Source organism: Schistocerca gregaria, chromosome 4, assembly GCF_023897955.1.
Source record: "Schistocerca gregaria isolate iqSchGreg1 chromosome 4, iqSchGreg1.2, whole genome shotgun sequence".
NCBI classification, from domain to species: Eukaryota; Metazoa; Arthropoda; class Insecta; order Orthoptera; family Acrididae; genus Schistocerca; species Schistocerca gregaria.
Window position 1 is genome coordinate 27,064,195 of NC_064923.1, and position 72,089 is coordinate 27,136,283.

General features: G+C 45.6%; 5 non-coding genes across 5 annotated transcripts; all 5 read left to right on the forward strand.

Moving 5' to 3' along the window:
* The first annotated feature begins 4,534 nt into the window (after positions 1–4,534).
* Trnat-agu (transfer RNA threonine (anticodon AGU)) lies at positions 4,535–4,606 on the forward strand. The gene has a single exon. It is a non-coding gene; the product is annotated as a tRNA-Thr (tRNA).
* A 1,038-nt stretch (positions 4,607–5,644) lies between these two features.
* Trnak-cuu (transfer RNA lysine (anticodon CUU)) lies at positions 5,645–5,718 on the forward strand. The gene has a single exon. It is a non-coding gene; the product is annotated as a tRNA-Lys (tRNA).
* A 338-nt stretch (positions 5,719–6,056) lies between these two features.
* Trnat-agu (transfer RNA threonine (anticodon AGU)) lies at positions 6,057–6,128 on the forward strand. Its single transcript has one exon. It is a non-coding gene; the product is annotated as a tRNA-Thr (tRNA).
* Positions 6,129–22,366: 16,238 nt separating this feature from the next.
* Positions 22,367–22,439, forward strand: Trnak-cuu (transfer RNA lysine (anticodon CUU)). Its single transcript has one exon. It is a non-coding gene; the product is annotated as a tRNA-Lys (tRNA).
* A 7,031-nt stretch (positions 22,440–29,470) lies between these two features.
* On the forward strand, positions 29,471–29,542 carry Trnat-agu (transfer RNA threonine (anticodon AGU)). The gene has a single exon. It is a non-coding gene; the product is annotated as a tRNA-Thr (tRNA).
* Positions 29,543–72,089: the final 42,547 nt, after the last annotated feature.

Here is a 72,089-nt window from a genome sequence, read left to right on the forward strand (position 1 = left end):
TCGTTTGGTGGACTGCGTTTGCCAAGCCCAAGATTCGTCAGACTTTGATTTTTTACTGTGCCGCAAGGGCGCGTGATTTTAAGAACACGTATGAATTTTACTACTCTGTCCTGCGTGAACTGTATGACGCGGCGGGTCCTTCTCCTCTGCGGATCCATGATGTTCGTCGTATTAAAGCCAAGCTCTTGACCCTCAAACGACGACAGTTGGATGGTCTGCGAGTAAGGTCGAAACCTCACTCTCTTGTTGAAGGTGAACTGACTTCTTTGTACCACCTGCTGCGGCATCAGACTCGACGTCGTCGCTCCTTCATCTCTTCTCTTATGGTGGATGATGGACGACAGCTTATTGCACAGGAGGAAATGACTCGTGCTCTTCATCAGTATTACGCTAGTCTCTATTCTGCCGATGATTCTGGTGCGTCACTTTCTGATGATGTCCTTGAGGATCTTCCTGCGACGATCACGCCTGACGCTCCGTCCGGTAAATCGCCGGGTCCAGACGGCCTGCCTAACGAATTTTATCTCCGTTTTTGGCCTCTTTTGGGTGGCACTTTTACGCAGATTTTAAATGAGATTGTCAGGGGGATGGATGTGCCAGCCGATTTTAAAGTAGGGAAAATTGTTTTAATTCCGAAGTCCACTGGTCGTTTATCTACTGCCAATCTTCGTCCGCAAACATTGCTGAACTTTGATTACAAGACAGCTGCTAGAGCACTCAATAGTCGATTGTCTTCACTGCTTCGGGGTGTGATTGATGCACATCAATGTTGTTTTCCTGGTAGATCTATTCTGACCCCAGTTGCCGAATATCGGGATGTTGTCTCGGTTGCGGCGGTTACAAATGTTCATTGTGCCTTTGCTTTCCTCGATATATATAATTCTTTTGATCACGTCAGACATGTGTTTTTAGATCGTGTTTTAGATACAGTAGGTTTTAACGCTTCATCACGTGCTGTTCTTGGTAATTTGTACAGGGGAATAACTGCTCGGGTGTCAGTCAATGGGCAGCTGACGCCGCCCTTTGCTATCCGCCGAGGGGTACCTCAGGGTAGTCCGCTCTCTATGTCGCTATTCATATTGTCCCTGGAACCGCTGCTTCGGACTCTTGCTTTCAAGCTTCAGGGTATGACCCTCTCTGGTGGGAAGCTCACTGTTAAGGCGTACGCGGACGATGTCGTTGTTCTCCTCCGTCAACGTGATGATATCACATTGTTGAAAGGGGCAGTCGATGCATACTGTTGTGTCTCTGGAGCGCGTCTTAATCAGGGTAAGTGTAAGTTCCTTGATATTCGAGGGTTTCGCGATGCTGATGTTCCTTGGGCCACTTTTGTCGATCGCCATACGTCATTGGGGATTACCATTGATCGGTGTCCTATAAAAATGGCAGCTCTTAATTGGAAATCTGTCACCGAGATGATACAGTTGGCTCTGATGGTCCATGAGCAACGCTCTGCTACCATTTTGCAAAAAGTCAGAATTTTAGACACGTACGTGTTATGTAAAGCCTATTATGTTGCTCAGCTGTTCCCCCTTCCCATTATTGTGGCGAAACGGTTGCGCCAATTGTCTAGCAGGTTTATACGGAAGGGTCATCTATTCAAGTTGCGTTACGAGGTTATGACGAAACCGCGTATCTCCGGAGGCTTGGGCCTCACTGACCTTACTCGCAAGGCATCTGCCTTCTACGTCCGCCTTACGACTCTAATTGTTACGCAAGAAGTGACTTCAATTACATCCAGACTTTTTACTGTTGGGCGTCCGAAGAGCCTTGCTCCACCTGTCGACGCCGGTCGCCTCAATTTTAAGTTGAAACACGTCCGGGAATTTTATATTGCGGTTAGTTACCTCGGTGACGTCTTCTTGCGACGACCGGTGCCAACGACCAAGAGCTTGATTGCCCGTTGGGAGGGGCTGGCCGGTCCCAATCCAATCGAACTGGCGTCTCCATCAGTGTCCTGGAAGAACGTCTGGAAGAATGTTAGTCTGCCGATCCACACTATGGCTGTGGCGTCCACGTGGTGTAGGGTAGTTAATGGTTTGGTCCCCACCAACGTACGACTGCACCGTATTGGTCTTTCTGACACGGACAACTGCACTCGGTGTGGTCTCCTGGACACACTTGAGCATCGATTCACCTGCAGTGGGCACCTTGCTAATTGGATTTGGCTCAGGAAACAATTGGCTTTTGTCACTAGGACTGCCGAAACCGCTTATACCATTGACATCATCGTACGGCCCGATTCTTTCTTTTATCCGCGAACGAAGCTCAATACCGTTATGTGGTTGCTTGGACACTTCGTACATTTTGTTATTAGTTGTCATGAAGAGGATGAACACCTAACGTTTCGACAGCACATTTTTACTGCTTACTGGAACCGATTGCGCATGCCAGGACTCCGTGAAGATTTTGCAAATATGCTTAGCCTGACATTTGAAAGGGAGGGTGTTGGCTAAGGTCGCCTGTGTTAGCCGATATCCTATATACTGTTTCTGGATTTGCCACCTTTCTGTAAACTACTTTTCTAAACCTGGACAGCCGGCCGCGGTGGTCTAGCGGTTAAGGCGCTCAGTCCGGAACCGCGCGACTGCTGCGGTCGCAGGTTCGAATCCTGCCTCGGGCATGGATGTGTGTGATGTCCTTAGGTTAGTTAGGTTTAAGTAGTTCTAAGTTCTAGGGGACTGATGACCACAGCAGTTAAGTCCCATAGTGCTCAGAGCCATTTGAACCATTAAACCTGGACTGACGTTTTCGTGGATAATTAGGACGAACAAGAAAAACAAACGTGAGACCAAGAACCTAGACAGTAGGGGAAAGTACGACGCCGTAGTACAGGTGCCATTCGGAGACAGGACGGTGGAGTCATCGTGGCCAGGCCTCGGGTTTCGACCCCTGCCCGCTTTGTTTCCACAGGCCTGAATCTGAGTGTCACCTCTAAATTTTAAACAATGGCATATCAAGTAATACAAAAAAAAGAAAGGAAAAATAAAATGAAACAACAAGAAAAAGATGATAAAAAAAAAACAGAACACTGGTCTAGTAAACCAGGGGTCGTGAGTTCGATCCTCACAGGATTCAAACGACTTTTGGACATCAGTTGCTCGTCGTGGCCTTATAGCAAACAGTATCTGGGATGACGAACAATTAGCGAGAGGCGTTTTATTAAGAATTACTCTCAGATGTGATTAAGGCGAATGGCGCAGATAAAGCATTTGCCAAAGCGGTACAGCATAAGGTGGGACGTGTCAGTCTGAAATATATTTTATAGATGCATTTCTCACATATCTCAGAGCCTTTCGCGGTCGTCGTCGTCGTCGTCGTCGTCGTCGTCGTCGTCGCCGCCGCCGCCACTTCTACAGAAGTAGCAAATGGCCATCGTAGCAAATGCGGCGAGGGACGCCCTGCCTTACATTTCCGAATGCACAAAGTGTGTGGTCTAGTTTCCCAGTCTATATTTGGTAGGTCTCGTAGCAGGTTGAATGTATCAAATGGGTGGGAAAGAGCAAGGGGCAGCGGCTGTGTAGAACGAAAACACAACTCCTCAGTGGTGTGAGCGTTTTGAGATGAGTCGTATATAAGTTACACTTGTTTCTCAGTGACCGTGTGGCCTAATGGATAAGGCGTCGGTCTTGGTATCCGAAGATTGCGTGTTTGATTCCTCTCACGGTCGTGTTTTTCCAGATCTGAAAAAGAAACATACCGTTTAAGTGTAGCACTTGAGCAGTAAGAAACCGTGTGAATGTTGCTGTTGACCATTTTCTGCTTAGAGATGCTCTTGAGCTTGAAACACGCACAACAAGACCGGTGTTAACTAGCGAAATGGTTTGCATATTGCCGTCGCCGCGAGTTTTTGACTGGCACCTGCACGTCTAAAATAACATCGGAAAGTAACTCGTTCTCCTTATGAGTCACATCAAGTGTGTGTGTTAATTTTGACGAAACTAGCTCTGCAGGTTGTCATGCAATTCTGTTACCTCTCAGAAATGATTGTGCAATAAAAGTGAACTACGTGACGAGTGTGACGTTAGGAAAACATTAGGCAACATGGAGAGGTTCTGTATGGGACCAATCAACCCAAACGAGTACTGTGTGACGTGCTAACCGGCACGTATTCACCGAGGCAGCGCGGCTATCTCAGTCGGTGGAGCATGCGGCTCTTAATCTCAGGGTCGTGGGTTCGATCCCCACGCTGGGCGGAACGGAATTTTGTTACTCTGTAGATGTAAATTACCGTTCTTCTGATTAACGTGATGTAATGGAAATAGCAACTTTAAACTTTGCCTACGTCTCCGTCAGTCGCAAGGAAACTGTATTCGAAGGTGAAGGTGATTTTGTAGACATGTGTGAAAGACATGTTCTGAAATGCAAGTGGTGTTATTTGGAGAGCACTTCGTTTACGTGTCAGATGTGTAGCCAAGCAGTAATGGGTTGCCATAGCTGCAAATATTAGACGGTAATATGAAGTGTTGTCAGCTGAGGTCTGATGATCCAGACGACCGTAAGGACGAAATACTCAAAATTACCGGTAGGCCGCGCCTCTTTAGCTCAGTGGCTGAGCACTGGTCTAGTAAACCAGGGCTCGTGAGTTCGATCCTCACAGTAGGCAGACGAATTTTGGATATCAGTTGCGCGTCTTGGCCTTATAGCAAACAGTATCTGGGATGACGAACAATTAGCGAGAGGCGTTTTATTAAGAATTACTCTCAGATGTGATTAAGGCGAATGGCGCAGATAAAGCATTTGCCAAAGCGGTACAGCATAAGGTGGGATGGGACAGTCTGAAATATATTTTATAGATGTATTTCTCACATATCTCAGAGCCTTCCGCGGTTGTCGTCGTCGTCGTCGTCGTCGTCGTCGTCGCCGCCGCCACTTCTGCAGAAGTAGCAAATGGACATCGTAGCAAATGCGGCGAGGGACGCCCTGCCTTACATTTCCGAATGCACAAAGTGTGTGGTTTAGTTTCCCAGTCTATATTTGGTAGGTCTCGTAGCAGGTTGAATGTATCAAATGGGTGGGAAAGAGCAAGGGGCAGCGTCTGTGTGGAAAGAAAACACAACTCCTCAGTGGTGTGAGCGTTTTGAGATGAGTCGTATATAAGTTACACTTGTTTCTCAGTGACCGTGTGGCCTAATGGATAAGGCGTCGGACTTCGTATCCGAAGATTGCGTGTTTGATTCCCCTCACGGTCGTGTTTTTCCAGATCTGAAAAAGAAACATACCGTTTTTGTGTAGCACTTGAGCAGTACGAAACCGTGTGAATGTTGCTGTTGACCATTTTCTGCTTGGAGATGCTCTTGAACATGAAACACGCACAACAAGACCGGTGTTAACTAGCGAATCGGTTTGCATATTGCCGTCGCCGCGAGTTTTTGACTGGCACTTGCACGTCTAAAATAACATCGGAAAGTAACTCGTTCGGCTTATGAGTCACATCAAGTATGTGTGTTAATTTTGACGAAACTAGCTCTGCAGGTTGTCATGCAAATCTGTTACCTCTCAGAAATGATTATGAAATAAAAGTGAACTACGTGACGAGTGTGACGTTAGGAAAACATTAGGCAACATGGAGAGGTTCTGTATGGGACCAATCAACCCAAACGAGTACTGCGTGACGTGCGAACCGGCAGGTATTCACCGAGGCACCGCGGGTAGCTCAGTTGGTAGAGCATGAGGCTCTTAATCTCAGGGTCGTGGGTTCGAGCCCCACGCTGGGCGGAACGGAATTTTGTTCCACTGCAGATGTAAATTATCGTTTTTCTGATTAACGTGATGCAATGGAAATAGCAACTTTAAACTTTGCCTACGTCTCCGTCAGTCGCAAGGAAACTGTATTTGAAGGTGAAGGTGATTTTGTAGACATGTGTGAAAGACATGTTCTGAAACGCAAGTGGTGTTATTTGGAGAGAACATCGTTTAGGTGTCAGATGTGTAGCCAGGCAGTAATGGGTCGCTATAGCTGCAAATATTAGACGGTAATATGAAGTGTTGTCAGCTGAAGTCTGATGATCCAGACTACCGTAAGGACGAAGTACTCAAAAGTACCTGTAGTCCGCGCCTCTTTAGCTCAGTGGCAGAGCACTGGTCTAGTAAACCAGGGGTCGTGAGTTCGATCCTCACAGGAGGCAGACGAATTTTGGATATCAGTTGCGCGTCGTGGCATTATAGCAAACAGTATCTGGGATGACGAACAATTAGCGAGAGGCGTTTTATTAAGAATTACTCTCAGATGTGATTAAGGCGAATGACGCAGATAAAGCATTTGCCAAAGCGGTACAGCATAAGGTGGGACGGGACAGTCTGAAATATATTTTATAGATGTATTTCTCACATATCTCAGAGCCTTTCGTCGTCGTCGTCGTCGTCGTCGTCGTCGTCGTCGTCGCCGCCGCCACTTCTGCAGAAGTAGCAAATGGCCATCGTAGCAAATGCGGCGAGGGACGCCCTGCCTTACATTTCCGAATGCACAAAGTGTGTGGTTTAGTTTCCCAGTCTATATTTGGTAGGTCTCGTAGCAGGTTGAATGTATCAAATGGGTGGGAAAGAGCAAGGGGCAGCGTTTGTGTAGAACGAAAACACAACTCTTCAGTGGTGTGAGCGTTTTGAGATGAGTCGTATATAAGTTACACTTGTTTGTCAGTGACCGTGTGGCCTAATGGACAGCAGTCTGCCTGCAGCGGCCGTGGCGTGCGGTTGTCTGTGCGCAGCGCTGTGGCTGGCTTGTTTACTTCTGCGGGGTAAGTCGCTCGCTAGCAGCGGTTATTCTTGCGTGTGAGGAATGATGTTGATGAATCAGTGATGACACAAGCTATGAGGATAGATACTTTGAAGTTAACTTTCGATAATTCATTTGCTCGACCAACCTCTTTCGAAATCGAGGATTTCATCGAAGACGTGATGAAAATTGGAATCGATCAGATTGTTGGTATACATTTGTCGATTTTGTCTAGCATAGTTTATATCAAGATGAGAGATGCCGATTTTTGTGACAAAATAGTTGACTCCTTCAGTTCCGGTTTGAAGTTTAAGCATAGTGATGGCAATGTGGGTGTAGTTACTGTTTCCCACGCAGGGCTTGGACTTCGAACAATTCGCATTTTTGAACTACCCTTTGAGGTACCAGCCGATCAGATAAATGTTGCGATATCGCCATATGGCAAAGTTTTGAGTAACTTTGCTGAACGTTGGTCTCCGGTTCATAAATATCCGGTGTTGAATGGCGTCAGGCAGCTTAAAGTAGACTTGCAACGACACATTCCGTCGTACGTCACGGTTTGTGGGTACCGTGCAGTCGTAATGTATGATGGCCAACCTAGGACATGTGCTAGATGTAACTCGACGGGACATGTGCGTGCGGAATGTTTACAGCGTCGTGTAATTCAACTTCCAACCGGAGAAAGTGTTCGCCCTCCCGCAATGTCAACATTACCGGCATCGTACGTGTCGGTTGCTCGCGGTGAGCCGGCAATACAACCGATTCGTGATCCACCTGCGGGACCCAGTCTCGCAGTTAATGTAGCATCACCGGACACTCCAGTCACGTCCGGGATGGCTGTTTCTGAAACCCATGACACTAACAGGACCAGTGATATGGTGGTAGAACAACCCATACAGGGTGCTGAGTTAACGGAGGTGTCCCTGGCTCCTGCTACCATGTCCGAACAAGTGACTGAAACGATGCCGAACTCTGACGCAGTAATACGCGGTAATAGATCTCCGAAGAAAAATAAAAAACGGAGGATGGCTCATCAAGGTGCTGAAGATACAGCACCGAGCTTGCGGGGAAAGGCAAAATTAATCGGCCAGAATTTAAAAGAAGGACCAGCTGACGCTGTCGCCTCGACTCCGCGCTCACGTAACGCACCACGATCTGACAACTCCGTGTCGAAGCCGCCCGCGACGTCCGACAGCAGACAAGATGAGATGCCGATTCAGAACACTGAGCCACCGGATACGAATCCAACGTTTCCTGAACCAGTAGGCGCCCTTTCCTCTCCTAATTGGGCAGACGAGTGTGAAACGAATAAAGATGATGTAGAGATGCAGGAGGAGTCAACACCCGCGACTGGCTCCTTGCCCTCTCTCTCAGTAGTTGATGGAAGCAAAGACCACGTTGCCATGGCTACTCAAACGACCGAAACTGTCAGAGCCTCCAATTGACAGCTAGCTGACGTATCCTAACGTCTACTCATTTCGTACGGAACATCAATGACCACCTTGCAGGCCTACAAGATCATGACTCTCAATATCAATAAGATACGTAGCGATTTGAATCTGAAAAACTTACAAGACTTGTTATACGCAGCTGACATAGATATAGCAATGCTTCAGGAAGTGAGTGATATCGAGTTAGACCACATAGCCGGGTATAACGCGTTCATAAACCCTGGCAACGGTTTCGAACTTGGAACGGCATTACTCTTAAAAGAAGGGATCATTGCCAATTGTAAGGCAAAACTTGTGACCGGCAGAGGGATAGCAGTAACTGTCAATAACATCAGACTGATTAATATTTACGCACCTTCTGGGTCCAGTAATAGGCAACGCCGTGCAGAATTTTTCCGACACGAGATCCTTCCCCTCTTCGGGACCAACTACACTGATGTCATTTTTGGCGGAGATTTCAATTGTGTGCTTAGTCAAATAGATCAAACTCCGCACTTTAATCGGTGTGTTGAATTAGAACATATCATTCAAGAACTCTGCTTAACTGACACCTGGACGTCCACGCACGGAATGGCAGTGGGTTTTACACATTTTACCAGTCATTCGGCAAGTAGGTTAGATAGAATTTACATATCGTGTAATTTAAAGCAACACCTGCTACACACCGAAATATGGCCTACTGTATTTTCCGACCATGCTGCCTATATCTGTACCGTCAACATGAAACAACAGGAAACCTACCGGAGTCGAGGGTTATGGAAGTTCAACATTGCACATTTGCAAGATACTGCATGTCGAGAAGCCTTCCTGTCCACCTGGACGGTCTGTGAACGTAAATTCAATTCCTACAACTCCGCGATCGAGTGGTGGCTCCAATGCGCCAAACCTCAAATTAGGAAAACTTTAATGATTTACTCCCGTCAGAAAAATCAGTGGCACAAACGGTCGATGGAATTTTATTTTCAGTGTCTTCGGGAGTTACATAAATTTGACGCGACCGATATCGGCAATTTTGCACAGATCAAAAGAATTCAGGCAAAAATTTTAACGCTGCAACGGAAACAGTTGGAAGGTTTTCAAGTTCGGGCGCGAGTTCCTACCACGGTGCAAGAAAAAGAGGCTGCCATGTATCACATGTTACGTGAAAGTCGACGAGGCCGTCGGAAAATCCTTACACAGATCCGAACCAGCACCGGTGCCATAGTTACTAAACAAAGTGCAATCTTGAGTGCGATTGAAGAGTACTATCGAGACCTGATGTCCAATAAAATAACAGATGATACCGTGTTTGCGGATTTTACGACAAATTTATCACGGTGACTCGGCCCCACAGAGGCAAACAGGTTATTACAGAGGTGACAGAAGATGAATTAACAGACATTATCCTACTGAGTCCGAAAAATAAATCTCCAGGTTCGGACGGCCTACCTGCAGAAGTATATCAAACCTTCTGGCCGCAGATGAAATCGAAACTAGTTGCACTCTGTAACGAACTCATGAGCCCATGTAACGTTATTCCGCAGGAATTTCGACAGGGAATTGTTGTTTTACTGCCCAAGACCCCGTGCAGTGACAACCCAACAAACTTAAGACCTCTCACGTTGTTAAATAGTGATTATAAACTATTCGCCCGTGTCCTCAGCCAACGGCTCAAAAATGTCATGTCCACAATCACAGGACAGTATCAAACGAGTGTTGGTAGAAATAGATCTATTTACCACACGCTCACGGATTACAGAGATGTGATAGCCGTAGCGGAGGCCTGCAAATTAAAATGCGCCCTCTTAATGATAGACTTTGAAAAAGCATTCGACAGAGTGAGCCACCGATTCCTTTTCCACGTCATGCGAGAATTGGGATTTCCGCACCAGTTCACGCAAGTAATCGACAATATGATCCGTAATAGTACTTCGCGAATCCAAATTAATGGTCGCCTCAGTGGTGCGATTGATATCGCGTGTTCGGTGAGGCAAGGCTGTCCGATGTCGATGGCTCTCTTTGCCATCGCCATAGAACCTCTGCTTGCTACGCTAACTGAACGTTTGCAGGGATTGGAAATCAGTAGACAGAAGATTGTGTGCCATGCGCACGCAGATGATGTCGGCTTTCTTGTCGTGAACGCGCAAGAAGTGAGGTCCTCACTTGAAACACTTCAACGATATGCGGCGGCATCAGGGGCGAAGGTGAACTGGCAAAAATCTGGAATCATGAATGTCGGACGGGGAATACATTTCCCCAACCATGCCCGATTACGGGAACTTACCAGTATACAGTGCTTAGGACTTGAGTTTCGCCGGAAGATACAGAATACCATTGCTGTAAATTATAGAGATTTACTTCACAAGGTAAGGGCATGTGTACAACAGCATAGTATGAGGCAACTGAATGCTCTCCAAAAAGTTGAACTGGTCAACACCTATATCGTCTCGAAGATCAACTATGTAGCCAAAGTGTTGCCTCTTCCCAGTGGCATTGCGAATAGAATGCTGTCCGCTCTTGGCCATTTCGGGACCAGAGGCAATATCTTCAAAGTTAAATTTGTTACGTTGACGCTCCCTACTCGGAAGGGCGGATTAAACCTCACTGATGTTTATAAGAAGGCACAGGCGCTCTATCTAAGCAGTATGTATAAGGTGTGGACAAAATCTCCACATTGTCTCACTGCTCACCTGCTCAACGAAATATCACCGGCGGACCTCAACCCCCCGATTGATGTACATCATATTCCACACGACCTTTACCATTTAAAATACTTCCTTTTGGAATATAGTTATGCTCGACAAAGAATTCCGGAGAAGGAAATAACGGTGGTGAAGCAATTGTATAAGACTTTGATCGAGTCCACATCTCGGAATAACATCGAAGAGAAATATCCAACTGACATTTGGCGGGTCATTTGGGATAATATTCATTCACGACATTTACCGTCTCACGTGCGAGCGTCTTGGTATCTAACGGTGTACCGTAAAACAGCAACGAATGCCAGGCTCCATTCCATTAATCTGGCCGATTCACCCTTATGCAACATATGCCGGGTACAAGATAGCGAGGAACACAGATTTGTCTGCGAAACAGTGCGAGATGTTTGGACGGTCATAATACAGTTGTTGGCAAGCATCACTAGTACATGCCCTGCCACCATAACGCCAGCCGACTTCCTCACTCCGCAGGTGGTGCCTTACCCGCAGACCAAACGAAATTCAGTAAACTGGCTTAAAGGCCACACAGTTTACTATCTTTTCAATCTGAACGAAACGAGTAAAGAAGACTTTCTTCTGTATTTAATGATACAGCACCACCGACTGCAGAAGACTAACAGCTATAAAGCTAATTTTGCAAACTTTTTAAGCCACACAATCATTTCACAGCCAGTATAGGATGGAGTGCTTACAGCCATTTTCCGACATGGTGGATTCCACCCTCCAATCGGCCGCCCAGAGTGAAGACAAAAGACGTTAGTGCGGGGACGACTTTACGAGTGTGTCATCTTGATAATTCGTCGGATTCAGAAAATAACAGCTCGTTTGATGTAGCGCGTTACGTCTCATTGGCGGATGCCTTTCAGGAAACTGCATTTCCTAGTTTTTTTTTTAATTATAACAGAAGATACGATAGAGAGACCAACGGTAGAAGAATTTTAATTTATTTTGTTCATCAATTATTTACATTGATTGAGGAGCGAGATGCAATCATGCGGTGCAAAATGCACGGATTTCCCTATTCTCCTGCATAAATATGAAATGGACATAATTAATTTACACTGCGTTTAGAAGCACCATTTCGTCTTCCGATTATTTTCTGTTTTTCTGTTACCGGTGGCGGAGTCAAGCCGCAGTTTTTTTCTTTATTTCGCAGAAGAGGTAGGGTGACATGGTGACAGTTACGGTGGGAGACATTGTGGCCAGGCCTCGGATTCCACGACCCCTGCCCACTTTCACTCTCCCTGATTGTTTACCGCATTTTACAAAGCAGAAGAAAAAAAATGGTTCGGAAAAAACATAAAAAAAGTGGCTAGGATACCTGGGTCTCACCCAGGAGGCAAAAAAAAAAGAAAAAAAAAGAAAAAAATGGATAAGGCGTCGGACTTCGGATCCGAAGATTGCGTGTTTGATTCCTCTCACGGTCGCGTTTTTCCAATTCTGAAAAAGAAACATACCGTTTTAGTGTAGCACTTGAGCAGTACGAAACCGTGTGAATGTTGCTGTTGACCATTTTCTGCTTAGAGATGCTCTTGAGCTTGAAACACGCACAACAAGACCGGTGTTAACTAGCGAATTGGTTTGCATATTGCCGTCGCCGCGAGTTTTTGACTGGCACTTGCATATCTAAAATAACGTCGGAAAGTAACTCGTTCGGTTTATGAGTCACATCTAGTATGTGTGTTAATATTGACGAAACTAGCTCTGCAGGTTGTCATGCAATTCTGTTACCTCTCAGAAATGATTATGAGATAAAAGTGAACTACGTGACGAGTTTGACGTTAGGAAAACATTAGGCAACATGGAGAGGTTCTGTATGGGACCAGTCAACCCAAACGAGTACTGTGTGACGTGCTAACCGGCACGTATTCACCGAGGCAGCGCGGGTAGCTCAGTCGGTAGAGCATAAGGCTTTTAATCCCAGGGTCGTGGGTTCGAGTCCCACGTTGGGAGGAACGGAATTTTGTTCCTCTGCAGATGTAACTTACCGTTTTTCTGATTAACGTGATGTAATGGAAATAGCAACTTTAAACTTTGCCTACGTCTCCGTCAGTCGCTACGAAACTGTATTTGAAGGTGAAGGTGATTTTGTAGACATGTGTGAAAGACATGTTCTGAAATGCAAGTGGTGTTATTTGGAGAGCACTTCGTTTACGTGTCAGATGTGTAGCCAAGCAGTAATGGGTCGCCATAGCTGCAAATATTAGACGGTAATATGAAGTGTTGTCAGCTGAGGTCTGATGATCCAGAAGACCGTAAGGACGAAGTACTCAAAAGTACTGGTAGGCCGCACCTCTTTAGCTCAGTGGTAATTTCCGCTTCAGACGCCGTGCAGTGTGGACGTGCCTAGTTTTCAGCTCCGCCGTAGCGTTAAGTATAGTGGGATATCGTTTGTTTACGTGTAGTGTTGTACCTTCTGTAAGTTTTTCTCCGTCGTTGTTTCGTTCCTTGTGTTACTTTCTGTGTGTATTTCAGTGTTTTTTGTGTAGCGGTTTAGTCCGCGTAGCTTTTGAAAATGTCGTCTCAGGTTATTCCTAGTCAGGCTACAGTTAGTTTTGCTTTCGACAAGTCCACCCGCCATGTGCAACCTAGTTCCCTTGAGATTCATGATTGGTTAGTAGATAACTTTGGCATTCATTCCGATCAGGTGCACACTGCTTATTTTGATGCAAAACTCTATGTTTTCTTTGTTAAATTTATGGACCCCCTTCAGGTTGATAAAATTATTTCCAAATTTGGTCATCAGGTTCTCTTTCGGCATCGGGATGATTCTGTCAGTACCGTACTGCTTTCAAATGCTTCCATTACGTACGCCAGTGTTCGTGTTTACAACCTTCCGCCGGAGGTGGATAATGTGTATCTTAAGGAGGGTTTACTCAAGTGTGGTGATGTTAAGAGTATTCGCCTTGAACGCTGGTCCAGCCAACATCGTGTGCAGTGATACAGTGGCATTCGTTCCGTCGAAATGCACGTGAAGCAGAATATTGCCTCGCACCTGCAGATCGGTGGATATCGTGTCCATGTAACATATAGTGGTCAGGTTTGCACCTGTTTTTTGTGTAATGAGAGTGGCCACGTGCGTACCAACTGTCTGCGGAGGGTTTTTGTGTTAAAAAATTCTCTCGAACAGCGTCGCAAGTTAACGGTCGCTGACCTCGTTGCAGGTGGTTCTGCTCCTTGTGTCGAACAGTCCAGTGGTAGTACCGCCCCGCCGCAGGTTTTGCACGCCCCTGACACAGAATTTCCTCCTTTGCGTGCCAAATCTGATGTTGTTCCGTCTGTTCTTCAGGTGGGTGTGCCGCTTTTGAATAATAAACGGCGTCGTGCACAAGATGGAAATAGTACGGATGAGGATCTCACCGAGATGCCCCAATCTGAGAGACCGACATCCTCCAAGCCACAGAGTAGTGTAGATGCTCCCTGTTCCCCAGAAGTAGCTGTTCCGGTAGCGGCTGCTGACGCCCCTCCGGCTTCAGACACGGCTTCTCTCGAGTCGGCTCGTCGTTCGGGCCTGTTGGCGCCGCCTTCCGAACCGACTTCGTTGTCACAACAAGTTGAGCCGCAACAACTTCCTGCTTCGCTGCCCCACACCTCTGCCAGCGGAGCTTTTCCGCTTCCTTCCAACTTAGCAGTTTCTGAGCTTCCTGCACAAGTTTCGCCTCCTTGTAGTCCATGTTTGCCGGAAGCTAGTATTGGTGTAGACCAGTCCGTTTCGTCGGATGTTTCCCCCGCGACCCCGGACCCTGACTGTGGACCGGCGCGGGTGTTGCCGGATACAGAACTTGACCCTCCTACGTCACCGGTGGCTGCCGCTTCCTTGCCCGGCAGCCGACGCAAGTTGCGCGTTCAGCCGAACGTCAATGCTGTTCGTAAAAAACCGAAACGTAAGGGATCCGCGGAAGGGGGTAGCAGTCCTCTTCCCTCGGATGCCTCCGTCTCCCCTACTATGGACTGTGATGTTGATGCGTCGGTGTAGGTGGTTTCTTCTCTCGCTTCTCTCTCCATGGTTCAAGCATACACCTTTCTTACCTTAATTGTTAACCGTATTGAGTCCGACGTTCGCATTGCCTCTTTGCGGCAGTTTCTCTACGACTCCTGTGCGGACGTAGTATTTTTGCAGGAAATATTGTTTTCTGATCTCTCTCTACCTGGATTTCAAACTGTTTTTAATGTCGCACCGGAAAACTCAACAGGAACAGCTCTTTTCTTTCGAGAAGGTATTCCTGTTACTGACATGGAATTCCTTGACTCTGGCCGTGGGATTGGTTGTCGTCTTTTTGATCTCTGCGTAGTAGTTTTGTATGCCCCCTCTGGTTCGGATCGCACTGTGGCTCGATCGCGCTTTTATAAGGAAGAGCTTATTTGTCTTTTGCGCAAGAGTCCTCGGAGTCTTCTGCTCGGAGGCGATTTTAATTGTGTTTTACGCCCTGAAGACCAGTCCCCCAATTTTAATTATTGCCGAGATTTACATGACTTGGTTCGTACGATGCACCTGCGTTATGTTTGGGAACACAAATATCCAACCCTAGTGAAATTTACGTATTTTACCGCGTGCCCATGCAGTAGACTCGACAGATTCTACTTCTCAGATTTTTTATGTGATACAATTCTTTCTGTCGATGTTATTCCTACTAGTTTTTCTGACCATTGTGCTTTTACTGCAACTGTAAATCTTAGTCACCAACCAGCAAAACTTTATCGTTCCCAGTGGATGTTAAATGTTTCCCACCTTGCCGACAGTGCCATTGATGAAGTTGTAAGTGCCGTGTGGGAGCGATGTCTTCGCTCTGTCCCACGTTACCCCTCCTTGCTCGTTTGGTGGACGGCGTTTGCCAAGCCCAAGATTCGTCAGTCTTTGATTTTTTACTGTGCCGCAAGGGCGCGTGATTTTAAGAACACGTATGAATTTTACTACAATGTCCTGCGTGAACTGTATGACGCGGCGGGTCCTTCTCCTCTGCGGATCCATGATGTTCGTCGTATTAAAGCCAAGCTCTTGACCCTCAAACGACGACAGTTGGATGGTCTGCGAGAAAAGTCGAAACCTCACTCTCTTGTTGAAGGTGAACTGACTTCTTTGTACCACCTGCTGCGGCATCAGACTCGACGTCGTCGCTCCTTCATCTCTTCTCTTATGGTGGATGATGGACGACAGCTTATTGCACAGGAGGAAATGACTCGTGCTCTTCATCAGTATTACGCTAGTCTCTATTCTGCCGATGATTCTGGTGCGTCACTTTCTGATGATGTCCTTGAGGATCTTCCTGCGACGATCTCGCCTGACGCGAACGGCGAATTTCTCCGGGAGTTCGAGATAGATGATGTTTTTGATTTTATTGCTCGCTCTCCGTCCGGTAAATCGCCGGGTCCAGACGGCCTGCCTAAAAAATTTTATCTCCGTTTTTGGCCTCTTTTGGGTGGCACTTTTACGCAGATTTTAAATGAGATTGTCAGGGGGATGGATGTGCCAGCCGATTTTAAAGTAGGGAAAATTGTTTTAATTCCGAAGTCCACTGGTCGTTTATCTGCTGCCAATCTTCGTCCGCTCACATTGCTGAACTTTGATTACAAGACAGCTGCTAGAGCGTTCAATAGTCGATTGTCTTCTCTGCTTCGGGGTGAGATTGGTGCACATCAATGTTGTTTTCCTGGTAGATCTATTCTGACCCCAGTAGCCGAATATCGGGATGTTGTCTCGGTTTCGGCGGTTACAAATGTTCATTGTGCCTTTGCTTTCCTCGATATATATAATTCTTTTGATCACGTCAGACATGTGTTTTTGAGATCGTGTTTTAGATACAGTAGGTTTTAACGCTTCATCACGTGCTGTTCTTGGCAACGTGTATAGGGGAATAACTGCTCGGGTGTCAGTCAATGGGCAGCTGACGCCGCCCTTTGCTATCCGCCGAGGGGTACCTCAGGGTAGTCCTTTCTCTATGTCTCTATTCATATTGTCCCTGGAACCGCTGCTTCGGACTCTTGCTTTCAAGCTCCAGGGTATGACCCTCTCTGGTGGGAAGTTCACTGTTAAGGCGTACGCGGACGATGTCGTTGTTCTCCTCCTCTTTAGCTCAGACAGTTCCGCTTGAGACGTGACAGCGTTCGGACGTGCTTTCACTTCCGTGCCGTCGTAGCGCCGCAAGCTGTGTTTACATCGTTTCTTGTGACTGTGATTGTGTTTTTTTCTCGTGTTATTTTGCGTTTTTGTGTACTCTTATTGTTTTTTTCTCTTACTAGCGGTTTCGGCCGCTTATCGTTACAGTTATCGTCAAATCGGTTCCCCGTAAGAATACGTTATGTCTTGAGTTTGACAAGGCATCGCGTCGTGTGCAACCAAGCTCTCTGGAAATTCATGATTGGATTGTCGATGTAATTGGGATAACTTCTGATCAGGTTCACACAGCGTACTATGATATGGCGGATTACTGTTTCTTTGTCAAGTTTATCACTCCGTTACAACTGGAGAAGATATTGCAGAAAACTGGAGGAAAGGCGGAATGCCAACATCGCGACAAATCGGTGAGTACCGTGTTAATCACCAATGCCGATGTAGAATATAAACAAGTTCGAGTATTCAATTTGCCACCTGAAGTTGAACATTACCTATTGAAAGATGTTCTTGCTAAATACGGTGATATTCGGCAAATCAGAATGGAAAAATGGTCTAGACAACACAAATTGCAATGCTACAGTGGGGTTCGTTCTGTTGATATGAGCATTAAAGTTAATATTCCCTCGAATATCGTGGTCTGTGGCTATAAAGCACATGTCGTTTATAGTGGGCATGTAGAAACTTGTTATATTTGTAACGAGAGCCGGCATCTACGCAGTGATTGTCCTCGGCGTATTTTCGTCCTTAAAAACACCTTACAAAAACGCCAGAGGTTGACACTAGCTGATATTATGACCCAACGTCAGAATTTGGAGGAGACACCTTTGCCACCCGGTACATCAGAGGCCGTTGAACCTGATCGTAGCAACGAGTCCTTCCCGCCATTAGCGCAGAAGAGCGAGAAGCTTCCACTTGCTGTCAGCACAACGTTATCAGTCGGTAACAAACGACGCCGTACCTGTGACGATAGTGGAACTGATGAAGAGTTGTCGGTCAACGACCCGATCTCGGTCACGGACGCAAACCCTCCCTCGCAGGAAAACGTTGCCGTGGACACCATAGATGAGGGCTCCGACGCCGTTGCTTCCGCGGCGGCGTCGGTAAACAACAGTGCCGGCCAGTGTTTACAGCTGACTGTTGTGACGCCGCCGGCCGGCCCGCCACAACACGACTTGGACGCACAACAAGAGAACGACCGTCCGATGTCGGCTCTACAGACACACGATGAAGAAGTTGGTCTGGAGCCCGTTGTCAACACCAACCTGCCCCTTCATGAACTCAACCAACCTGGGACGCCGGACGGCTGTTTACCAACAGACAGTGTGGATACAAACAAACACACCTTGCCTTCCGCCGCCGCGACTTCGCACGAGTTAGCTCAAGTGGAGGAAGCCGGCACTCCGGCTACCGATTTCAGTCATGATCCGCCCACCCCGCCTTCTGCCATGGAACTCCCGGCTAGTGGACGACGGAAAACTAAACCCAAACCAAATGTCTCCGCGGCCCGAAGGAAGACTCCGATTAGAGGTGCCGCGGAATCAGGACGCGAACCTGGCACTGTCACTTCGCAGTCTAACAGTGCGATGGACTGGGCCGCTAATGCAATGCAGCTTTCTCCCTCCTCCGATGGGCACGACCCAGGCATATAAATTTCTGTCTCTTAATATTAACAAGTTCACGACAGCTTTGAAGACAGGGTTGTAGCGACAGTTAATCAACGGGTCTGCAGCCGATGTTGTACCTCTACAGGAAGTGTCTATATTAAGTCTCACCGTCCCTGCTTTTCATGCAATAGCAAATCTAACGAAAGACACGGGCACAGGTGCAGCCATTTAGTGAAAAAGCGGCGGACTTCAGGGTGACTTTTCTTCCCCTCAAATACATTGTGCACATTGGGCGAAGTGTACATCTAGAATTTTGTGTACGCCCTCTACATTGCCACCCCTACATGACAATTAACCTTCTCAGATGATTCAAGCATAAAAAATATTAACTATTAACTTTAACAGGATAACGTCAGATTTGAAAAAAGTAGTGTTAAAACAATTTATCTATGAATCAGAGGCCGATGTTGTGTTGTTGCAAGAAGTGTTATTCACTGATTTCACCGTACCCGGTTTTCAAATATTTTATAATGAACTACCGGACGCAAACACAGGAACCGCAATTTTAACTCGTGAAGGTTTACCGGTAAAGTTGGTGGATAAACAGGTTATAGGAAGAGGCCTTAGTTGTAAAATATTTGATGTCACCGTTGTCAATGTTTATGCACCGTCCGGTAAAACCAACAAAGCGGCGAGAGCTAATTTTTTCAAGGATGACATTATCTACTTGCTAAGGAAAAATCCTGCGTCTGTAATAATTGGTGGCGACTTCAATTGTGTAGTTAACAGGAAAGATCAGGTGCCGCACTTTAATTACAGCAAGGAGCTGCATGACTTAATTAAAAACATGAAGTAGAAAGATGCATGGGAAATCAAATTTCCTACGCTAGTCAAGTTCACGTATTTCACTTCGACATCATGCAGTCGGATCGATAGGCAGTATGTGTCGGAGAATCTAATTCATAACGTGTTGGATGTGGAAGTAATCCCGACATACTGCTCGGATCACTGTGGGTTTTCTATGACTATCAATTTAGCAAGACAACCTACTAAATTTTACCGCAGTCAGTGGATGCTCAACATTGCCCATCTCAAAGATGACGAACTGGAAGACTGGATCAAAGCCACATGGACGGCATGTTTGAAATCAGTGCATAAATACGGATCTAAAATCGAATGGTGGGTCAAGTTTGCCAAACCTAAACTTCGGCAATCCTTAAAATCATACGGTTTTCAAAAAACTAGAGATACCAAAAAGACAATCGAATTTTATTATACGGTATTGCGAGAACTACATGACAAACATAATGTAGCTGCTACTCACCTAGAGCAAATTCGAAAAATAAAAGCGAAGCTTCTAAGCATCACACGCCGGCAGTTGGAGGGATTAAAACTTAAATCAAAGGCCAAGTCTCTACTACAAGAAGAAACTACTTCAATGTTTCACCTGATCAAACACCAACTTCATAGGCGACGCAGTTTTATTGAACACCTCAAACTCGAAGACGGGACTTTAATTACCGACCAAAATGACATGGGGGCGCCACACATCAGCATTTCGCTCACCTCTACGCTAAAGACCAGACTGACGAGACTGCACGTCCTGAAACTTTACACTTATTAACGGAACGGATCACTATTGATGGAGATAACTGTCTGCTTGCTGCCTTTGCAGAGGACGAAATATTACATCTCCTAAAGACGTCACCTTCCAACAAATCGGCGGGTCCAGATGTATTACCAGAAGAATTTTATCACCAGTTTTGGCATATTAATGGGTCAACATTCACTGATATAATAAACGAAACCTTACAAGGAGGAGAATTACCAACTGAACTTAAGGAAGGAAAACTAGTCTTGATTCCGAAAAGTAAAGGACAAAAGAACATTGATCAGTTTCGCCCCTTAATGTTGATGAACTATGATTACAAGACCATTGCACGAGCACTTAAGGAGAGACTCACACCACTTCTCAGAATAGTAATAAAAGGCCATCAAGCCTGCTTCCCGGGCCGGACGATCATGTCGGTCATCTCCGAATACAGAGACCTCATTTCTATCGTGGCAGTCACTGACATCAGGTGTGCAATATACTTCGTCGATTTCTGCAAGGCATTTGACCATGTCAGCCACCGATACGTGGACCTCATATTTAAACATCTGGCTTTTGAAGATCGAGCAGTTCGAGTAATCCATCAGATGATGACCGGAATAACTGCCAAGGCTTACGTCAACGGCCAGCCGACGAAAACTATTTATATAGAGAGGGGAGTTCCACAAGGGAGCCCGTTATCAATGCTTTTGTATGTACTTGCACTTGAACCTTTGCTACGGCAACTCAGCCACAAATTAAGTGGTGTCACCATCTCCGGAGTCACGTTTACAGCAAAAGCATATGCCGATGACGTGGGCGTCGTCCTTCGAAACGAAAAAGAAATTACAATTCTGGAAGAGACAATACGTCAATATAGTCGCGCCTCTGGTGCAAAAGTGAACACCCATAAGAGTAAAATCTTAAACCTAAGAGGGTTTGACAGGGTACGCAGCCAATGGGCGTCACTAGTTGATTCCCACAAAACACTAGGCATTACTATGAACAATTGTCCAATGAAGATGGCTGCAGTAAATTGGCGGGACACGGCGAACAAAATACAGGGTGCGTTAAGGGAACTTCGTTGGCGATCCGCGGATTTATTGCTAAATGTTCAATTAATTAACACCTACGTGTTTTCTAAAGCCTGTTTTGTAGCACAAATATTCCCAGCACAGATGTTACAGGTGAAAAAGGTAATGCGTCTTGCAAATAGCTACTTGTGGAAAGGCAACATATTTGAAGTTAGACTGGACAGTGTGACCAAAGCAAGACTGATGGGCGAGTTAGGGCTAACTAATTTGGTTACAAAGGCAACTGCACTTTACATCAAAAGAACCCTGTTTATGATTAATAAGGACAGAAATAACATCACCTCCCGACTATTCACAATTGTCCAGCCATGTTCCCTGCAACCCCCGGTGAATGTGGGCAAATTAAACAACACACTAACGCATATGAAGAAATTTTATATTGAGGTCGGCTACTTAGAGGCACGCATAATGTACAAGTCAAGTATAACTACAAAGGAGATTCTAAATACATGGCACAAATCGGATACACAAAATACCATAGAAATCAAATATCCGAACGTCATATGGCGTACTGTATGGAAAAACCTTAGCCTCAAAATCCATTCAACAAACGTGGCTTCCACTTGGTACAAGGTAGTCAGCGACACTGTACCAACCAATGCAAAACTTTATCAGATAGGATTGTGTGCTACAAATCACTGCACTAAGTGTGGATTCGTTGACACACTTCAACACAGATTCACGTGCAGAGGACAATTTCACAATTGGACGTGTGAATGTTGCTGTTGACCATTTTCTGCTTGGAGATGCTCTTGAGCTTGAAACACGCACAACAAGACCGGTGTTAACTAACGAATTGGTTTGCAGAGTGCCGTCGCCGCGAGTTTTTGACTGGCACTTGCACATCTAAAACAACGTCGGAAAGTAACTCGTTCGGCTTATGAGTCACATCAAGTATGTGTGTTAATTTTGACGAAACTAGCTCTGCAGGTTGTCATGCAATTCTTTTACCTCTCAGAAATGATTATGAAATAAAAGTGAAGTACGTGACGAGTGTGACGTTAGGAAAACATTAATCAACATGGAGAATTTCTGTATGGGACCAATCAACCCATACGAGTAATGTGTGACGTGCTAACCGGCAGATATTCACCGAAGCAGCGTGGCTAGCTCAGTCGGTAGAGCACGAGGCTCTTAATCTCAGGGTCGTGGGTTCCAGCCCCACGCCGGGCGGAACGGAATTTTGAGTTCCGCTTGAGACGCGACAGCGATCGGACGTGCTGTGTATTCGATCTGCCGTTACCCTCGGGTTGTGAATATTTACCTTCTGTGTTTGACGTTTCTTTGTCTTTTGTTTTTCGTTGTTTCTTTGCCTTAGTGTTTGTTTTGTGTCTTGCGTTGTATTGCGGCTTTTGCCGCCTTAAATAAGTGTTATGGCTTCCCGGTTGTTTCCGCGGAAGTGTACTCTCAGTTTTCAGTTTAAAAAGGCTACCAGGAATGTCCAACCGACATCGTTGGAAATTCACGAATGGATTGTGGACACGATTGGCATTACATCGGACCAGGTACATACGGCGTATTTTGATACAGAATTATACTGCTTTTTTGTGAAATTGTTGAACCCGGTTTTGCTGGATAAGATATTACTTAAACATGGTGAGCAAGTGTCGTTCCGTCATAGGGATGGTTCTGTTAGCAGTGTTACTGTCTCAAATGCTAAAATTACGTATACCACAGTTCGGGTTTATAATTTACCCCCTGAAGTTGACATCAGCTATCTTAAGGAAGCTTTGCTTGGTTATGGTACTGTTCGGTCAATTCGAAATGAACGTTCGTCTGCACAACATAAGCTGCAATGTTATAATGGTGTCAGATCAGTTGAAATGCATATTAAATCTAATATACCGTCCCATCTGGTTGTTTGTGGTTATCGTGTACATCTTACTTATGAGGGGCAGCTTGGTACATGTTTCCTATGTAATGAACATGGTCATGTTCGAGCTAATTGCCCTAAGCGGGTATTTGTGCTTAAAAATGGCCTAGCACAGCGCCGCAAATTAACGGTTGCCGATCTTGTGCCAGCAGCTTCCTCCACCTTTCCCTATCTGCCTCCTGCAGTAGCTTCTTCACAACAGGTGTCACCCTCCCCTGATGCACGTTTTCTTCCGCTACCCACTCGCCCTGACGTATCGGCTGCTCCTATACCGATTCCGTCTGTTCCCAACAACAAACGCCGTCGTGCTAGTGATACCGGTAGCACTGATGACGAAGCTGCTGTTTCGCAGCCGGTTTGCGAATCTGATGAGAAAATTCCAGAATCTCCCATGCCTGTTTCGGATTCTGTTCCCGCTGTGTCTCCTGCTTTGCCTGATGACGTCAAACTGGCTGCTATGCCGTCGGCGCAAGAGCCACAACATTCGGTCGAGGTGTTGTTGACATCCCCACCGCCACAGGCATCACAACATGTTGACGACACTTCGGTGGAGACGGCTGTTTGTCGGAAAACCGCTCCTAGAACTGCGCGCTCCGCATCAGCAGACTCCAAACCTATCTTACCACCTCCTACACTTCCAATACCTACACATTCTGAAACCGGTGCCGATGTTCTTGATGCAGTTTTCCCCTTGATGGCTCCTCCTCCTGACTCCTCTCGCCCTGCTAATCCTTCGGACGCTTTGGTTGACGTGCCTGATCTCGAACCCCCCACTCCGCCTGCTCTTGAATCTGGTGTGCATCAGATACGTCGTCGGGTGAAAGTGCCCCCCAATCTCCACGCGGTGCGGAAGAAACATAAGCATGCGAAGGACGACTCTGATTCCGTTGATTCTGGAAAATCACCCTCTGCCATGTCTGATGTTGATGATATGGATGTAGTTGCCTCTAGTGTGGTGTAATTTGGGTTCATTTCCCATTTTTTGGTTGATGTTGCAGGCGTACACGTTTATTACCTTAAATATAAATGGCATTCAATCTGCTCTGAAATTAGCGTCTCTGCAGCAGTTTATTTATGACTCTGCAGCTGATATTGTTTTCCTGCAGGAAGTCTCCGTTGCACACCTGTTTGTTCCTGGTTTTCGCACTATCATAAATTTTGCACCTGAGTTTTCTGCAGGTACTGCTTTCCTAATTCGTGACGGTATCCCCGTTAGCGAAATTGAGCTTTTAGACTCGGGACGGGGCATTGGTTGTCGGTTATTTGACACGACCTTGGTTAACATTTACGCCCCCTCTGGTTCTAGCAAGCGGCAGGAAAGGTCTCGTTTTTATAAAGAGGATCTGATTTACCTTTTACGAAAAAATCCTGCGACCTTGATATTGGGGGGCGATTTTAATTGTGTGTTACAAGCTAAAGATCAATCCCCTCATTTTAATTATTGTTTCGAGCTACATTCTCTTGTACGTCAATTACGACTACGCGATGCGTGGGAGGTTAAACACCCCACTTTAGTTAAATTTACATTTTTTGCTGCCACCTCAAGTAGTCGACTTGACCGATTGTATATTTCTGATCCCCTTAGTGTTTCTGTTTTAGATGTAGATGTTATTCCAGCCAGTTTTACGGATCATTGTGCCCTTGCTGTTATAATTAATTTGGAGCGTCAACCTCTTAAACTTTATAGGCCGCTGTGGAAATTAAATGTCTCCTTGCTCGATGACCCTGACATCGAACCTCTAATACAGACGGCGTGGGACATTTGTTTCCGTTCTCTGCGATACTATCCGTCCAAGCTTCACTGGTGGATCCACTGTGTGAAGCCAAAACTACGTCGCACTTTACTGTCCTACAGTTATAATAGAGCGCGAGATCTGAAACTGACTTTTGAGTATTACTATTCGGTGCTTCGCGAACTTTATGATAATTCTACAATGACATGTGCCCACCTTTCTGAGATTCGGAAAATTAAGGCCAAGCTTCTTAGTGTTAATCGGCTTCAGATGGAAGGATTGAAGATTAAATCTAAACCACCGTCCACGTTACCACATGAAATGACTTCTATGTACCATCTGTTTCGTCACCACAAGAACCGTCGACGTGTATTGATTGACGGCCTTATGGCAGCTGATGGTCGCCGGCTTACCTTACAGAATCAAATAATCCATGAACTTACCTGCTACTATGAGACGTTATATACTGCGGCTGATTCTGATCCGATTGATGTTGACGAGATTTTAACTGCTATCCCATCAGTTTTAACAGAGGACCATAATGCGAAATTTTTAGCTCCTTTTACTGCAGACGAAATTTCAGCTTTCATTGCTTGTTCAGCATCTCACAAATCTCCTGGTCCTGATGGCCTACCTAAGGAGTTTTTTGTTCGCTTTTGGCCTATTATAGGGCCTGTTTTTGCGGATATTGTGAATGAAATCTTGAATGGTGGCACAATTCCAGCCGATTTCAAGAGAGGTACGGTTGTCCTGATACCTAAATCTGCTGGTTTGAAGACAGCTAGTGACTTTCGTCCTTTAACCCTTTTAAATTTTGACTATAAGACGGCCGCGAGGGCTGTTAATGCACGTCTATCCCTCTTGCTTACACCTGTGATACCTCCTTGTCAAAGCTGCTTTCCAGGGCGCTCCATATTGACGTCTCTGGCGGGGTATCGTGATGTCGTGTCGATTGTCGCTGTCACCAATATTTCCTGTGCGCTTTTATTTGTTGATTTTAGTAAGGCCTTTGATCGTGTGTCCCATTCGTTTTTAGAGCTTCTGCTGCGCCGGCTCGGTTTTAATGAACAGGCGTTGCTGGTACTTAAGAATATGGCGACTGGCATTTCTGCTAAGATTGACATCAATGGCCAGCTAACAAAGGTCATTGATATTCAACGTGGCTTCCCGCAAGGTAGTCCTTTATCCATGACCCTTTATGCTCTCTCCCTTCAACCACTCCTCACACGTCTCAACTCGACACTTCGTGGTCTTACGATCTCTGGGGTTACTCAGACGGCAACAGCTTATGCTGATGATTTGGTTGTTTTGCTTCGTTCCACCGCAGAAGTGCCGCACTTGAAAATGGAACTCGATAAATTTTCTGCGGCCTCAGGTTCTCGTATCAATCCCCGTAAAAGCAAGCTCCTGTATTTGCGGGGCTTTGAACGTGTGGTTGTTCCGTGGGTTACAGCTGTTGAACACCATACACATTTAGGTATCTATCTTGAACGTTGTCCTCTTCGGATGGCTGCAAAAAATTGGCAAGTGGCCATTTCCAAGCTGCAAGGTGTTTTATTAGAACACTCATGGCGTTCGATACCGCTACTGCAAAAAAAGCGTGTATTAGACACTTATGTTTTATGTAAAGTATGTTACGTTGCTCAGTTGTTTCCGCTTCCCCGAATGCAGGGTGCCAAAATGGTCCAGCTTATTAACAGATATATTTGGTGGGGGCATATTTTTAAATTACGTTGTGATGTTCTTACGAAGCCGCGTCTTGAGGGCGGCTTGTCGTTTACCGATGTCCGTGTCAAGGCTGCTGCCCTTTATGTTAAGCGAACCCTCCATCTTTTATTATCTGAGTCCCCGACTGTTACTTCGTGATTATTCCATGTCGTTCGTCCTGTGAGCTTGTCACCGCCTATTAACATTGGACCTCTAAATGCGAAGCTACGGCATGTTCGGGACTTCTACATTGAGATTAGTTACCTAGATCTCCACTTACAACGGCGTCCTGTTCTTACTACGCTAACCCTGCTTGACAAATGGCACCGGTCTTCTTCTTCGAACCCGATTGTTTTGCATTATCCCAGATTTAATTGGCGTAACATATGGACGAATATTAGCTTACCCGTTCATTCAGCGACTGTTGCCTCCCTATGGTATAAGGTAGTTAATCAGCTGATTCCTACGAACGAACGCCTTCATCGTATAGGTTTATGTGTCTCCCCGCTTTGTCAAACGTGTGGTTGTGTTGATACACTCCAACACCGATTTACCTGCGCTGACCGTCATCGCATGTGGCACTGGCTGCGCCGACAATTGGCTTTACTCACCAGGAGCTCAGAATCGGCATTTAAGACTGATATTCTCTGCTGGCCGGACACGGTTTTTTATCCCCGGACCAAGAACAACACCGTTATGTGGCTTCTTGGCCGTTACATTTTTGCAGTGGTTGATGATCATGGTATTACCGATTTTATTTCGTTTACTGGTTACACGCTTCATGAGTACTGGACGCAAAAGTCTTTCCCACACCTTAAGAGGGACTTTGCGAATATGCTTACTATTGTTTTCGAAAAGCAGGGAGTTGGTTAAGTTTCAATTTCTATTGATCGCTCCTGTGCCTGAATCATTAATGGAACCGGTATAGGGGCATACTGAGCTAACTTCATGACAGGGAAGACATTCTCGCTAGTTCTTAGGTACAATCTTGGCAGGAAGGCAAAATAACTGTTTGGATAGACAACGCTTCATAAGCCCCGTGTTCACATATAAGTATCATAAGACTCCGAACCAAAGACAATTACAACGTATTGGTGACACTGTGGTTTGGTGCAGGGAGGAGGAGACGTCATGGCCAGGACTCGGGATACGACCCCTGCCCAACGCGCCTCCACCTACCTGCCCTGGGTCATTACAAAGGAAAACGAAAAAACAGTGATTAAAAAAAATATGAATGAAGAAAAACCTAAAAAGGACATAATAAACACAAACGAAAAAAAGCGGTCTAAGGCGCCAAAAAAAAAGAAAAGTGAAAAAAAAGTAAAAAAAACAAAAAACAGAACAAAGAAAAAAAGTGGTAGAGCACTGTTCTAATAAAAACAAAAAAAAGTGGTAGAGCACTGGTGTAGTAAACCAGGGGTCGTAAGTTCCATCCTCAGAGGAGAAAGACGAATTTTGGAAATCAGTTTCGCGTCGTGGCCGTATAGCAAACAGTATCTGTGATGACGAACAATTAACGACAGGCGATTTATTAAGAATTACTCTCAGATGTGATTAAGGCGAATGGCGCAGATAAAGCATTTGCCAAAGCGGTACAGCATAAGGTGGGACGCGGCAGTCTGAATTACATTCAATAGATGTATTTCTCATATATCTCAGAGCCTCTCGCGGTCGTCGTCGTCGTCGTCGTCGTCGTCGCCGCCGCCGCCGCTTCTGCAGAAGTAGCAAATGGCCATCGTAGCAAATGCGGCGAGGGACGCCCTGCCTTCGATTCCGAATGCACAAAGTGTGTGGTCTTGTTTCCCTGTCTACATTTGGTCAGTCTCGTAAGAGGTTGAATGTAACGAATGGGTGGGAAAGAGCAAGGGGCAGCGGGTGTGTAGAACGAAAACACAATTCCTCAGGGGTGTGAACTTTTCGAGATGAGTCATATATAAGTTACTCTTGTTTGTCCTTGACCGTGTGTCGTAATGGATAAGGGGTCGGACTTCGGATCCGAAGATTACGGGTTCGAATCCTGTCACGCTCGTGTTTTTCCAGTTCTGAAAAAGAAACATACCATTTTAGTGTAGCAATTGAGCAGTACGAAACCGTCTGAATGTTGCTGTTGACCATTTTTTGCTTCGAGTTGCTCTTGAGCTTGAAACACACACAACAAGACCGGTGTTAACTAGCGAAATGGTCGGCAGGGTCCCGTCACCGCGAGTTTTGACTGGCACTTGCACATCTAAAACAACGTCGGAAAGTAATTCGTTCGGCTTTTGAGTCACATCAAGTATGTGTGTTAATTTTGACGCCACTAGCTCTGCACGTTGTCATGCAATTCCTTTACCTCTCAGAAATGATTATGAAATAAAAGTGAAGTACGTGACGAGTGTGACGTTAGGAAAACGTTAGGCAGCATGGAGAGATTCTGTATGGGACCACCCAACCCAGACGAGTACTGTGTGACGTGCTACCCGGCAGGTATTAACCGAGGCAGCCAGCTAGCTCAGTCGGTAGAGCGTGACACTCTTAGTCCCAGGGTTGTGTGTTCGAGCCCCACGCTTTGCGGAACGGTATTTTGTTCCGCTGCAGATGTAAATTACCGTTTTTCTGATAAACGTGATGTAATGGAAATAGCAACTTTAAACTTTGTCTACGTCTCCGTCAGTCGCAAGGAAACTGTATTTGAAGGTGAAGGTGATTTTGTAGACATGTGTGAAAGACATGTTCTGAAATGCAAGTGGTGTTATTTTGAGAGCACTTCGTTTACGTGTCAGATGTGTAGCCAAGCAGTAATGGGTCGCCATAGCTGCAAATATTAGACGGTAATATGAAGTGTTGTCAGCTGAAGTCTGATGATCCAGACGACCGTAAGGACGAAGTATGCAAAAGCACCGCTAGGCCGCGCCTCTTTAGCTCAGTGGCAGAGCACTCTTCTAGTAAACCAGGGGTCGTGAGTTCGATCCTCACAGGAGGCAGACGAGTTTTGGATATCAGTTGCGCGTCGTGGCCTTATAGCAAACAGTATCTCGGATGAAGAACAATTAGCGAGAGGCGTTTTATTAAGAATTACACTCAGATGTGATTAACGCGAATGGCGCAGATAAAGCATTTGCCAAAGCGGTACAGCATACGTAGTTCTTCGGCGTAACTCGAGAGGGTTGCGCCCTTCGATATTATTGTCGTTAATATCGAAGTGCTAGGAGTTTCAGTGATCGCTACAGCTGCCGTTGTCCCGAGCCTTTGCCGCCGTTGGTCCCAGCCGCCGCTGCCGCCGCCGCCGGTTCCCACCGCCGCCGCCGCCGCCGCCGCCGCCGCCGCCGCCGCCGCCGCTCCCTGCCCGTCTTTCTTTCTGTCGTCTCTGCTTACGTCTTACCCTTCCTCTTCGTCAGTCTCTTGTCCTTGTCCTTTGACTGTCCCCTGTTATTTTTCCTCTTTACCCCTCTCCCACTTATCCTCTCACCATGACAACCCCCACAACTACCGCCACTACCACTGCAATCGTGTACACGTCCCCCTCACTTGCTGCCACCACCATCACGTGGTGTGCTCAATCACCGCCTCCCCCATATATTCCCCCCCTCCTCACTCTTCCCACCCCCGCTCCTTTTGTTGCTCCCTCCCCTGTTCCTACCCCCCATGCCTCACGTGACCCATTCCCTCCCCTCCCACATGTGACTCATGCCACCCCCGCCAGGGTTGTTGCCCGTCGGGCCACCACCCACGCCACACCATCATCATCGTCATCACCATCACCATCACCATCGCCCTCGCCATCGCCAGTGCCAACCACTGCCACTGCATCTTCTGTGGCGCCAGCTCCAGCCCCAGCGCCAGCACCAGCACCACCACCAGTGCCTGCACCGCCGGTGGGACCTGCCGTCTCCCGCCATCTCCCGGTCGTCCCCATCCCCCACACCTCTTCCCGTCCCTCTCCCGCTGTGAAACGTCCCAGCGGCACCCCAGCCTCTTCTGCTCCCAAGAAGTCGCAGACTCTCCCCCCTCCAACCCCCCAGGATGCCATGGATACCACCTCACCTTCCCTATCTACTCCCTCCTCTACCTCCCCCTCCTACAGGTACCTCCTTTCTCACCCTGATCCCTCTCTCCTGGAGGCCCGCAATCTTACCCTTCTCCTCCGCCAGCACTTCCCCGGAGCCCCGATCTCCCTTCTCACCCCCCGTCGGGACTCCGTCCTGATCACATCCCCCAGCCCCACCCTCCACTCCGACATCCTCTCCCGCATTCCCCTCACCCGGTTTGGTCCCCATGCCTCCCTTGCCCCTGCTCCCTCCCCCTCCTCATCCCGACAACCCCAGCCGCCCCGTCGCCCACCGACCCTCACTGCCGTGATCACTCGGCTTAGCCCGATGATCACGGAGGAGGAGGTGTTGGCGGAGCTGAAGGCCCATCCCTATCTAGAGGTTCGAGCTGTCCGCCGCATTCACAATCCAGCCGGCCCCACCCGCCTCATGCGGGTGTTCTCCGAGCATGCTCCCTCCATAGACCTCCTCCTCAAGGAGGGTGCCCTCCTTTTCAACCGCCGTTATAAGGTCGACCCCTCCCGCTCCCCTCCACAGTCCATCCGCTGCCAGAGGTGCTTGCGCTATAATGCACATCCTACATCTGAGTTCCGCGAGGCCCCCGTCTGCCCGCACTGCAAGGAAGCACACTTCCTCCGGCAGTGCCCCAACCTTCAGTCCCCCCCCTCCTGTAACACCTGTAACCTCCAACACCCAACCTACTCCCAAAAGTGCAAGGCCCGACCCCCTCCCTCCGCTCCTGAACTCACTGTCCCTGTCCGCCCCTTGGATGCCCCCACCCCTCCCAGCAATTCCCTCCGTCCCCCCCCCCACAGCTGAGGACATCATCCGCTTTGTAACCGTTGTCCTTCAGAACATCCACCCCTTTCAGCGCCCCCACACCCTCCAGCAGATATCCCTTGCCGCCCGTTCCGTCTTCCAGCTCAACACTTACGCCACCTACTCCCATAACCAGGCCCATTTTACCTTCTCCCGTCTCGACACCCTCGTCTAAATTCCCACTATGGCGCGACAGCAATGTATCCTGTTTAACAACATCCGTTCCCTTCCTGTCAACAAGAATCTCCTTATGCATACCCTCACCACCCACCGCGTGGATGCCTTCCTCCTAAACGAAACATTTCTCCAGCCCCACCATACTGTCCATACCTCGCCCTACCTCCTTCACCGCTCTGACAACCCCCTCCCGATAGCGCGTGGCGGAGTTGCCATTGGCCACCATCGCCAGATCCCTGTTCGGCTCCAACCCCTCCTTCCCAACCCCACGGAACACCTGATCCTTAGTCTATTCTTCCCCGGCCTCACCGTTACCTGCGCCACCATCTATGTCCGCCCCTCTGCCCCTATTCCTTTCGACTTCGTTTCCCACATCGACCGTACCTTCTCCTCCTACGTGATTGCCGCAGATCTCAATATCCATAGTCGCTCCGCCACCCAGTTACGGCGGTGGCATCGGTTCCTCGCCACCATCCAAGGAGATGTCCTTCCTCTTCCCCAACACACCCGCCCTGAATCCAATACCACACCCGATGTCGTCCTAGCCTCCCCCAACCTCCTTGGCCGCATAGCGGTGGACGTCCTCGACCCTATTGGCAGTGACCATCTCCCTGTCCTTCTTACCATATCAGACGGTCGTCGCCCCCGTCCCGATCCTCGCCTTGACCCTCCCCCCAAGTATGTCCATGATTACTCCCGTGCCGACTGGAATGCATACCGGGATACCCTTACTACCCGAGTCGATAGCCACCCCCTCACCTACCACCGCCCACATGACATAACCCATGCCGCATCCTTTCTCCAGCAGACCTTGTCTGAGGCCGTGGAGGCCCACATCCCTACCGTCGCCATCCACCCGCACCGTCCCACTTTACCCCCACAGGCCGTCCTCCTCCTTCGAGAATCCCGTCGTCTCTACCGTGCCTTCTTCCACACGCGTGACCGGGACACACTACAACGCCACTGGCAACTCCAGAGACACATCCGGAACTTGCTCGCGGCTAAGAAATGCCGGGACTGGCGACAGACATGCACCCGTCTTAATGCTGCCCTACCTATTAACTCGTCCAAATACTGGTCAGCCTTCCGCCGCCTTACTGGATCAAAACCCCGCCCTTACTATCCTCTCCTTCATAATGACAATCCCTTTCCTGACAACCTTAGTAAGGCCAACCATTTTGCCTCCTACCTCACCGATGTCTTTACCATCCCTGACGATCCCCAGTTCGATTATTCCCTCTTCCCCGATGTCCGCGATCGAACTGACACCTCTATCCCTCCACTAGCTCCTGGCTTCCAGTACTTGGACAACATTACACACACTGAACTCAATACCCCTATAACTACTCAAGACATCATCGATATACTCCGCACCAAACGCAACACTGCTCCTGGTCACGACCGTGTTACTTACCGTCACCTCCGTGAAGCTCCCGCCCCCTTCCTCTCCACCCTGGCCAGGCTGTACAATGTGGTCTTGTCCACCGGCTTCTACCCCGACCTGTGGAAAACCTCCCGGATCCTGATGTTCCTCAAACCCGATAAACCACCTTCCGCTGTCTCCTCCTACCGTCCTATAAGCGTTACCTCGGTCTTCAGCAAGGTCCTGGAATCCATTCTAACCCGCCGCATCCACCAGCATCTCCACCGGCACCGCTTCCTTCCCTCCACCCAATGTGGCTTTCGACCATCCTTCTCTGCCGATGACCTTCTCCTTCACCTCACTCACCCCCTCTCCGAACAACTCAACTCCCGTCGCTCCGCCATATTCCTCTCCCTTGACCTTGAACGCGCCTATGACCGAGTGTGGCATTCTGGTCTCCTCTTCAAGCTCCAAACCTTTGCTCTTCCTATTAACTACGTCCGTCTGATCGCCTCCTTCATTTCCCACCGCCCTTCCTATGTCACTATCCACAACACTAATTCCTACACCTTCTACCCCTCTGCCGGTGTGCCCCAAGGTTCCGTCCTTTCCCCTCTTCTTTACCTTCTTTATACGGCGGACATGCCTCCACCTGCACCCCCCCCCCCTTCACCTTCTCCAGTACGCCGATGACACCGCCTTCCTTGCCCTTGCCCCCACCCTGCAACGCTCCCAACACCTTCTCCAATCCCATCTTGACCGGTTCACCTCTTGGTGTAACCAGTGGTTGCTCAAGGTCAATCCTTCCAAGACGCAGGCAATCATCGTAGGCAAAACCACCCCTTCCTTCCGTCTCCTTGATTTCTATCTTACCATTTATGGCCGTCCTATTAACCTCACACCCACCCTCAAGTACCTTGGCGTCACCCTTGACCGTCGCCTCTCCTGGACCCCTCATCTCCGGACAATCCAAGCCAAGGCACGCTCCCGACTCCACCTCCTGAAGCTCCTTTCTGGCCGCACATGGGGTCTGGACCCCTCCACCGTCCTCCACACCTATAAATCTCTCATCCGCCCTATCCTCTGTTATGCCCATCCCGCCTGGATCTCTGCCCCGCCTACCTTTTACAAATCCCTTCAAATCCTTGAACGGCATGCACTCCGCCTCGCCTATCGCATCCGCCTCTCTTCCCCCACGCGGCTCCTCTATGACCTCATCCCCTTCCCACAACTCCTCCTCTTCCTCCAACGGATACGGATCCTCTACACCTCCCGCAAGCTTGATCCTCCCCACCCGCTTGTCTCTTCCATCCTCTCCCACCCCAACCCACTGCCGCGCCTGTACTCCTGTATCCCACCTGCTCTCCATCGTCACACTCTCCACACCCTCTCCCAAGGTGGCTTCCGCCGACTCCCCCTCCCGGATGATGCCCTCCTCCCCTCCATCTACCCCTCCTACCAACTTTGAGCCTTGCCTTCCCCTCTCCTCTCATTTTCCTGTGGGCACCCTCTCTCCCTTCTCTCTCTCCCTCTCTCCCTCCTTCCATCCTTACCTCCCCTCCCCCTCTCCCTGGGCTTCCACCCCCCTCTTTTCGTTTTCTCCCCTCCTCCTCCCTGGCATCCTATCTCCCCCTCCCTCCTTCCCTCCCCCTGTTTTTTCCCTTGGCAGGCCCCCAGCTTTTCGGTGTGGACAGTGCCCCTGCAAGCGCCGAAGCCCATCTCCGCAGTGTCCGTGTCTTTCGTCCCGTCTGTGCCTCGAGTGTTTCTTCGTTTTCTGCTCCACCGTTCACCTGTGCTGGTGCTCTCTGTTCCATGCTGTGCTGCCCGTCTTTTTAAAACTGACACAGTGCCGCGTCGGTGAACGACTTCATTTCTTTTTATTCTCTGTTGTCTTCTGATTTTTGTCCTCCATGTCTGTGTTTTGAGATTATGTCTTCCTGTTTTTATCTCTTGTATGTTTCTTGTGGCCGAAGAGCGGCATATTAGGCCGCTGCCGGCCTACCTTTGTAGGTATAAAATGACAATAAAGGAAAAAAAAAAGGTACAGCATAAGGTGGGACGAGGCAGTCTGAATTATATTTTATAGATGTATTTCTCACATATCTCAGAGCCGCTCGCGGTCGTCGTCGTCGTCGTCGTCGTCGTCGTCGTCGTCGTCGCCGCTTCTGCATAAGTAGCAAATGGCGATCGTAGCAAATGCGGCGAGGGACGCCGTGCCCTCGATTCCGAATGCACAAAGTGAGTGGTCTTGTTTCCCAGTTTGTCGGTCTCGTAAGAGGTTGAATGTAACGAATGGGTGGGGAAGAACAAGGGGCAGCGGCTGTGTAGAACGAAAACACAATTCCTCAGGGGTGTGAACTTTTCGAGATGAGTCATATATAAGTTACACTTGTTTGTCCTTGACCGTGTGTCCTAATGGATAAGGGGTCGGACTTCGGATCCGAAGATTGGAGGGTCGAATCCTCTCACGGTCCTGTTGTTCCAGATCTAAAAATGAAACATACCGTTTTAGTGTAGCAATTTAGCAGTAAGAAACCGTCTGAATGTTGCTTTTGACAATTTTCTGCTTCTATCGTTCCCGGGAAAACCAGTAGTAGTTTCCGAAAGCACATCTGGAGGCATTCTGTAATCTGTGGAGTTTCAGAGTGTCGATGAAACAGTGAAATTGCATCGGGATTGAATACAACAAGCACATTGTAAACTTTCCTCCATGGGTGTAATGTCTCACACTGTCTACGCTTTGATCGTTCCCTGTAAGACCAGTAGTAGCTTCCGAAACACATCTGGTGGCATTCTGTAATCTGTGGACCTTCAGAGTATTGATGAAACACAGATATAGCTACGGGATTGAATACAACATTCACCATGGGGACTTATCTCCATGGTTGTAATGTCTCAAACTCTCTACGGTTTGTTCGATTCCTGGAAGACCAGTAGTAGTTTCCCAAGTACATCTGGAAGCATTCTGTAATCTGCTGACCTTCAGAGTGTTAATGAAACAAAGAAATTGCATCGGGATTATATATAAGAAGCATCATGCGGACTTTTCTCCATGGGAGTAATGTCACAATCTGTCTACTCTTTGCTCGTTCCCTGGAAGACCTGTAGTAGTTTCCGAAACACATCTGGTGGGATTCTGTAGTCTGTGAACCTTCATAGTGTTGATGAAACACAGATATCTCATCGGGATTGAATACAACAACCACAATGCGGACATTTCTCTATGGGAGTAATGTCTCAAACTGTCTACGTTTTGATCGTTCCCTGGAAGACCAGTAGTAGTTGCCGAAGGACATCTGGAGGCATTCTGCAATATGTGGACCTTCAGAGTGATGATGAAACAAAGAAATTGCACCGCGATTAAATACAACAAACACCATGCGCAGTATCCTCCATGGGAGTAATGTCTCAAACTGTCTACGCCTTGATCGTTCCCTGGAAGACCAGTAGTAGTTTCCGAGTAACATCTTTATACGTTCTGTAATCTGTGGACCTTCAGAGTTTTGATGAAACACAGAAATGGCATCGGGATTGAATACAACAGGCGCCATGCGGACTTTCCTCCATGGGAGTAACGTCTCAAGCTGTCTACGCTTTGATCGATCCCTGGGAGACTAGTAGTTGTTTCCGAAGCACATCCGGAGCATTCTGTAAACAGTGGAGCCTCAGAGTGTTAATGAAACACAGAAATTGCATCGAGATTGAATACAACAGGCACCATGCGAACTTTTCTCTATGGGAGTAATGTCTCAAACTGTCTACGCTTTGATCGATCCCTGGAAGACCAGTAGTAGTTTATGAGTCACATGTGGAAGCATTCTGTAATATGTAGACCTTCAGAGTGTTTGATGAAACATAGATATTGCATCGGGATTGATTACAGCAGGCACCATGCGGCCTGTTCTCCATGGGAGTAATGTCTCAAACTGTCTACGGTTTGTTTGATACCTGGAAGACCAGTAGTACTTCCCGGGTCACATCTGGAGGCATTCTGCAATCTGTGGTCTTTCAGAGTGGTGATGCAACATAGATATTGCATCGGGATTGAATACAACATTCACCATGGGGACTTATCTCCATGGGAGTCACATCTCAAACTCTCTACAGTTTGTTCGATTCCTGGAAGACCAGTAGTAGTTTCCCAAGCACATCTGGAAGCATTCTGTAATCTGCGGACCTTCAGAGTGTTAATGAAACAAAGAAATTGCATCGGGATTGTATACAAGAAGCACCATGCGGACTTATCTCTATGGGAGTAATGTCACAAACTGTCTACGCTTTGCTCGTTCCCTGGAAGACCTGTAGTAGATTCCGAAACACATCTGGTATGATTCTGTAGTCTGCTAACCTTCAGAGTGTTGATGAAACACAGAAATTTCATCGGGATTGAATACAACAATCACAATGCGGACTTATCTCTATGGGACTAATGTCTCAAACTGTCAACGCTTTGATCGATCCCTGGAAGACCAGTAGCAGTTGCCGAAGCACATCTGGAGGAATTCTGTAATCTGAGGAGCATAAGAGTGATGATGAAACACAGAAATTGCATCGTGATTGAATACAACAGGCACCATTCGGACATTTCTCCATGGGAGTAATGTCTCAAAATTGTCTACGCTTTGATAGTTCCCTGGAAGACCAGTAGCAGTTTCCGAGTAACATCTTTATTCATTCTGTAATCAGTGGTCCATCAGAGTGTTGATGTAACACTGAAATTGCATCAGGATTGAATACAACAGGCACCATGCTGACTTTCCTCCATGGGAGTATCGTCTCAAACTGTCTACGCTTTGATCGATCCCTGGCAGACCAGTAGTTGTTTCCGAAACACATCTGGAGCCATTCTGTAATCTGAGGACCTTCAGAGTGTTAATAAAACACAGTAATTGCTTCGCGATTGGATACAAGACTGACCATGAGGACTTTTCTACATGGGAGTAATGTCTCAAACTGTCTACGCGTTGATCGTTCCCTGGAAGACCAGTAGTAGTTTCCGAGTCACATCTGGAAGCATTCTGTAATATGTGGACCTTCAGAGTGTTGATGAAACACAGAAATTGCACCGCGATTAAATACAACAAACGGCATGCGCATTTTCCTCCATGGGAGTAATGTGTAAAATTGTCTACGCTTTGGTCTTGAGCATACGGTAATCTGTGGAGCTTCAGAGAGTTGATGAAACACAGAAATTGCATCGGGCTTGAATACAACAGGCAACATACGAACTTTTCTCCATGGGAGTAATATCTCAAACTGTCTACGATTTGATAGTTCCCTGGAAGACCAGTAGTAGTTTCCGAAACACATCTGGAGGCATTCTGCAATCTGTGGACCTTCAGAGTGTTCATGAAACACAGAAATTGCAACAGGATTGAATACATCAGGCACCATGCGGAGTTTCCTCCATGGGAGTAATGTCTCCAACTGACTACGCTTTGATCATAACGTGGAAGACCAGTAGTAGTTTCCGAAGCGCATCTGGAGGCATTCTGTAATCTGTGGAGCTTACGAGTGATGATGAAACACATTAATTTCATCGGCATTGAATACAACGGGCATCATGCGGACTTTTCTCTATGGGAGTATTGTCTCAAACTGTCTACGTTTTGATCGATCCCTGGAAGACCAGTTGTAGTTTTCGGAGCTCATCTGGAGGCATTCTGTAATCTATGGACCTTCAGAGTGTTGATGAAACAAAGAAATTGCATCGGGATTGAATACAAGCGGCACCATGCGGTCCTTTCTCCATGGCAGTAATGTCTCAAACTGTCTACGCTATGATCCTTCCCTGGAAGACCAGTAGTAGTTTCCGAAGCACATCTGGAGGCATTCTGTAATCTGTGAACCTGCAGAGTGTTGATGAAACACAGAAATTGCATCGGGATTGAATACAACAGGCACCATGCAGACTTTCCTCCATGGGAGTAATGTCTCAAACTGTCTACGACTTGACGTTCCCTGGAAGACCAGTAGCAGTTTCCGAAGCACATGTGGAGGCATTTGGTAAACTGGGGAGCTTAAGAGTGTTGATGAAACAAAGTTTTTGCATTGGGAGTCAATACAACAGGCACCATTCGGACTTTTCTCCATGGGAGTAATGTCTTAAACTGACTACGCATTGATCGTTCCCTGGAAGACCTGTAGTAGTTTCAGAACCAAATCTGGACGCATTCCATAATCTGTGGATTTTCAGAGTGTTGATGAAACACAGAAATTGCAACGTGATTAAATACAACAATCACCATGCGGACTTTTCTCCTTGGAGATATGTCTCAAACTGTCTACGCTTTGATCGTTCCCTGGAAGGCCAGTAGTAGTTTCCGAGTCACATCTGGAGGCATTCTGAAATCTGAAGACCTTCAGAGTGTTGATGAACCACAGATATTGCACAGGGATTGAATACAACAGGCAACATTTGCACTTTCCTCCATTTGAGTAATGTCTCACACTTTTTACGCTTCGATCGATCCCTGTAGGACCAGTAGTAGCTTTCGGAGCACATCTGGAGGCATTCTGTGATCTGTGGACCTTTAGAGTGTCGATGAAACATTGAAATTGCATCGGGATTGAATACAACAAGCACCATGCGGACTTATCTCCATGGGAGTAATGTCTCAAACTGTCTACGGTTTGTTCGACTCCTGGAAGACCAGTAGTAGTTTCCCAAGCCCATCTGGAAGAATTCTGTAATCTGTGGTCCTTCAGAGTGTTAATGAAACAAAGGTATTGCATCGGGATTGTATACAAGAGGCACCATGCGGACTTTTCTCCATGGGAGTAATGTCACAAACTGTCTACGCTTTTATCGTTCCGTGGGAGACCAGTAGTAGTTTCCGAACCACATCTGGAGGCATGCTGTAATCTGTGGACATTTAGAGTGTTGATGAAACACTGAAATTGGATCGGGATTGAATACAACATTCACCATGTGAACTTTTCTCTATGGGAGTAATGTATCAAACTGTCTACGCTTTGATCGATACCTGGGAGACCAGTAGTAGTTTCCGAAGCACATGTTGATACATTCTGTAAACTGGGGAGCTTAAGAGTGTTGATGAATTACAGTATTTGCATCAGGGATTGAATACAAGAGGCACCATTCGCACTTTCCTCCATGGGAGTAATGTCTCAAACTGTTTACGCTTTGATCGTTCCCTTTAGGACCACTAGTAGCTTTCGGAGCACATCGGGAGGCATTCTGTGATCTGTGGACAATTAGAGTGTTGATGAAACATTGAAATTGGATCGGGATTGAATACAACAAACAGAATGAGGACTTTTCTCGATGGGAGCTGAGTCTCAAACTCTCTACGCCTTCATCGTTCCCAGGAAAACCAGTACTACTTTCCGAAGCATATCTGGAGTCATTCTGTAATCTGCGGACCTTCAGAGTGTTGATGAAACACAGAAATTGCATCGGGATTGAATACAACAGGCACCATGCGGAGTTTCCTCCATGGGAGTAATGTCTCCGATTGACTACGCTTTGATCATACCATGGAAGACCGGTAGTAGTTTCCGAAGCGCATCTGGAGGCATTCTGTAATCTGTGGGCCTGCAGAGTGTTGATGAAATACAGAAATTTCATCGGGATTGAATACAACAGGCACCATGCGGACTTTCATCCATGGGAGTAATGCCTCAAACTTTCTACGGTTTGTTCGATTCCTTGATGACCAGTAGTAGATCCCGAGTCACATCTGGAGGCATTCTGTAATCTGTGGACATTCAGAGTGTTGATGAAACATAGATATTGCATGGAGATTGTATACAACATGCACCATGCGGACTTTTCTCCATAGGATTAATGTCTCAAACTGTCTACTTTTTATCGTTCCAAGGAAAACCAGTAGTAGTTTCCGAAGCACATCTGGAGGCATGCTGTAATCTGTGGACCTTCAGAATGATGATGAAACACAGAAATTGCATCGGGATTGAATAAAACAGGCACCATTCGGACTTTTCTGCATAGGAGTAATGTCTAAAACTGTCTACGCGTTGATCGTTCGCTGGAAGACCAGTAGTAGTTTGTGGAGCACATCTGGTGGCATTCTGTGACGTGGGGATCTTCACAGTGCTGATAAGACACTGACATTGATTAGGCATTGAATACAAGAGGCACCATGCGGACTTTTCTCAATGGGAGTAATGTCTCAAATTGTCTACGCTTTGATCGTTGCCTGGAAGACCAGTAGTAGTTTCCGAAGCACATGTGGAGGCATTCTGTAACCTGTGGAACTTACGAGTGTTAATGAAACACAGAAATTGCATCGGGATTGAATACAACAGGCACCATTCGGACTTTTCCCAATGGGAGTAATGTCTCACACTGCCTACGATTTGATCGTTCCCTGGCAGACCAGTAGCAGTTTCCGAAGCACATCTGGATACATTCTGTAATCTGTGGACCTTCAGAGTGTCGATGAAACACTGAAATTGCATCGGGATTGAATACAACAGGCACCATGTAGACTTTTCTCCATGGGAGAAGGGTTTCAAACTGTCTACGATTTGATCGTTCAAGGGAAAACCAGTAGTAGTTTCCGAAGCACATCTCGAGGCATTCTTTAATCTGAGGACCTTCAGAGTGTTGATTAAACACAGAAATTGCATAAGGGATTCAATACAAATTTGCCCCATTCGGACATTTCTGCACGGCAGTAATGTCTCAAACTGTCTACGCTTTGATCGTTGCCTGGAAGACAAGTAGTAGTTTCCGAAGCACATCTGGAGAAATTCGGTAATCTATGGACCTTCAGAGTTTTGCTGAAACACAGGAATTGCATCGGGATTGAATACAACAGGCACCATGCGCACTTCTCTCCATGGGAGTAATGTCTCAAACTGTCTACGCTTTGAACGTTCCCTGGAAGATCAGTAGTAGTTTTCGAGTCACATGTGCAGGCATTCTGTAATCTGTGGACCTTCAGAGTCCTGATGAAACACAGAAATTGCATCGGAATTGAAAACAACAGGCACCATGCGGACTTTCCTTCATGGGAGTAATGTCTCAAACTGTCTACGGTTTGTTCGATTCATGGAAGACCAGTAGTAGATCCTGAGTCACATCTGGAGGCATTCTTTAAACTGTGGACCTTCATAGTGTTAATGAAACATAGATATTGCATCCGGATTGAATACAACAGGCAGCATGCATACTTTTCTCCATGTGAGTAATGTCTCAAACTGTCAACGGTTTTTTCTATACCTGGAAGACCAGTAGTAGTTCACGATTCGCATCTGGAGACATTCTGTAATCTGTGGACCTTATGAGTGTTGATGAAACATAGATATTGTATCTGGATTGAATACAACAGTCCCCATGCGGACTTTTCTCCATGGGAGTACTGTCTCAAACTGTCAACGTTTGATCGTTCCCTGGAAGACCAGTAGAAGTTGCCGAAGCACATCTTGAGGCATTCTGTACCCTGTGAACATTCAGAGTGTTGATGAAACACCGAAATTTTATCGGGATTGAATACAACAGGCACCATGCGGATTTTTCTCTATGGGAGTAATGTCTCAAACTGTCTACTAGTTGTTCGATTCCTGGAAGACCAGTAGTACTTCCCGAGTCACATCTGGAGGCATTCTCTAATCTGTGGACCTTCATAATGTTGATGAAACGTAGATATTGCATTGGGATTGAATACAACTGACACCATGAGGACTTCTCTCCATGGGAGTAATGTCTCAAACTGTCTACGGTTTGATCGTTCCCTGGAAGACCAGTAGTTGTTTCCGAAGCACATCTGGAGAAATTCGGTAAACTGTGGACTTTCAGAGTGTTGATGAAACACAGGAATTGCATCAGGATTGAATACAACAGGCATTACACGGACTTTTCTGCACGGGAGTAATGTCTCAAACTGTCTACGCTTTGATGGTTCCCTGTTGGACCAGTAGTAGTTTCCGAGTCACATCTGTAGCATTCTGTAATCTGTGGTCCTTCAGAGTCCTGATGAAACACAGAAATTGCATCTGGATTGAATACAACAGGCACAATGCGCAGTTTCCTCCATGGGAGTAATGTCTCAAACTGTCTACGGTTCGTTCGATTCCTGGAAGACCAGTAGTAGTACCCGAGTCAAATCTGGAGGCATTCTCTAATCTGTGGACCTTCATAGTGTTGATGAAATATAGATATTGCATGGGGATTGAATACAACTTTCACCATGCGGACTTTTCTCCTTGGGAGTAATGGCTAAAACTGTCTACGCTTTGATTGTTCCTTGGAAGACCTGTAGTAGTTTCCGAGTCACATCTGGAGGCATTCTGTAATGTGTGGACCTTCAGAGAGTTGATGAAACACAGAAATTGCGCATGGTGCTTGTTGTATTCAATCCCGGTGTAGTTTCCTCCATGGGAGTAATGTCTCAAACTGTCTACGGTATGTTCGATTCCTGGAAGACCAGTAGTAGATTCTGAAGCACATCTGGATGCATTCTGTAATCTTCGGACCTTCAGAGTGTTAATGAAACAAATAAATTGCATCGGGGTTGAATACAAGAGGCACAATGCGGACATTTCTCCACGGGAGTAATGTCTCAAACTGTCTACGCTTTGATCGATCATTGGAAGACCAGTTGTATTTTCCGAAACACATCTGGGAGCAATCTGTAATCTAAGGAACTTTATAGTGTTGATAAAACACAGAAATTGAATGGGGATTGAATACAACAGTCACCATGCGGACTTTCTCCATTGGAGGAATGTCTCAAACTGTCTACGCTTTGATCGTTCGCTGGAAGACCAGTAGTAGTTTTCGGAACAAATCTGGAGGCATTCTGCGATCTGTGGACCTTCACAGTGCTGATGAAACACAGAAATTTCATCGGGATTGAATACAACAGGCACCATCCGGACATTTCTGCATGGGAGTAATGTCTGAACCTGTATACGGATTGTTCGATTCCTGGAAGACCAGTAGTAGATTCCCAAGCACATCTGGAAGCATTCTGAAATCTGTGGACCTTCAGAGTGTTAATGAAACAAAGAAATTGCATCGGGAGTGAATACAAGAGGGACAATGCGGACTTTTCTCCATGGGAGTAATGTCTCAAACTGTCTACGTTTTGATCGTTCCCTGGGAGACGAGTAGTAGGTTCCAAATCACGTCTTGAGGCATTCTGTACTCTGTGAACATTCAGAGTGTTGATGAAACACCGAAATTTTATCGGGATTGAATAAAACAGGCACCATGCGGACTTTACTCCATGGGAGTAATGTCGCAACCAATCTACGCTTTGATCGTTCCCTGGAAAAAAAGTAGTAGTTTCTGAAGCACATCTGGAGGGATTCTGTAATCTGTGGAGTTTCAGAATGTTGATGAAACACACAAATTGCATCTGGATTGAAAATAACACACACTATATGGACTTTTTTCCATGGGAGTAATGTCTCAAACTGTCTACGCTTAGATCGTTCCCTGGAAGACCAGTAGTATTTTCCGTAACACATCTGGAGGCATTCTGTAATCTCAGGACCTTCAGAGTTCTGATGAATCACAGACATTGCATCGGGATTGAATACAACAGGCAACCTGCCCCCTTTTCCCCATGGGAGTAATGTCTCAAACTGTCTATGCTTTGATTGTTCCCTGGAAGACCAGTAGTAGTTTCCGAAGCACATCTGGAGTCATTTTTTGGTCTGTGGACCTTCAGAGCGTTGACAAAACACAGAAATTGCATCTTGTTGAATACAACAGGCACTATTCAGACTTTTCTCCATGGGAGTAACATCTCAAACTGTCTACGCTTTGATCGTTCCCTGGAAGACCAGAAGTAGTTTCCGAAGCACATCTGGAGGCATTCTGTAATCTATGGAGTTTCAGAGTGTTGATGAATTACAGAAATTGCATCGGGATTGAATACAACAGGCACCATGCTCACTCTTCTCCATGGGAGTAATGTCTGAAACTGTCTACGCTTTGATCGTTCCCTGGAAGACCAGTAGTAGTTTCCGAAGCACACCTGGAGGTATTCTGTAATCTGTGGACCTTCAGAGTGTTGTTGAAACACAGAAATTTCATCGGGATTGAATACAACAGGCACCATCCGGACATTTCTGCATGGGAGTAATGTCTGAACCTGTATACGGATTGTTCGATTTCTGGAAGACCAGTAGTAGATTCTTAAGCACATCTGGAAGCATTCTGAAATCTGTGGACCTTCAGACTGTTAATGAAACAAAGAAATTGGATCGGGAGTAAATACAAGAGTGACAATGCGGACTTTTCTCCATGGGAGTAATGTCTCAAACTGTCTACGTTTTGATCGTTCCCTGGGAGACGAGTAGTAGGTTCCGAATCACATCTTGAGGCATTCTGTACTCTGTGAACATTCAGAGTGTTGATGAAACACCGAAATTTTAACGGGATTGAATACAACAGGCACCATGCGGATTTTCTCTAAGGGAGTAATGTCTCAAACTGTCTGCGCTTTGATCGATCACTTGAAGACCAGTAATAGTTTCCAAAGCACTTCTTTAGGCAATCTGTAATCTGTGGACCTTCAGAGTGTTGAAGAATCGAAGAAATTGCATCGGGATTGAATAAAACAGGCACCATGCGGACTTTTCTCCATGGGAGTAATGTCGCAACCAATCTACGCTTTAATCGTTCCCTGGAAAAAAAAGTAGTAGTTTCTGAAGCACATCTGGAGGGATTCTGTAATCTGTGGAGTTTCAGAATGTTGATGAAACACACAAATTGCATCTGGATTGAAAATAACACACACTATATGGACTTTTTTCCATGGGAGTAATGTCTCAAACTGTCTACGCTTAGATCGTTCCCTGGAAGACCAGTAGTATTTTCCGTAACACATCTGGAGGCATTCTGTAATCTCAGGACCTTCAGAGTGCTGATGAATCACAGACATTGCATCGGCAGTGAATACAACAGGAACCATGCGTATTTTCCTCCAGGGGAGTAATGTCTCAAACTGTCTATGCTTTGATTGTTCCCTGGAAGACCAGTAGTAGTTTCCGAAGCACATCTGGAGGCATTTTTTGGTCTGTGGACCTTCAGAGCGTTGACAAAACACAGAAATTGCATCTTGTTGAATACAACAGGCACAATTCAGACTTTTCTCCATGGGAGTAACATCTCAAACTGTCTACGCTTTGATGGTTCCCTGGAAGACCGGAAGTAGTTTCCGAAGCACATCTGGAGGCATTCTGTAATCTGTGGAGTTTCAGAGTGTTGATGAATTACAGAAATTGCATCGGGATTGAATACAACAGGCACCATGCTCACTTTTCTCCATGGGAGTAATGTCTGAAACTGTCTACGCTTTGATCGTTCCCTGGAAGACCAGTAGTAGTTTCCGAAGCACACCTGGAGGTATTCTGTAATCTGTGGACCTTCAGAGTGTTGTTGAAACACAGAAATCTCATCGGGATTGAATACAACAGGCACCATCCGGACATTTCTGCATGGGAGTAATGTCTGAACCTGTATGCGGATTGTTCGATTTCTGGAAGACCAGTAGTAGATTCCCAAGCACATCTGGAAGCATTCTGAAATCTGTGGACCTTCAGAGTGTTAATGAAACAAAGAAATTGCATCGGGAGTAAATACAAGAGTGACAATGCGGACTTTTCTCCATGGGAGTAATGTCTCAAACTGTCTACGTTTTGATCGTGCCCTGGGAGACGAGTAGTAGGTTCCGAATCACATCTTGAGGCATTCTGTACTCTGTGAACATTCAGAGTGTTGATGAAACACCGAAATTTTATCGGGATTGAATACAACAGGTACCATGCGAACTTTTCTCCATGGGAGTAATGTCTAAAAGTGTCTACGCTTTGATCGTTCCCTGGAAGACCAGTAGTAGTTTCCGAGTCACATCTGGACTCATTCAGTAATGTGTGGAGCTTCTGAGTGTTGATGAAATACAGAAATTGCATCGGGATTGAATACAACAGGCACCATGCGGACTTTCCTCCATGGGAGTAATATCTCAAACTTTCTACGCTTTGATCGATCCCTGGAAGACCAATAGTAGTTTTCGGAACACATCTGGAGGCATTCTGTGTTCTGTGGTCCTCCACAGTGGTGATGAAACACAGACATTGCATCGGCATTGAATACAACAGGCACCATGCGGACTTTCCTCCAGGGGAGTAATGTCTCAAACTGTCTAATGTTTGTTCGATTATTGGAAGACCAGTAGTACTTCCCGAGTCACATCTGGAGGCATTCTCTAACCTGTGGACTTTCATAATGTTGATGAAACATAGATATTGCATCGGCATTGAATACAACTGACACCTTGAGGACTTCTCTCCATGGGAGTAATGTCTCAAACTGTCTACGGTTTGATCGTTCCCTGGAAGACCAGTAGTAGTTTCCGAAGCACATCTGGAGGCATTCTGTAATCTGTGGACCTTCAGAGTGTTGATTAAACACAGAAATTACACCGGAATTGAATACAACAAGCACCATGCGGACTTTCCTCAATTGGAGGAATGTATCAAACTGTCTACGCTTTGATCGTTCCCTGGAAGACCAGTAGTAGTTTTCGGAACACATCTGGAGGCATTTTGTGATCTGTGGACCTTCACAATATGGACGAAACACAGACATTGCATCGGCATTGAATACAACAGGCACCATGCTCACTTTTCTCCATGGGAGTAATGTCTCCAACTGTCTACGCTTTGATCGTTCCCTGGAAGACCACTAGTAGTTTCCAAAGCTCATCTGGAGGCATTCTGTTATCCGTGGACGTTCAGAGTGTTGGTGAAATAGAGAAATTGCATCGGGATTGAATACAACAGGCACCATGCAGACTTTCCTCCATGGGAGTAATGTTTCAAACTGTCTACGCTTTGTCGTTCCCTGGAAGACTAGTAGTAGTTGCCGAAGCACATCTGTAGGCACTCTGTAATCTGTGTATATTAAGAGTGTTGATGAAACACTGAAATTGCATCGGGTTTGAATACAATAGACACCATGCGGACTTTTCTCCATGGGAGTAGGGCCTAAAACTGTCTACGCTTTGATCGTTCCCGGGAAACCAGTAGTAGTTTCCGAAGCACATCTGGAGGCATTCTGTAATCTGTGGACCATCAGAGTCCTGATGAAACACAGATATTGCATTGGGATTGAATACAAAGGCACCTTTCGGACTTTTCTGTACGGGAATAATGTCTCAAACTGTCTACGCTTTGATAGTTCCCTGGAATACAAGTAATATTTTCCGAAGCACATCTGGAGAAATTCGGTAATCTGTGGACCTTCAGAGTGTTGATGAAACACAGGAATTGCATCAGGATTGAATACAACAGGCATTATTCGGACTTTTCTGCACGGGAGTAATGTTTCAAACTGTCTACGCTTTGATGGTTCCCTGTTAGACCAGTAGTAGTTTCCGAGTCACATCTGAGGCATTCTGTAATCTGTGGTCCTTCAGAGTCCTGATGAAACACAGAAATTGCATCTGGATTGAATACAACAGGCACAATGCGCAGTTTCCTCCATGGGAGTATTGTCTCAAACTGTCTACGGTTCGTTCGATTCCTGGAAGACCAGTAGTAGATTCTGAAGCACATCTGGAAACATTCTGTAATCTTCGGACTTTCAGAGTGTTAATGAAACAAATAAATTGCATCGGGGTTGAATACAAGAGGCACAATGCGGACATTTCTCCACGGGAGTAATGTCTCAAATTGTCTATGCTTTGATCGATCATTGGAAGACTAGTAGTATTTTCCGAAACACATCTTGGAGCAATCTGTAATCTAAGGAACGTTAGAGTGTTCATAAAACACAGAAATTGAATGGGGATTGAATACAACTGACACCATGCGGACATTCCTCCATTGCAGGAATGTCTCAAACTGTCTACTCTTTGATCGTTCCCTGGAAGACCAGTAGTAGTTTTCGGAACAAATCTGGAGGCATTCTGTAATCTGTGGACCTTCACAGTGCTGATGAAACACAGATTTTGCATCGGCATTGAATACAAGAGGCACCATGCTCACTTTTCTCCATGGGAGTAATGTCTCCAACTGTCTACGCTTTGATCGTTCCCTGGAAGACCAGTAGTAGTTTCCGAAGCACATCTGGAGGCATTCTGTAATCTGTGGACCTTCAGAGTGTTGATGAAACAGAGATATTGCATCGGGATTTAATACAAAAGGCACCATGCGGACTTTCCTCGATGGAAGTAATGTCTCAAACTGTCTACGGTTTGTTCGATTCCTGGAAGACCAGTAGTACCTCCCGAGTCACATCTGGAGTTCTCTAACCTGTGAACCTTCATAGTGTTGATGAAACATAGATATTGCATCGGGATTGAATAAAACTGGCACCATGCGGACTTATCTCCATGGGAGTAATGTCTCAAACTGTCAACGGTTTTTTTTATACCCGGAAGACCAGTAGTAGTGTCCGAGTCACATATGGAGACATTCTGTGATCTGTGGACCTTCAGAGTGTTAATGGAACAAAGTAATTGCATCGGGATTGAATACAAGAGGCACAATGCGGACTTTTCTCCATGGAAGTAATTTCTCAAACTGCCTACTATTTGATCGTTCCCTGGAACACCAGTAGTAGTTTCCGAGTCACTTCTGTAGGCATTCTGTAATCTGTGGACCTTCAGAGTGTTGATGAAACAAAGAAATTGCATCGGGATTGAATACAAGTTGCACCTTGCGGTCTTTTCTCCATGGGAGTAATGTCTCTAACTGTCTACGCTTTGATCGTTCCCTGGAAAACCAGTAGTAGTGCCCGAAGCACATCTGGAGGCATTCTGTAAACTGTGAACTTTCAGAGTGTTGATGAAACATAAATATTGCATCGGGATTGTAAACAACAGGCACCATGCGGACTTTTCTCTATGGGAGTAATGTCTCAAAATGTCTACGCTTTGATCGATCACTGGAAGACCAGTAGTTTTTTTCAAAACATATTTATAGGCATTCTGTAATCTCAGGACCTTCAGAGTGCTGATGAAACACAGACATTGCATCGGCATTGAATACAACAGGCACCATGCGGACTTTTCTGCATGGGAGTAATGTCTCAAACTGTCTACGGTTTGTTCGATCCCTGGAAGACCAGTAGTAGATTCCCAAGCACATCTGGATTCATTCTGAATTCTGTGGACCTTCAGAGTGTTAATAAAACAAAGAAATTGCATCGGGGTTGAATACAACAGGCTCAATGCGGACTTTTCTCCATGGGAGTAATGTCTCAAACTGTCTACGCTTTGATTGTTCCCTGCAAGACCAGTAGTAGTTTCCGAAACACATCTTGAGGCATTCTGTACTCTGTGAACCTTCAGAGAGTTGATGAAACACCGAAATTTTATCGGGATTGAATACAACAGGCACCATGCGGACTTTTATGTATGGGAGTAGTGTCTCAAACTGTCTACGCTTTGATCGATCCCTGGTAGACCAGTAGTAATTTACGAAACACATCTGGAGGCATTCTGTAATCTAACGACCTTCAGAGTGCTGATGAATCACAGACATTGCATCGGCATTGAATACAACAGGCAGCCTGCTCACTTTTCTCCATGGGAGTAATGCTTCAAACTGTCTACGCTTTGATCGTTCCCTGGAAGACCAGTAGTAGTTTCCGAAGCACATCTGGAGGCATTCTGTGATCTGTGGACCTTCAGAGCGTTGATGAAATACAGTAATTTTATAGGGATTGAATACAACAGGCACCATGCGGACTTACCTCCATGGGAGTATTGTCTCAACTGTCTACGCTTTGATCGTTCCCTGGAAGACCAGAAGTAGTTTCCGAAGCACATCTGGAGGCATTCTGTAATCTGTGGAGTTTCAGAGTGTCGATGAATCACAGAAATTGCATCGGGATTGAATACAACAGGCCCCAATCGGACTTTTATCCATGGGAGTAATGTCTCAAAGTGTCTACGATTTTATCGTTCCCTGGGAGAAAAGTAGTAGTTTCCGAGTCATATCTGCAGGCATTCTGTAATGTGTGGACCTTCAGAGTGTTAATGAAACACAGGAATTGCATCATGATTGAATACAACAGGCACCATGCGGACTTTTCTCCATGGGAGTAATGTCTCCAAGTGTCTACGCTTTGATCGATCCCTGGAATACCAGTAGTATTTTCGGAAACACATCTGGAGGCATCCTGTAATCTAAGGACCTTTAGAGAGTTGATAAAATACAGAAATTGCATGGGGATTGAATACAACAGGCACCAAGCGGACTTTTGTCCATGGGAGTAATGTCTCAAATTGTCTACTATTTGATGGTTCCCTGGAAGACCAGTTGTAGTTTCCGAAGCAAATCTTCAGGCATTCCGTAAACTGTTGACCTTCAGAGTGTCGATGAAACTCCGAAATTGCATCGGGATTGTATGCAACATTCACCATGCGGACTTTTCACGATGGGAGTAGGGTCTCTAACTGTCTACGCCTTGATCGTTCCCGGGAAAACCAGTAGTAGTTTCCGAAGCTCATCTGGAGGCATTAAGTAATCTTTTTAGCTGAAGAGTGTTGATGAAACACAGGAATTGCATCGGAATTGAATACAACAGGCACCATGCTGACTCGCCTCCACGGGAGTAATGATTCAAACTGTCTACGCTTTGATCGCTCCCTGGAAGGCCAGAAGTAGTTTCCGAAGCTCATCTGGTGGCATTCCGTAATCTTTTTAGCTTAAGAGTGTTGATGAAACACAGGAATTGCATCGGGATTGAATACAACAGGCACCACGAGGACTTTTCCCCATGGGAGTAAAGTCTTAAACAATCTACGCTTTGATCGTTCCCAAGAAAACCAGTAGTAGTTTGCGAAGCACATCTATAGGCGTTCGGTAATCTGTGGACCTTCAGAGTATTGATGAAACACAGGAATTGCATCAGGATTGAATACAACAGGCACCATGCGTACCTTTTTCCATAGGAGTAATGTCTCAAACTGTGTACGGTTCGTTCGATTCCTGGAAGACCAGTAGTGGTTTCCCAAGCACATCTGGAAGCATTCTGTAATCCGTGGACCTTCAGAGTGTTAATGAAACAAAGAAATCGAACCGGGGTGAATACAAGCGGCACCATGCGGACTTTTCTCCATGGGAGTAATGTCTCAAACTGTCTACGCTTTGATCGTTCCCTCGGTGATCAGTAGTAGTTTCCGAAGCACATCTGGAGGCATTGTGTAATCTTTGAACCTTCAGAGTGTTGATGAAAAACAGAAATTTCATCGAAACTGAATACAACAGGCACCATGCCGACTTTTCTCTATGGGAGTTAGGCATCAAACTGTCCACGCTTTGATCGATGCCTGGAAGACCAGTAGTAGTTTCCGAGACACATCTGGAGTCATTCTGTAATCTGAGGACCTTCAGAGTGTTGATGAGACTCTGAAATTGCATCGGGATTGAATACAACAGGCATCATGTGGACTCTCCTTCATGGGAGTAATGTCTAAAACTGTCTACGCTTTGATCGTTCCCTGGCAGACCAGTAGTAGTTTCTGGAGAACATCTGGAGGCATTCTGTGACCTGTGGACCTTCACAGTGCTGATGAGACACAGACATTGCACCGGATTGACTACAAGAGGCACCTTGCTCACTTTTCTCCATGGGAGTAATGTCTCAAACTGTCTACGCTTTGATCGTTCCCTGGAAGACCACTAGTAGTTTCCGAGTCACTTCTGTAGGCATTCTGTAATCTGTGGACCTTCAGAGTGTTGATGAAACAAAGAAATTGCATCGGCATTGAATACAAGTGGCACCATGCGGTCTTTTCTCCATGGGAGTAATGTCCCAAACGGTCTACGCTTTGATCGTTCACTGGAAGACCAGTAGTAGTTTCAGAAGCACATCTGGTGGCATTCTGTAATCTGTGGACCTTCAGAGTCCTGTTGAAACACAGAAATTGCTTCGCCATTGAATACAACAGGCAGCATGAAGACTTTCCTCCATTTGAGTAATGCCTCAAACTGTCTACAGTTTGTACGATTCCTGGAAGACCAGTAGTAGTTCCCGAAACACATCTGGAGGCATTCTCTAATCTGTGGACCTTCATAGTGTTCATAAACATAGATACTTCATCGGGATTGAATACAACAGGAACCATGCATACTTTTCTCTGGGGAGTAATGTCTCAAACTGTCAACGGTTTTTTTTATACCTGGAAGACCAGTAGTAGTTCCCGAGTCACATCTGGAGGCATTCTGTAATCTGTAGCAATTCAGAGTGTAGATGAAACACAGAAATTGCATCGGGATTGAATACAACAGGCACCATTCGGACTTTTCTCCATGGGTGTAATGTCTCAAACTGTCTACTGTTTGTTCGATTCCTGGAAGACCAGTAGTAGTTCCCGAGTCACATCGGGAGTCATTCTCTAATCTGTGGACTTTCGTAGTGTTGTTGAAACATAGATATTGCATCGGGATTGAATAGAACTTGCAATATGCGGACTTTTCTCCATGGGAGTAATGTCTCAAACAGTCTATGCTTTGATCGTTCCCTGGAAGACCAGTAGTAGTTTCCGAGTCACATCTGGAGGCATTCTGTAATGTGTGGACCTTCCGAGTGTTAATGAAACACAGAAATTGCATCGGGATTGAATACAACAGGCACCATGTTGACTTTTCTCCATGGGAGTAACGTCTCAAACTGTCTACGCTTTGATCGTTCCCTGGTAGACCAGTAATAGTTTCCGAGTCACATCTTGAGGCATTCTGTAATGTGTGGACTTTCAGAGAGTTGATGAAACACAGAAATTGCACAGGGATTGAAAGCAACAAGCACCATGCACACTTTCCTCCATGGGAGTAATGTCACAAACTGTCTACGCTTTGATCGTTCCTTCGAACACCACCAGTAGCTTCCAAAGCATATCTTAAAGCATTCGGTAATCTATGGAGCTTAAGAGTGTTGATGAAACACAGAAATCGCATCGGGATAGAATACAACAGGCCCCATGCGGACTTCTCTCCATGTGAGTAATATCTCAAACTGTCTACGCTTTGATCGTTCCCTGGAAGACCAGTAGTAGTTTCCGAGTCACATATTTATTCATTCTGTAATCTGTGGACCTTCAGAGTGTTGATGAACACTGAAAGTGCATCGGGATTGAATACAACAGGCATCATGCGGACTTTTCTCCATTGGAGTAATGTCTCAAACAATCAACGCTTTGATCGTTCCCGGGAAAACCAGTAGTAGTTTTCGAAGCACATCTGGAGGCATTCTGTAACCTGTGGTGTTTCAGAGTGTTGTTGAAACACAGGAATTGCATCAGGATTGAATACAACTGGCACCATGCACACTTTTCTCCGTGGGAGTATTGTCTCAAACTGTCTACGCTTTGATCGTACCCTGGAAGACCAGTAGTAGTTTCCGAGTCATACCTGGAGGCATTCTGTAATCTGTGGACCTTCGGAGTGTCGATGGAACACTGAAATTGCATCGGGATTGAATACAACAGGCACCATGCGGACTTTTCTCCATGGGAGAATTGTCTCAAACAGTCTACGCTTTGATCATTCTATGGAAGGCCAATAGTAGTTTCCAAAGCACATCTGGAGGCATTCTGTAATATGTGGAGCTTACGAGTGTTGATGAAACACAGAAACTGCATCAGGATTGAATACAACAGGCACCTTTCAGACTTTTCTCCATGGGAGTAATGTCTCAAATTGTCTACGCTCTGATCGTTCCCTGGAAGACCAGTAGTAGTTTCCGAAGCTCATCTGGAGACATTCTGTAATCTGTGAATCTTCAGTGTTTTGATGAAACACAGAAACTTCCTCGGAAATGAATATAACAATCACCATGCAGACTTTTCTTTATGGGAGTAATGGCTCAATCTGTCTACGCTTTGATCAATCCCTGGAAGACCAGTAGTAGTTTTCGAAACACATTTGGAGGCATTATGTAATCTGGGGACCTTCAGAGTGTTGATGGAACACAGAAATTGCGTCGGGAATGAATACAACAGGCACCATACGGCCTTTTCTCCATGGGAGTAATGTCTCAAACTGTCTACGATTCGATCGTTCCCTGGAAGACCAGTAGCAGCTTTCGGAGCACATCTGGAGGCATTCGGTGATGTGTGGACCTTTACAGTGCTGTTGAATCACAGACATTATAACGGCATTGAGTACAACAGGCACCATGCTCCCTTCTCTCCATGGTAGTAATGTCTCAAACTGTCTACGCTTTGATCGTTCCTTGGAAGACCAGTAGTAGTTTTCGAAGCACTCCAGGAGGCATTATGTAATCTGTGGACCTTCAGAGTGTTGAAGAAACAAGGAAACTAAAGCGGGATTGAATACAACAGGCACCATGCGGTATTTTCTCCATGGGAGTAATGTCGCAAACAATCTAAGCTTTGATCGTTCCTGGGAAAACCAGTAGTAATTTCTGAAGCACATCTGGAAGCATTCTGTAATCTGTGGAACTTTAGACGGTTGATGAAACACGGAAATTGCATCGGAATTGAATACAACAGGCACCAATCGGACTTTTCTCCATGGGAGTAATGTCACAAACAGTCTACGCTTTGATTGTTCCCTGGAAGACCAGTAGTAGTTTCCGAGTCACATCTGGAGGCATTCTGTAATCTTTTGACCTTCAGAGTCCTGATGAAACACAGAAATTGCTTCGGCATTGAATACATCAGGCAGCATGCGGACTTTCCTCCATGGAAGTAATGTCTCAAACTGTCTACGGTTTGTTCGATTCCTGGAAGACAAGAAGTAGATTCCCAAGGATATCTGGAAGCATTCTTAATCTGAGGACCTTCAGAGTGTTAATGAAACAAAGAAATAGTATCGGGATCGAATACAACAAGCACCATGCGGACTTTTCTCCATAGGAGTAATTTCTCAAACTGTTTACGCTTTGATCTTTCCCTGGAAGACCAGTAGTAGTTTCCCGAAGGACATCTGGAGGCATTCTTTAATCTGTGGAGCTTAAGAGAATTGATGAAACACAGAAATTGCATCGGGATTGAATACAACAGGCACCATGCGGACTTTTCTCCATGGGAGTAATGTCTCAAGCTGTCTACGTTTTAATCGTTCCCTGGAAGACCAGTAGTAGTTTCCGAGTCACATCTGGAGGCATTCTGTAATGTGTGGTCCTTCCGAGTGTTAATGAAACACAGAAATTGCATCGGGATTGAATACAACAGGCACCATGCGGACTTTTCTCCATGGGAGTAACGTCTCAAACTGTCTACGCTTTGATCGTTCCCTGGTAGACCAGTAATAGTTTCCGAGTCACATCTTGAGGCATTCGGTAATGTGTGGACTTTCAGAGAGTTGATGAAACACAGAAATTGCACAGGGATTGAAAGCAACAAGCACCATGCGCACTTTCCTCCATGGGAGTAATGTCACAAAGTGTCTACGCTTTGATCGTTCCTTCGAACACCAGCAGTAGCTTCCAAAGCATATCTTAAAGCATTCGGTAATCTATGGAGCTTAAGAGTGTTGACGAAACCCAGAAATCGCATCGGGATAGAATACAACAGGCCCCATGCGGACTTCTCTCCATGAGTGTAATATCTCAAACTGTCTACGCTTTGATCGTTCCCTGGAAGACCAGTAGTAGTTTCCGAGTCACATATTTATTCATTCTGTAATCTGTGGACCTTCAGAGTGTTGATGAACACTGAAAGTGCATCGGGATTGAATACAACAGGCATCATGCGGACTTTTCTCCATTGGAGTAATGTCTCAAACAATCAACGCTTTGATCGTTCCCGGGAAAACCAGTAGTAGTTTTCGAAGCACATCTGGAGGCATTCTGTAACCTGTGGTGTTTCAGAGTGTTGTTGAAACACAGGAATTGCATCAGGATTGAATACAACTGGCACCATGCACACTTTTCTCCGTGGGAGTATTGTCTCAAACTGTCTACGCTTTGATCGTACCCTGGAAGACCAGTAGTAGTTTCCGAGTCATACCTGGAGGCATTCTGTAATCTGTGGACCTTCGGAGTGTCGATGGAACACTGAAATTGCATCGGGATTGAATACAACAGGCACCATGCGGACTTTTCTCCATGGGAGAATTGTCTCAAACAGTCTACGCTTTGATCATTCTATGGAAGGCCAATAGTAGTTTCCAAAGCACATCTGGAGGCATTCTGTAATATGTGGAACTTACGAGTGTTGATGAAACACAGAAACTGCATCAGGATTGAATACAACAGGCACCTTTCAGACTTTTCTCCATGGGAGTAATGTCTCAAATTGTCTACGCTCTGATCGTTCCCTGGAAGACCAGTAGTAGTTTCCGAAGCTCATCTGGAGACATTCTGTAATCTGTGAATCTTCAGTGTTTTGATGAAACACAGAAACTTCCTCGGAAATGAATATAACAATCACCATGCAGACTTTTCTTTATGGGAGTAATGGCTCAATCTGTCTACGCTTTGATCAATCCCTGGAAGACCAGTAGTAGTTTTCGAAACACATTTGGAGGCATTATGTAATCTGGGGACCTTCAGAGTGTTGATGGAACACAGAAATTGCGTCGGGAATGAATACAACAGGCACCATACGGCCTTTTCTCCATGGGAGTAATGTCTCAAACTGTCTACGATTCGATCGTTCCCTGGAAGACCAGTAGCAGCTTTCGGAGCACATCTGGAGGCATTCGGTGATGTGTGGACCTTCACAGTGCTGATGAATCACAGACATTATAACGGCATTGAGTACAACAGGCACCATGCTCCCTTCTCTCCATGGTAGTAATGTCTCAAACTGTCTACGCTTTGATCGTTCCTTGGAAGACCAGTAGTAGTTTTCGAAGCACTCCAGGAGGCATTATGTAATCTGTGGACCTTCAGAGTGTTGAAGAAGCAAGGAAACTAAAGCGGGATTGAATACAACAGGCACCATGCGGTATTTTCTCCATGGGAGTAATGTCGCAAACAATCTAAGCTTTGATCGTTCCTGGGAAAACCAGTAGTAATTTCTGAAGCACATCTGGAAGCATTCTGTAATCTGTGGAACTTTAGACGGTTGATGAAACACGGAAATTGCATCGGAATTGAATACAACAGGCACCAATCGGACTTTTCTCCATGGGAGTAATGTCACAAACAGTCTACGCTTTGATTGTTCCCTGGAAGACCAGTAGTAGTTTCCGAGTCACATCTGGAGGCATTCTGTAATCTTTTGACCTTCAGAGTCCTGATGAAACACAGAAATTGCTTCGGCATTGAATACATCAGGCAGCATGCGGACTTTCCTCCATGGAAGTAATGTCTCAAACTGTCTACGGTTTGTTCGATTCCTGGAAGACAAGTAGTAGATTCCCAAGGATATCTGGAAGCATTCTTAATCTGAGGACCTTCAGAGTGTTAATGAAACAAAGAAATAGCATCGGGATCGAATACAACAAGCACCATGCGGACTTTTCTCCATAGGAGTAATTTCTCAAACTGTTTACGCTTTGATCTTTCCCTGGAAGACCAGTAGTAGTTTCCCGAAGGACATCTGGAGGCATTCTTTAATCTGTGGAGCTTAAGAGAATTGATGAAACACAGAAATTGCATCGGGATTGAATACAACAGGCACCATGCGGACTTTTCTCCATGGGAGTAATGTCTCAAGCTGTCTACGTTTTAATCGTTCCCTGGAAGACCAGTAGTAGTTTCCGAGTCACATCTGGAGGCATTCTGTAATGTGTGGTCCTTCCGAGTGTTAATGAAACACAGAAATTGCATCGGGATTGAATACAACAGGCACCATGCGGACTTTTCTCCATGGGAGTAACGTCTCAAACTGTCTACGCTTTGATCGTTCCCTGGTAGACCAGTAATAGTTTCCGAGTCACATCTTGAGGCATTCTGTAATGTGTGGACTTTCAGAGAGTTGATGAAACACAGAAATTGCACAGGGATTGAAAGCAACAAGCACCATGCGCACTTTCCTCCATGGGAGTAATGTCACAAAGTGTCTACGCTTTGATCGTTCCTTCGAACACCAGCAGTAGCTTCCAAAGCATATCTTAAAGCATTCGGTAATCTATGGAGCTTAAGAGTGTTGACGAAACCCAGAAATCGCATCGGGATAGAATACAACAGGCCCCATGCGGACTTCTCTCCATGAGAGTAATATCTCAAACTGTCTACGCTTTGATCGTTCCCTGGAAGACCAGTAGTAGTTTCCGAGTCACATATTTATTCATTCTGTAATCTGTGGACCTTCAGAGTGTTGATGAACACTGAAAGTGCATCGGGATTGAATACAACAGGCATCATGCGGACTTTTCTCCATTGGAGTAATGTCTCAAACAATCAACGCTTTGATCGTTCCCGGGAAAACCAGTAGTAGTTTTCGAAGCACATCTGGAGGCATTCTGTAACCTGTGGAGTTTCAGAGTGTTGTTGAAACACAGGAATTGCATCAGGATTGAGTACAACTGGCACCATGCACACTTTTCTCCGTGGGAGTATTGTCTCAAACTGTCTACGCTTTGATCGTACCCTGGAAGACCAGTAGTAGTTTCCGAGTCATACCTGGAGGCATTCTGTAATCTGTGGACCTTCGGAGTGTCGATGGAACCCTGAAATTGCATCGAGATTGAATACAACAGGCACCATGCGGACTTTTCTCCATGGGAGAATTGTCTCAAACAGTCTACGCTTTGATCATTCTATGGAAGGCCAATAGTAGTTTTCAAAGCACATCTGGAGGCATTCTGTAATATGTGGAGCTTACGAGTGTTGATGAAACACAGAAACTGCATCAGGATTGAATACAACAGGCACCTTTCGGACTTTTCTCCATGGGAGTAATGTCTCAAATTGTCTACGCTCTGATCGTTCCCTGGAAGACCAGTAGTAGTTTCCGAAGCACATCTGGAGACATTCTGTAATCTGTTGACCTTCAGTGTTTTGATGAAAAACAGAAACTTCGTCGGAAATGAATATGACAATCACCATGCAGACTTTTCTTTATGGGAGTAATGGCTCAATCTGTCTTAGCTTTGATCGTTCCCTGGAAGACCAGTAGTACTTTTCGAAACACATTTAGTGGCATTTTGTAATCTGAGGACCTTCAGAGTGTTGATGGAACGCAGAAATTGCGTCGGGATTGAATACAACAGGCACCATGCGGACTTTTCTCCATGGGAGTAATGTCTCAAACTGTCTACGATTCGATCGTCCCCTGGAAGACCAGTAGTACCTTTCGGAGCATATCTGGAAGCATTGTGTGATGTGTAGACTTTCACAGTGCTGATGAAACACAGAAATTGCATCGGGATCGAATGCAACAGGCACCATGCGGACTTTTCTCCAAGGGAGTAATGTCTCAAACTGTCTACGATTCGATCGTCTCCTGGAAGACCAGTAGTAGCTTTCGGAGCAAATCTGGAAGCATTGTGTGATGTGTAGACCTTCACAGTGCTGATGAAACACAGAAATAGCATCGGAATTGAATACAACAAGCACGATGCGGACTTTCCTTCATGGGAGTAATGTCTCAAACTGTCTACGGTTTGTTCTATTCCTGGAACATCAGTAGTAGTTCCCGAGTCACATCTGGAGGCATTCTCTAATCTGTAGACCTTCATAGTGTTGATGAAACATAGACATTGCATCGGGAATGAATAGAACTGGCAATATGCGGACTTTTCTCCATGCGAGTAATGTCTCAAACTGTCTACGTTTTGATCGTTCCCTGGAAGACCAGTAGTAGTTTCCGAAGCACTCCAGGAGGCATTATGTAATCTGTGGACCTTCAGAGTGTTGAAGAAACAAGGAAATTGCAGCGGGATTGAATACAACAGGCACCATGCGGTATTTTCTCCATGGGAGTAATGTCGGTAACAATCTAAGCTGTGATCGTTCCTGGGAAAACCAGTAGTAGTTTCTGAAGCACATCTGGAAGCATTCTGTAATCTGTGGAACTTTAAACGGTTGATGAAACACGGAAATTGCATCGGAATTGAATACAACAGTCACCATTCGGACTTTTCTCCATGGGAGTAATGTCCCAAACAGTCTACGCTTTGATTGTTCCCTGGAAGACCAGTAGTAGTTTCCAAGTCACATCTGGAGGCATTCGGTAATCTTTTGACCGTCAGAGTCATGATGAAATACTGAAATAGCATCGGGAGTGAATACAACAGGCACCATGCGGACTTTTCTCCATGGGAGTAATGTCTCAAACAATCTACGCTTTGATCGTTACCGGGATAACCAGTAGTAGTTTTTCGAAGCACATCTGGAGGCATTCTGTAACCTGTGGAGTTTCAGAGTGTTGATGAAACACAGGAATTGCGTCAGTCTTGAATACAACAGGCACCATGCGCACTTTTCTCCATGGAGTAATGTCTAAAACTGTCTACGATTTGATCGTTCCCTGGAAGACCAGTAGTAGGTTCCAAAGCACATCTGGAGGCATTCTGTAATCTGTGGACATACAGAGTGTTGAAGAATCGAAGAAATTGCATCAGGATTGAATACAACAGGCACCATGCGGACTTTTCTCCATGGTAGTAAAGTCGCAAAAAATCTACGCTTTGATCGTTCCCGGGAAAACCAGTAATAGTTTCTGAAGCGAATCTGGAGGTATTGTGTAATCTGTGGAGTTTCAGAATGTTGATGAAACACAGAAATTGCATCTGGATTGAAAACAACAGGCACCATGTGGACTTTTCTCCATGGGAGTAATGTCTCAAACTGTCTACGCTTTGATCACCCTTGGAAGACCAGTAGTAGTTTCCGAAGCACATCTGGAGGCATTCGGTAACCTGTGGACCTTCAGAGTGTTGATGAAACACAGCAATTGCATCAGGATTGATTACAACTGGTACCATACGCACTTTTCTACATGGGAGTAATGTCTCAAACTGTCTGCGCTTTAATCGATTCCTGGAAAACCAGTAGTCGTTTCCAAAGCTCATCTGGAGGCATTCTGTATTCTTTGGACCTTCAGAGTGTTGATGATGCACAGAAATTGCCTCGGCATTGAATACAACAGGCACTATGCGGACTTTCCTCGAAGGGAGTAATGTCACAAACTGTCTACGATTTGAACGTTCCCTGGGAGACGAGTAGTAGTTTCCGAAGAACATCTGCAGGCATTCTGTATATTAAGGACCTTCAAAGTGTTGATGAAACAAAGAAATTGCATCGGGATTCAATACAACAGGCACCATGCGGACTTTTCTACCCTGCAGTTATGTCTCAAACTGTCTATGCTTTGATCGTTAACTGGAAAACCATTAGTAGGTTTCGAAGCACATCTCTAGGCATTCTGTAATCTGTGGACCTCCAGAGTGTTGATGAAACACAGAAATTTCATCGGGATTGAATACAACAATCACCATGCGGACTTTTCTCTAAGGGTGTAATGTCCCAATCTGTCTACACTTTGATCGATCCCTGGAAGACCAGTAGCAGTTTTCGGAACACATCTGGAGGTATTATGTAATCTTAAGACCTTCAGAGTGTTGATGGAACACAGAAATTGCATCGAGATGTAATACAACATGCACCATGTGGACTTTCCTCCATGGGAGTAATGTCTCAAAATGTCTACGCTTAGATCATTCCCTGGAAGACCAGTAGTAGTTTCCAAAGCACATCTGGAGGCATTCTGTAATCTGTGGACCTTTAGAGTGTTGATAATACACAGAAATTGCCTCGGCATTGTATACAAGAGGCACCATGCGGACTTTTCTACATATGAGTAATGTCTGAAACTGTCTACGCTTTGATCGTTCCCTGGAAGACCAGTAGTAGTTTCCGAAGCACTTCTGGAGGCATTCTGTAATGTGTGGACCATCAGAGTGTTGATGAAACACACAAATTGCACGAGATTGAATACAACAGGCACGATGCTGACTTTCCTCCATGGGAGTAATGTCTCAAACTGTCTACCCTTTGATCACCCCTGGAAGACCAGTAGTAGTTTCCGACGCATATCTGGAGGCATTCTGTAATCTGTGGAGCTTAAGAGTGTCGATGAAACAATGAAATTGCATCTGGATTAAATACAACAGGCACCATTATGACTTTTCTACACGGGAGTAATGTCTCAAACTGTCTACGATTTGATCGTTCTCTGGAAGACCAGTAGTAGTTTCCGAGGAACATCTGGAGGCATTCTGTTAACTGTGGACCTTCAGAGTGTTTATGGAACATAGATATTGCATCGGGTATGAATACAACAGGCACCATTCGGACTTTTCTCCATGGGAGCAAATTCTCAAACTGTTAAGGTTTGTTCGATTCCTGAAAGACCAGTTGTAGCTTTCGGAGCACATCTGGAGGCATTGTGTGATGTGCGGACCTTCACAGTGCTGATGAAACACAGACATTGCATCGGGATTCAATATAACAATCACGATGCGGACTTTTCTCCATGGGAGTAATGTCGCAGACAATCTACGCTTTGATCGTTCCCTGGAAGACCAGTAGTAGTTTCCAAACACATCTGGAGGCATTCTGTAATCTGTGGAGTTTAAGAATGTTGATGAAACACACAAATTTGCATCTGGATTGAAAATAACACGCACTATATGGACTTTTTTCCATGGGAGTAATGTCTCAAACTGTCTACGCTTTGATCGTTCCCTGGAAGACCTGTAGTAGTTTCCGAAGCACATCTGAAGGCATTCTGTAATCTGTGGACCTTCCGAGTGTTGATGATACATAGAAAAGGCCTCGGCATTGAATACAACAGGCACCATGCGTACTTTTCTCTATGGGAGTAATGTCTCAAACTCTCTACGATTTGATCGTTCCCTGAATGACCAGTAGTAGTTTCCGAAGCACATTTGGAATCATTCGGTAATCTGTGAACCTTCAGAGTGTTGATGAAACACAGAAATTGCATCAGAATAAAGTACAGCCGGCACCATACGCACTTTTCTCCATGGGAGTAATGTCTCAAACTGACTACGCTTTGATCGTTCTATGGAAGACCAGTAGTAAATTCCGAGGCACATCTGGAGACATTATGTAATCTGTGGACCTTCGGAGTGTGTTATGCAACATAGATATTGCATCGGGATTGAATACAACAGGCACCATTCGGACTTTTCTCCATGGGAGTAATTTCAAAAACTGTCTACGCTTTGATCATTCCCTGGAAGACCAGTAGTAGTTGCCGAAGCACATCTGGAGGCATTCTGTAATCTGTGACCCTTCAGAGTTTTGATGAAACTCAGAAATTTCATCGGGATTGAATACAACAATCACGATGCGGACTTTTCACTATGGGAGAAATGTTTCAATCTGTCTACGCTTTGATCGATCCCTGGAAGACCAGTAGTAGTTTTCAGAACACATCTGGAGGCATTCTGTAATCTGAGGACCTTCAGAGTGTTGATGAAACACAGAAATTGCATCGAGATGTAATACAACATGCACCATGTGGACTTTCCTCCATGGGAGTAATGTCTCAAACTGTCTACGCTTATATCATTCCCTGGAAGACCAGTAGTAGTTTCCGAAGCACATCTGGTGCAGTCTGTAATCAGTGCACTTTCAGAGTGTCGATGAAACACCCAATTGCATCGGGATTGAATACAACAGGCACCATGCGGACTTTTCTCCATTGGAGTAATGTCTCAAACTGTCTACGATTTGATCGATTCCTGGAAAACCAGTAGTCGTTTCCAAAGCACATCTGGAGGCATTCTGTAATCTTTGGACCTTCAGAGTGTTGATGATGCACAGAAATTGCCTCGGCGTTGAATACAACAGGCACTATGCGGACTTTTCTCGAAGGGAGTAATGTCTCAAACTGTCTACGCTTTGAACGTTCCCTGGAAGACGCGTAGTAGATTCCGAAGAACATCTGCAGGCATTCTGTATATTAAGGACATTCAGAGTGTTGATGAAACAAACAAATTGCATCGGGATTCAGTAGAACAGGCACCATGCCGACTTTTCCACCCTGCAGTTATGTCTCAAACTGTCTATGCTTTGATCGTTAACTGGGAAACCATTAGTAGGTTTGGAAGGACATCTCTAGGCATTCTGTAATCTGTGGACCTCCAGAGTGTTGATGGAACACAGAAATTTCATCGGGATTGAATACAACAATCACCATGCGGACTTTTCTCTAAGGGTGTAATGTCCCAATCTGTCTACACTTTGATCGATCCCTGGAAGACCAGTAGCAGTTTTCGGAACACATCTGGAGGTATTCTGTAATCTAAAGGCCGTCAGAGTGTTGATGGAACACAGAAATTGCATCGGAATTGAATACAACAATCTCCATGGGGACGTTTCTCCATGGGAGTAATGTCGCAAACAATCTACGCTTTGATCGTTCCCTCGAAGACCAGTAGTAGTTTCCGAAGCACATCTGGAGGCATTCTGTAATTCGTTGATCTTTATAGTGTTCATGGAACAAAGAAACTGCATCGGCATTGAATACAACAGGCACCATGCTTACTTTCCTCCATGGGAGTAATGTCTCAAACTGTCTACGATTTCTCACACCTGGAAGAGCAGTAGTAGTTTCCGCCGCACATCTGGAAGCATTCTGTAATCTTTGCAGCTTAAGAGTGTCGATGAAACACAGAAATTCATCGGGATTGAATACAACAGATACCATGAGGACTTTTCTCCAGGGGAGTAATGTCTCAAACTGTCTACGATTTGATCGTTCCCTGAAAACCAGTAGTAGTTACCGAAGCACATCTGGAGGCATTCGGTAATCTGTGAACCTTAAGAGTGTTGATGAAACAATGAAACTGCATCGGGATTGAATACAACAGGCACCATGCTGACATTCCTCCATAAGAGTAATGTCTCAAAACGTGGACGCTTGGATCACCCCTGGAAGAGCAATAGTAGTTTCCGACGCACATCTGGAGGCATTCTGTAATCTGTGGAGCTTAAGAGTGTCGATGAAACAATGAAACTGCATCGGGATTGAATACAACAGGCACCTTAATGACTTTTCTCCACGGGAGTAATGTCTCAATCTGTCTACGATTTGATCGTTCCCTGAAAGACCAGTAGTAGTTTCCGAAGCACATCTGGAGGCATTCTGTAATCTGTGAACCTTCAGAGTTTTGATGAAACTCAGAAATTTCATCGGGATTGATTACAACAATCACCATGCGGACTTTTCTCTAAGTGAGTAATGTCTCAATCTGTCTACGCTTTGATCGATCCCTGGAAGACCAGTAGTAGTTTTCAGAACACGTCTGGCGGCATTCTGTAATCTGAGGACCTTCAGATTGTTGATGAAACACAGAAATTGCATCGGGATTGATTACAACAATCACCATGCGGACTTTTCTCCATGGGAGTAATGTCGCAAACAATCTACGCTTTGATCGCTCAATGGAAGACCAGTAGTAGTTTCCGAAGCACATCTGGAGGCATTCTTTAATCTGTGGACGTTTAGAGTGTTGATGGAACAAAGAAACTGCATCGGGATTCAATACAACAGGCACCATGCGGACTTTTCTCCATGGGAGTAATGTCTCAAACAGTCTACACTTTGATCGATATCTGGAAGACCAGTAGCAGTTTCCGAAGCACATCTGGAGGCATTCTGTAATCTGTGGTGCTTAAGAGTATCGATGAAACACAGAAATTGCATCGGGATTGAATACAACAGGCATCTTTAGGACTTTTCTCCACCGGAGTAATGTCACAAACTGTCTACGATTTGATCGTTCCCTGAAAGACCAGTAGTAGTTTCCGAAGCACATCTGGAGGAATTCGGAAATTTGTGAACCTTCAGAGTGTTGATGAAACACAGAAATTGCATCAGAATTGAATACAGCAGGCAACATTCGCACTTCTCTCCATGGGAGTTATGTCTCAAACTGTCTACGCTTTGATCGTACTCTGGAAGACCAGTAGTAGTTTCCGAGTCACATCTGGAGGCATTCTGTAATATGTCGACCTTCAGAGTGTTGTTTAAACACAGAAATTGCATCGGGATTGAATACAACAGGCACCATACGGACGTTTCTCCAGCGAAGTAATGTCTAAAACTCTCTACGGTTTGATCGATTCCTGGAAAACCAGTAGTAGTTTCCAAAGCACATCTGGAGGCATTCTGTAACCTTTGGACCTTCAGAGTGTTGATGATACACAGAAATTGCCTCGGCATTGAATACAACTGGCACCACGCGGACTTTTCTGCAAGGGAGTAATGTCTCAAATTGTCTACGCTTTGAACGTTCCCTGGAATACGTGTAGAAGTTTCCGAAGTACATCTGCAGGCATTCTGTATCCTAAGGACCTTCAGAGGGTTAATGAAACAAAGAAATTGCATCGGGATTCAATACAACAGGCTCAATGCGTACTTTTCTACACGTTAGTAATGTCTCAAACTGTCTACGCTTTGATCGTTAACTGGAAAACCATTTGTAGGTTCCGAAGCACATCTTTAGGCATTCTGTAACCTGTGGACCTCCAGAGTGTTGATAAAACACAGAAATTTAATCGGTATTGAATACGACAATCACCATGGGGACTTTCCTCCATGGGAGTAATGTCGCAAACAATCTACGATTTGATCGCTCCCTGGAAGACCAGTAGTAGTTTCCGAAGCACATCTGGAGGCATTCTGTAATCTGTGGACCTTCAGAGTGTCGATGAAACGCAGAAATTACATCGAGATTGAATACAACATGCACCATGCGGACTTTCCTCCATGGGAGTAATGTCTCAAACTGTCTACGCTTAGATCGTTCCCTTTAAGACCAGTAGTAGTTGACGAAGCACATCTGGATACATTCTGTAATGTGTGGACCTTCAGAGTGTCGATGAAACGCAGAAATTGCATCGAGATTGAATACAACATGCACCATGCGGACTTTCCTCCATGGGAGTAATTTCTCAAACTGTCTACGCTATGATCATTCCCTGGAAGACCAGTAGTAGCTTCCAAAGCACATCTGGAGGCATTCTGTAATCTGAGAACCTTCAATGTGTTGATGGAACTCAGAATTTGCATCGGGATTGAATTCAACAATCACCATGCGGACTTTTCTCCATGGGAGTAATGTCGCAAACAATCTACGCTTTGATCGTTAGCTGGAAGACCTGTAGTAGTTTCCGAAGCACATCTGGAGGCATTCTGTAATCTGTCTACCTTTAGAGTATTGTCGGAACAAAGAAACTGCATCGGCATTGAATACAACTGGCACCATGCGGAATTTTTTCCATGGGAATAAGGTCTCAAACTGTCTACGCTTTGATCGTTCCCTGGAAGACCAGTACTAGTTTCTGAAGCACATCTGGAGGCATTCTGTAATGTGTGGACCTTCAGAGTGTTGATGAAACACAGAAATTGCATCGGTATTGAATACAACAGGCACCATGCGGACTTTTCTCCATGGGAGTAATGTCTCAAACTATCTACGCTTTGATCGCTCGCTCGAAGACGAGTAGTAGTTTCCGAAGCACATCTGGAGGCATTCTGTAATGTGTGGTCCTTCAGAATGTTGATGAAACACAGAAATTGCATCGGTATTGAATACAACAGGCACCATACGGACTTTTCTATATGGGAGTAATGCCTCAAATTGTCTACGCATTGATCGTTCACTGGAAGACCAGTAGTAGGTTTCGAAGCACATCTGGAGGCATTCTGTAATCTGTGGACCTTCAGAGTGTTGATGATACACAGAAATTGCCTCGGCATTGAATACAACTAGCACCACGTGGACTTTTCTGCAAGGGAGTAATGTCTCAAACTGTCTACCCTTTGATCGTTCCCTGAAAGACCAGTTGTAGTTTCCGAAGCACATCTGGAGGCATTCAGTAATCTGTGGAGCTTCAGAGTGTTGATGAAACACAGAAATTGATTCGGGATTGAATACAACAGGCACCATACGGACGTTTCTCCAGCGAAGTAATGTCTAAAACTCTCTACGGTTTGGTCGATTCCTGGAAGACCACTGGTACTTTTCGAAGCACATCTGGAATCATTCTGTAATCTTTGGACCTTCCCAGTGTTGATGAAACATAGAAATTGCATCGGGATTGAATACAACAGGCACCATGCGGAATTTTTTCCAAGGGAATAACATCTCAAACTGTCTACGATTTGATCGTTCCCTGGAACACCAATACTAGTTTCCGAAGCACATCTGGAGGCATTCTGTAATCAGTGGACCTTCAGAGTGTTGATGAAACACAGAAATTGCATCGAGATTGAATACAACATGCACCATGCGGACTTTCCTCCATGGGAGTAATGTCTCAAACTGTCTACGCTTTGATCATTCCCTGCAAGACCAGTAGTAGTTTCCAAAGCATATCTGGAGGCATTCTGTAATCTGTGGACCTTCAGAGTGTTGATGATACACAGAAAATGCCTCGGCATCGAATACAGCAGGCACTATGCCTACTTTTCTACATGGGAGTAATGTCTCGAACTGTCTACGCTTTGATCGTTTCCTGGAAGACCAGTGGTAGTTTCCGAAGCACATCTGGAGGCATTCTGTAATGTGTGGACCATCAGAGTGTTGATGGAACACAGAAATTGCATCGAGATTGTATACAACAGGCACCATGCTGACTTTCCTCCATGGGAGTAATGTCTCAAACTTTCTACGCTTTGATCACCCCTGGAACACCAGTAGCAGTTTTCGACGCACATCTGGAGGCATTCTGTAATCTGTGGAGCTTAAGAGTGTCGATGAAACACAGAAATTGCATCGGGATTGAATACAACAGGCACCAATAGGACTTTTCTCCACGGCAGTAATGTCTCTAACTGTCTACGATTTGATCGTTCCCTGAAAGACCAGTAGTAGATTCCGAGACACATCTGGAGGCATTCCGAAATCTGTGAAAATTCAGAGTGTTGATGAAACACAGAAATTGCATCAGAATTGAATACAGCAGGCAACATTCGCACTTCTCTCCTTGGGAGTAATGTCTCAAACTGTCTACGCTTTGATCACCCCTGGAAGACCAGTAGTAGTTTCCGACGCCCATCTGGAAACATTCTGTAATCTGTGGAGGTTAAGAGTGTCGATGAAACACAGAAATTGCATCGGGATTGAATACAACAGGCACCATTAGGACTTTTCTCCACAGGAGTAATGTCTCTAACTGTCTACGATTTGATCGTTCCCTGAAAGACCAGTAGTAGTTTAAGAAGCACATCTGGAGGCATTCTGTAATCTGTGGACCCTCAGAATGGTGATGAAAGACAGAAAATGCATCGGGATTGAATACAACAGGCACCAAACTGACTTTCCTCCATGGGAGTAACGTCTCAAACTGTCTACGCTTTGATCACCCCTGGAAGACCAGTAGTAGTTTCCGACGCCCATCTGGAAACATTCTGTAATCTGTGGAGGTTAAGAGTGTCGATGAAACACAGAAATTGCATCGGGATTGAATACAACAGGCACCAATAGGACTTTTCTCCACGGCAGTAATGTCTCTAACTGTCTACGATTTGATCGTTCCCTGAAAGACCAGTAGTAGATTCCGAGACACATCTGGAGGCATTCCGAAATCTGTGAACCTTCAGAGTGTTGATGAAACACAGAAATTGCATCAGAATTGAATACAGCAGGCAACATTCGCACTTCTCTCCTTGGGAGTAACGTCTCAAACTGTCTACGCTTTGATCACCCCTGGAAGACCAGTAGTAGTTTCCGACGCCCATCTGGAAACATTCTGTAATCTGTGGAGGTTAAGAGTGTCGATGAAACACAGAAATTGCATCGGGATTGAATACAACAGGCACCATTAGGACTTTTCTCCACAGGAGTAATGTCTCTAACTGTCTACGATTTGATCGTTCCCTGAAAGACCAGTAGTAGTTTAAGAAGCACATCTGGAGGCATTCTGTAATCTGTGGACCCTCAGAATGGTGATGAAAGACAGAAAATGCATCGGGATTGAATACAACAGGCACCAAACTGACTTTCCTCCATGGGAGTAACGTCTCAAACTGTCTACGCTTTGATCGCTCCCTCGAAGACCAGTAGTAGTTTCCGAAGCACATCTGGAGGCATTCTGTAATCTGTGGACCTTCAGAGTGCTGATGATACACACAAATTGCCTCGGCACTGAATACAACAGGCACCATACGGACTTTTCTACATGGGCGTAATGTCTCAAATTGTCTACGTTTTGATCGTTCAGTGGAAACCAGTAGTAGTTTTCGAAGCACATCTGGAGGCATTCTGTAATCTGTGGACCTTCAGAGTGATGATGATACACAGAAAATGCCTCGGCATCGAATAGAGCAGGCAGTATGCCTATTTTTCTACATGGGAGTAATGTCTCAAACTGTCTACGCTTTGATCGTTCCCTGGAAGACCAGTAGTAGTTTAAGAAGCACTTCTGGAGGCATTCTGTAATGTGTGGACCATCAGAGTGTTGAAGAAACACAGAAATTGCATCGAGATTGAATACAACAGGCACCATGCTGACTTTCCTCCATGGGAGTAAAGTCTCAAACTGTCTACGCTTTGATCACCCCTGGAACACCAGTAGTAGTTTCCGACGCACATCAGGAGGCATTCTGTAATCTGTGGAGCTTAAGAGTGTCGATGAAACACAGAAATTGCATCGGGATTGAATACAACAGGCAACATTCGCACTTCTCTCCTTGGGAGTAATGTCTCAAACTGTCTACGCTTTGAACGTTCTCTGGAAGACCAGTAGTAGTTTCCGAGTCACATCTGGAGGCATTATGTAATCTGTGGACCTTCAGAGTGTTTATGCAACATAGATATTGCATCGGGATTGAATACAGCAGGCACCATGCGGACTTTTCTCAAGCGAGTAACGTCACAAATTGTCTACACTTTGATCATTCCCTGGAAGACCAGTAGTAGTTTAAAAAGCACATCTGGAGGCATTCTGTAAACTGAGGAGTTTCAGAGTGGTGATGGAACACAGAAATTGCATCGGGATTGAATACAGCATTCACCATGCGGACTTTTCTCCATGGGAGTAATGTCTCAAACTGTCTACGCTTTGATCGTTCAATGGAAGACCAGTAGTAGTTTCCGAAGCACATCTGGAGGCATTCTGTAATGTTTGGACAATCAGAGTGTTAATGAAACACAGATATTCCATCTAGATTGAATACAACAGGCACCATGCTGACTTTCCTCCATGGGAGTAATGTCTCAAACTGTCTACGCTTTGATCACCCCTGGAAGACCAGTAGTAGTTTCCGA